The sequence below is a fragment of the Lissotriton helveticus genome, chromosome 4_2, assembly GCF_964261635.1.
Source record: "Lissotriton helveticus chromosome 4_2, aLisHel1.1, whole genome shotgun sequence".
Lineage (NCBI taxonomy): Eukaryota > Metazoa > Chordata > Amphibia > Caudata > Salamandridae > Lissotriton > Lissotriton helveticus.
In genome coordinates, this window is record NC_136064.1 from 126,610,442 (window position 1) to 126,682,530 (window position 72,089).

General features: G+C 43.4%; 1 protein-coding gene across 1 annotated transcript; it reads left to right on the forward strand.

Annotated features, from left to right (window-relative positions):
• Positions 1 to 12,066: 12,066 nt before the first annotated feature.
• Positions 12,067 to 44,862, forward strand: LOC144751972 (nicotinamide N-methyltransferase-like). The gene is made up of 3 exons (XM_078639932.1): positions 12,067 to 12,214; positions 24,669 to 24,876; positions 44,409 to 44,862. The coding sequence occupies exons 1-3, from the start codon at positions 12,067 to 12,069 to the stop codon at positions 44,860 to 44,862; spliced, it is 810 nt and encodes a 269-aa protein (XP_078496058.1).
• The last annotated feature ends 27,227 nt before the right edge of the window (positions 44,863 to 72,089 follow it).

Consider the following 72,089-nt stretch of genomic DNA (forward strand, 5'->3'; position numbering starts at 1 on the left):
TCAAAGGAATCAAGTGCTCTAGTTTATCAGGTCTATTCGCTTCTGTTAGTTGCTTTCAGTGGAGGGCGACCTGATCAGTTTTCCCTCTAGAGCTCCTTTGTGTGTGGATGTAAGTGCAGAAAGAGATAACAGGGATGCATAAAGAAACATCAGGGGTGTGTGAACAGGCAATAGAAGTGCAGAAAGAAGTAACAGATGTCCAGAAAGAGGGAAGAGGGGTGCAGAAAGAAGAGGCAGTAGTGCAGAAAGAAGCAAACGAGGTGCACAAAGAGGCAACAGAGGTGCACAAAGAGGCAAGAGCAATACAGAAAGAGCCAAGAGATATGCACAATGAGGCAAGAGCAGTGCAGCACGAGGCAAGAGATGTAAAGAAAAAGGGAAGAAGGGTGCATAGAGAAGCAAGAGAAGTATAGAAAGAGGCAAGTGTGGTGCAAAAAGAGGCAATAGGGGTACAGAAACAAGCAAGAGAGGTGCAGAAAGAGGGAAGACGAGGGCATAAAGAGACAACAGGGGTGCAGAAAGAAAAATGAGAGGTGCATAAAGAGGAAATAGAAGTGCAGAAAGAAGCAACAGATGTCCAGAAAGAGGAGAGAGAAGTGTAGAAAGAAGCAAAAGAGGAGTAGAAAGAGGCAAGAGAGGTGCAGAAAGAGGCAAGAGAAGTACAGAAAGTACCAAGAGATTTGCATAATGAGGCAAGAGTGGTACAGAAAGAGGCAAGAGTTGTTCATAAAAAGGCAAGAAGGGTGCAGAAAGAAGCAAGAGAAGTACAGAAAGAAGCAACAGAGTTACATAAATAGGCAAGAGGGGTGTGGAAAGAAGCAACAAAAGTGCAGAAAGATGCAACAGAAATGTAGAAAGAGGCAAGAGAAGCACAGAAAGAAGTACCGAAATACATAGAGGCTAGAGAAGTGCAGGAAGAGGGAAGAAAAGTGCAGGAAAAAGCAACAGAAGTACAGAAATATGTTAGAGAATTGCAGAAAGAGGCAAGAGAGGTACAGAAACAGGGCTGAGAGGTGCAAAATGAGGGAAAGGGGGTGCATAAAAAGGCAAGAGATGTGCAGAAGGATGCAGGAGAACTGCAGAAAGAGGCACGAGAGTTGCAGAAACAGGCAAAAGGAGTGCAGAAATAAAGAACAGGTCTGCATACAGAGGAAGGAGAGGCACTGATAAAGGGAAGAGGGGGACGGAAAGAGGCAAGAGGGATACAGAAAGAGGCAAAAAAAGTGCAGAAAGAGGTGCGGAAAGGGGCAAGAGAAGTGCAAAACGATGCAACAGAATTGTAGAAATAGTAAAAGAAGCACAGAAAGAAGGACAGAAATGCAGAAAGAGGCTAGAGAAGTACTTAAAGAGGGAAGAGAGGTGCAGAAAAAAGCAACAGAGGTGCAGAAAGAGGCAAGATAAGTATACAAAGAGGGAAGAGAGCTGCAGAGACAGCAAAGAAAGGTTCAGAATGAGGGAATAGGGGTGCAGAAAAAGCAAGGGAGGTGCAGAAAGAGGAAAGCAGGACTGCAGAAAGAGAAAGGAAGGGTGCAGAAAGAGGCAATATAAGTGCACGAAGAGAAACAAGAATGTGAAGTCTAGAATGAAGCAACAGAGGTCCAGAAAGAGGCTGGAGAATTACTGAAAGAGGCAAGAGAGGTGCAGAAAGAGGAAAGGGAGCTGCAGAAGGGTCAAGAGGGGTGCAGAAAGAAGCAAGAGAGGGGCAAGGAGAAGCAAGAGAAGTGTAGTAAGAAGCAACAGAGGTGCAGCAACAAGCAACAGAGGTACACGAAGAGGGGCACAGAAAGAGGGAAGAGGGTGCAGAAAGAAGCAAGAGAAGTAAAGTACGAATAGAGGTCCAGAAAGAAGAAAGAGAGGTGCAGAAGAAAGCAAGGGATGTGCAGAAAGAAGCAAGCGAGGTGCACAAAGAGGCAAGAGAAGTACAGAAAGAGTCAAGAGAGGTACAGAAAGTGGTAAGAAGGTGAAGAAAGAGGCAAGAGAAGTGCATAAAGAAGAAACAGGGGTGCAAGAGAGGTGCATAAGAAAGAACCAAGAGAGGTGCAGATAGAAGAGAGAGTTGCAGAAAGAAGGGAGGTACAGAAAGTGGCAAGAGAAGTGCATAAAGAGCCAAGAGATGTGCAGAAAGAGGCAAGAGGAGTACAGAAACAGGCAATTGAGGTATAGAAAGAAGGAATGGGGTGCAGAAAAAGGCAAGAGAGGTACAGAAAGAGGAAAGAGGGTTGTAGAAAGAGGCTGGTGGTGTGCAGATAGAACCAACAGAGGTGCAGTGAGGCGAGATTAGTGAAGAAAGAGTAAATAGAAGTGTATAATAAAGCAACAGTGGTGCAGAAAGAAGCTAGAGTACTGCATAAAGAGGCAAGAGAGGTGCAGATAGAGGAAAGAGGGCTGCAGAAACAATCAAGAGGGGTGAGGAAAAAAGCAATAGAGATGCAGAAATAGGTAAGAGAATTATTGAAAGAAGAAACAGAGGAGTGCAGAAAGAGGCAAGAGAAGTACAAAAAGATGAAATGAAATGAATGAAATAAAAAATTACACTTGAATAGCGCATAACTACCCTGAGGCCTCGCAGCGCTTGGTGACTAATTGCTTAACGCAGGCTCAGGGTAGATCAGTAGGGTTTGGCGAACAAGTGTGTTTTCAGAGCTTTCCTGAAGGACATAAGATTACTGTTTCCTCGGATGGAGAAAGGAAGGGAGTTCCAGAGTCTGGCCGCCGAGTGGGAGAAGGAGCGGCCGCCCCAGCGGGCTCTATTGATTTTGAAAGAGGTAGCCAGCTGCAGGGTGCCAGAGCGAAGGGGGCGAGATGGAACATAAGGCGAAACCATAGAATGCAGAATCGCTGGGCCCACTCGATGAAAGGATTTGTGCAAAATGCACATAGCTTTAAATTGCACTCTGGCAGCCACTGGGAGCCAATGGAGCTCTTTCAGGGCCTTCTTCGCTGACTGCCGACGAGGCAAGTTGAACAGTAAGCGGGCCGCACTATTCTGGGTGACCTGAAGCCTCTGTATAACCGAGGCCGGGGCTCCCAGATAGAGAGCGTTCCCATAATCCAGGCGAGAGAGTATCAGGGCCTGGACCATGATCCTCCTCGCCTGGAAGGGGAGCAGAGGAAGCACCTTACGGAGCATCCTCATTAGCCCAAAGCAGGTGGCAGAAGTCTTAGTGGCCTGGACCGAGAAGTCAAGTGCAGTGACGAGCCAGATCCCGAGGCTCTTTATCTGGGACCTTGGGACGGGAGGTACGCCTAAACATGGTGGCCAGATGGATGCAAGAGCAGACGGGGGAGGATTGCCAAGAAGAATAATGTCTGTCTTCTCCCCGTTGAGTTTCAAACAGGAAGCTTGCATCCACCTGGCAACAGCCTCTAGACAGGGGCCTAAGGTGTTGGATGATCCTTCTGAGTGGTCTAAAGAGACCACCAGCTGTGTATCATCTGCGTAGGTGACAATACGCACACCAAAGGGACGGATTATCCTGTCCAGAGGTTCCATGTAGGCATTGAAAAGGGTCGGGCTCAGGGAGGAGCCCTGAGGGACCCCGCACCTGAGAGGATGTTTGGGAGAGGCTGCCTCCCCCTCAAAAACCTGAAAGAAACGCTCGCTCAAGAAGGATGCCAGCCATTCCAGGGCTGCGCCCGACACGCCCATGCCAGCCAGTCGATGTAATAGCGTGGCATGGTTTACCGTGTCTAACGCGGCACTAAGGTCCAACAAGTTGATGGCCACCTTTCCTCCTTGATCCAGTACGGCTCTTGCTTCTTCCGTTACCGCTAAAAGAGCGGTTTCGGTTCCTTGTTGCGGACGGAATCCTGTCTGGGAGGCACGCAGCAGACCATTGGGTTCCAAATAGTCTGTTAGGATGTTGTTAACGTGCCTCTCCAGCAGTTTACTCAGCCACGGGAGTAACGAGATGGGGCGATAATTGGCCAAGTTACTCTGGTCCAGGGTGGGCTTTTTCAGCAATGCCCTCACCATAGCACACTTCCAGGAAGGTGGAACAGATTTGGAAACAATGGAAGTGTTTAGAGCTTCTAAAATAACCGGGCGAATAACGTCCAGGACCTTAACAAGGATCTGAGGGGGTGCTGGGTCGTTGGGGGACCCGGAGGTGACCTTAGAAATTAGTCTGTCTAGACCACCGGCATCGAGGAGTGGAATTGTGTCCAGCCTACAGGGGGCCGGAGAGTCAGATATATTGTAAATAGCAGATCCTGCATCGTCCGTGGGATTGCTAAAGGAGGAGTATATGGTCTGAATTTTATTTGAAAAGAAGACGGCCAGCTCATTGCAGCGGTCTTGTGAATCTTCAGCGGAGCAAGAGGTGAAATGAGGGACTTTGCTATCTTAAAAATTTCCCTTGGCTCGTTGGCTGCTGCATTAATTTTCCCTTCGTAAAAGAGAGCTTGTGCCCTCTTGATCTCTGATTTATAAAGCTTTATTGCAGCCCTATAATCATCTTTCCGAGACTGAGAGTGGTCCTTCCTCCAAGCTCTCTCAAGTTTGCGGCACTCAAGTTTTATAGACCTAAGAGCAGGAGTATACAAGGGTGCAACTTTAGTTCTTCTTATAGAATTACAAGAACATTTAGGAAAAACCTGGTCAAGGGTGCTAGAGATCCACTTGTCAAATTTATTAGTGGCAGAGGCAGGATTCGTAGCCTTCCTCGGTGGATCTTGGGCAAGAGCAGCTGTCCAATTAGTAAGGGGGAGTGAGGACCATTTCCTTCCCAGGCGCTTGGCAGAGTCATGAGAGGGGGAGGGAGGTTTGGAAAGCCAGGTGAAAGGTATTAAAAAATGGTCCGTCCAGGGTAATGGAACAGGGGTCTCAACAATAAGATCAATGTTGCTATAAATGTGATCAAGAAGATGTCCCCTATTATGAGTTGCCTGATGGCCTCTTTGGCAAAGGTCAATCGCTTGCAAGTTAGCACGCAAGTTATTGGCTGACGTATCATGGGGGTCGTCAAGATGGAGGTTGAAATCCCCAAGCAGAGTAAAATTAGACGAGGTCAGCACAACATTTGCAGTGAGGTCAGTGATCTGAGTGATGAAGTTATTAAGGGTGCCTGGTGGACCGTAAAGCAGAATACCGGAGAAGGTAATAGTGGGGGAGAACTCCAACGCGAAGTGTAGACTCTCGCAGGTCAGCGAGGAGGTTGGAGTAACACGACACCTAAAACTATCTCTATATATAATGGCCAAACCACCACCTCTCCCAGACTGACGGTCAAGGCGTTTAAGGGTATAGCCTTGAGGTATGGCCCACGTTGAAGTCGGGTCATTGTCCATCTGGAGCCAAGTCTCTGTGAGAAAAAGAGCATCAGGATTGAGCTCTTCAATCAGCAGGTACAGCTCAGTAAAATGTTTCGATAACGACCGACAATTGAGGAGATACAGTCTCCATTTATGTCCAGGGGGGGATGGGAGCTATATGGACGAGAAGTACTCCACTTGCAGTATTTGCAATAATATTCTAAGTTAGTTGGGGAGAAAGAATGACAACAGGACAGACTGGTGGAGGGTCGTAGGGCATGTAACAGCGAGGAGTTCCCTACCATTGTAGTAATCGGGTCCAGAGCCGGGGCCGGCGAGAAGCGTCTGAACGCGGACTGGCGCAGACTGGCTTCTCTTTGGCGCCTCTTCGGCGCGTCTACGGCGCTACCGCTGCGCGTCACCGCTGCGCGAAAGGAAGAGGGACCATATAGATTAGTTTTAAAAAGCAGTAAAAACGCTTGCAGCAGTCCTATTCACTGCCAAGCGCTAGCGCAGCGATCTTCGTTAGTTAGTCAATAATCGCGCGCGAGTGACTCCCGCCCTAATGTAGTGAGGGCGAGGGGGGAGACTAGCACGTCAACCTCCCCAAGATGGCCGCCCTAGATGGAGCAACCAGGAAGTGGTGTCGCTTGACCTCCCTCCACAACAATCAGCACAAGAAGCTGCGGTGGACCGGGGAGTGGGGGAGCAAAATGCAGGTAGGATCCCAACAAGTGTAAATAAAACACAATTTATCACATTCAATATAAAAGTTTTAGAAAGTTTTAAAAAGCAGTAAAAACGCTTGCAGCAGTCCTATTCACTCCCGCCCTAATGTAGTGAGGGCGAGGGGGGAGACTAGCACGTCAACCTCCCCAAGATGGCCGCCCTAGATGGAGCAACCAGGAAGTTGCAAAGGAAATGTTAAAAGAGGCAAGAGAAGCACATAAACAAAGACAGAATTTCAGATAGAGGGTAGATAAGTACAGTAAGAGGGAAGAGAAGTGCAGAAAAAAACAGCAGTCTTGGATGCAAAACCAGCACAAGCAGCACCACACAGCGTGCCAGAGGGCGCTGCTTCTTTATTGCCACCCAAGTAGATTTTCTACTCGAGTGGCAGTTTTCTCGCCTTGAATGGTTGCAACCGCCCATGAAAATCATGCTAGAGTATGCCAGTTATTACTCACAAATAGTAAGTTGGGGAGCCATGCACAAGGAAAACTCCAACATACGGTGGTTGGTAAAATTTGGGTAGAACTCTGCGTTACATTTATCACCCACCCCAGTACTGAGCTTACTACAAAAGTACAGCTTGTGAGTACTGAACTGTAGTAAAATGACTCACAAGTGTATAATGTAGTTTGATCATCTTGGTACATTTTTTATCACAAATCTTTTTTCTATTTTGCTTAATTGTTTGGAAATGTTAGTATGTTTTGTGCTTTACTTTAAAATTGTTGATACTGCTTGAACTTAACACACTCTTTGCTGAGGATTGCTTGCCGTTTGTGGCATAGCTACCAGGAATTGAAAAGTAATTCACTCTGTATTGTATTTTGATCGACCAGAGGTAGTTTATGAGTTGGTTGGGGTGTTGTCACCTCAAATGAATAAACCCATGTCAGGCATTATTGTTCAAAGGCTGGGACAAGAGAGTGTCCAGCAGTTGCCATGCAGTTTTCAATATTAGTCATTTAGGGCTAGATGTAGGTAAATCTATTTTACCACTTCTTAAATACCGAATTTTACCGATTCGGTATTTAAGAAGTGGTAAAATAGAGGGGGGAGATGTAGGTAATTCCAGATGTGGAATTACCGAATCGGTAATATTCGGTATTTTCCGAATCTGTAATTACAGAATCGGTATTTCCTATTGATTTCTATGGGCTGTGAAGCTCACAGGAATCAATGGGAAATACTGATTCTGTAATTACAGAATCGGTAAATACCGATTTTAGCAAGGGTGCAGGGGGTGTCACTTTGACACCCTCTGGCACCCCAAAAATTGACATGTGTGCCATGTGGCACACAGACATGCCCTAAGGACATGTCTGTCTGTCACATGGGATAGGTGTGCATGCACACATGTGCATGCACACCTGAATTCGGTATTTTAACACCCAATTGGATTGGGTGTTAAAATACCGAATTTGTAGGGCCTTTGGGACTCTGAAGAGTCCCACCTACATCTGATTTACCGATTCTGTAAAATTGTGCTCCTACAAATCTGTAATACCGGTCGGTAACGGCCGAAAATACCGATTTTTGGCCGTTACCGACCGACCTACATCTGGCCCATAAACATTTGATTTTTGGATATTTAATAGGCAAGGAACTTTTGATTAATTGTTGATCAAGTTATTTTTTTCATTCTTTAATCACATTTTAGTACCTTGTTTTTTGAGTGGGATCATGGGGGTGAATCTGCCCACTCTGGATAGCCTTACTATGATGGAGATGAAAGTGATTTGCTAAGTAAGAAAGCTTAGAGTAGCCCTAATGCAGGCTGCAGGACTGACCAGGAAAAACATCCCAGTTATTTGAAAAAGTTGTAGACTAGGGACTAATTTGAAGTTTGTTCAATGCGATACTCTATCACAAATATGAAAAAATATCCTGTTCACCTTAGATAAGGTAATTGTATCCTGAGGTGCTTTTAATAAGGTGACTGGGACATCTGTCACATTTGCGTAACACTTCAGTGCCCTTAGTCATTGTTTTCATCTCTGAAGTTTCAGAGGAGTTGCTGAATTATGCCCATGGAAATTGCACAGAAAGTGAGTAAGGTTGGCAACAAATCCGGGTTTATCCTGCTCAGAGCTTTTTGCTCCTATCAAAACGGATTCAGTGTAACATCATGCCAAAGGTGTGCAGCATTGTGGAGCCCTGCTGGGCCTTGCCTTGCCAGATGATTGCTGCTTCCAGTGAGAGGCTGGCTCAGTATATGAAGTACACTTTTGTAAGTGTTATAAACAAAAAGGGAGGAGATGGAGGTAGACATTAGGTTCATCAGCCAGACTGTGTATAGTTATTAACAAATCTGTAAATGACAGATCAGAGAACCTAACCAAAGGGAAGTGCTGCCGCTGAATGTGCAAAACAGCACCCCAAATATAAGAAGAAAAAATTATCTTCTTCAGTCCCCTCAATCACCAAGTGTTGTCCCTAGGTAACATGCTTCATTATTGGGGCCATCCCAGACAGCCTCTGTCAGGGGTGTGCTGCAACTTGCGGAACTACGTAGGAGCACTTTTTGTGAAGAAATGTGTAGTGCAGTGTATGGGAGAGTGGTCATGTGATGCTTAAAATACTTAGCCAGTGAGCAATTAATTTATTCCTGATCCTAGTATAGTAGTAAACATCAGCCAGGCCTACTAGTGCAAGGGATTCACCCTTCTCAGCATAAAGTCCTTTAGACCAATAGTAAGAATTTGGCACAGAAACTGGAATAGAAAAGACAGAGTTTATTAAACCTTTAGAGGTGGAACTACATTCACATAGCACCCTTCGGTAAAGTATGAGGTAGCACACTGACTGGAAGGAACTTGGTCCTTTTATACCCACACAGGGGCTCATAGAAAGGCGGTACAAGGCACAGAGTGTTGGTTACAGTACCTTTTAGGTCATTCAGAGAGTGTGCTAGCAACAAGTGGGAAGGGCTATCTGTTAGCCTATTCTGGTAGACACATCTTGACAGTTACGAGGTAGCAACAGTTGCAGACTAAACAGAGCATACGCAAAGTAGTGGGAGATAAAGATATCTTGTCTCCAGACAGATTTCAAGAGCAGTTGACAGGAAAGTAGGACCCAACAAAAGGCAGCCAAGATGGCCGACAGAAATACAAAATGGATTCTGTAAACGGACAAGATAATCTCTAAACACGAGATGTCTTCTGCTAATACTTAATCTAATTATTGCTAAATTACCACACTAGTTGGTATGGCTAAAGGAAGTGTAACTGTTATGTGTATATTGTCCCTAGTATTTGGTCAACATGTTTCAAGGTGTACCCTAAACCTCTTCTTTAGGACCACATGGGGACATCCCCATGTGTACCACTCTTTGAGAAAAACAATCCTATACTAAAGAAATAATATAATAAAGGACGGATGCACACGTAATGTGTGAGCTCCAAAATAAATACATATGGTTGAAATCAGACTCGTAGTATCTGTTCAAGGAGATAAAGTGACAAAGAGATTAGTACATATTGCCTGCAGGTCCAAACCATGATCAGCCCTTAAATCAATGCATTCCTTTTGTCTGTGCCGTTGGTAGAAAAATGTACAATTTGTATCTAGTGTGACACCTTGGAACACATCGGACTACTCTAGTGTGGGAAAGCATGGTTAATCATTAAAAACATTGGTAAAAAGAAAGAAACACTTGTGAGTAAACATTACAAAACAAAACAAACATATAAACATACTGTTCACAATTTGTAAGAACATACTTCTGTTCACGAACCCTGGACCCCTGATAAATGCTTGGTTTTTGCTCCAGGGCACTCTATGGGGAATAACTAACCAGTATTTTGTTTTTTACCCATGACCCTTCCCTTGGCTTAAATACTTTTTTTCTTCCATTCTTCGAGGGTTACTGCAAGCCCCAAACACCCAGGCAGTCTATGAGGCACAGTGTTGCCAAAACAAAAGTATGTTCTTCCAAAGTGTGAAAAGTATGTATATATGTTTGTTTTGTTTTTGTAATGTTTGCTCACAAGTGTCTTTACAGTGCTTGGAATCATACCCCCACACTGTTTTTGGTGTAGGGTGTATGATTCTAACATGTCTGACACCAAACATGACAGGGTTCATTACAGCCAGTTTGGAGATGGTCATCGCGTAATGACGCAGTGCTCCTTAATAAGTTATATGGTTGTCTCACTAACAACCCAGGAGAATTGATTCTGAAAGCTGATCGGGTATCCTGCTCATGCAGCGGCACCCTCACACTTAGAACTAATCACCCTGCCTTCAGGAATGATAAGACCTGCTGTAGGGGTGACTTATAGGTTTTAAGTGCAATGACCTTAGATATAGGGAACCCTACCTTTTGCAAGTTGTGCTCACACTAACTTACACAGGCTGTACTGCCAGGCCTATAGAGCTAGATTGAATGGATTCTAATGGGTGGCATAATACATGCTTTAGCCTTTGGTGGACCTCTGGGCTACCTATGCCCTGGGTACCTTATTATCATATATTAGGGACCTATGAGGGCACCCAAGTATCTAATCTGGGATGTACCTAAGTACTTACCATACCAATTTAGGGGAGAAATCAGAGAGATTGGGGTCCTAATTAGCAGGATCCCAGACAGACTAGTCAGAAACTGCTTACTCGCACCAGTCAAAAACTGGGGGGAACCATAGAAGCGGATCCTACTTTCTTACACTTCAAAAAAAATTAGCTGAGTCAAAGGTAAAACCATGAACATGTTAAAGGCAATAAATATTTCTGCCAGGTGAAGCACTCTCCAGTGACGGCAAAATCCAGGTTGCTTCTACTGGGAGCAGTTGCTTACAAAATCAACTGATCCAGCGCATCTTGATGAAGTTACATAAGACTTTGAAAGGCCTAATGGACCTTTTAAAAAGGTAAATAGTTGGACTGGGATGTTTTCTTCATTTTGTTTTTTACTTTAAAAAAGTTTGTGCTGCTTCAACATAGCACGCATTTCATATAAGCCTGCTGGCTGCTTGTACTGTAGCTACCAGGGGTTTATTGGAGATTCTCTCCGAACTTTGTTTTGATATAACCAAAGAGGGTTTTTTGTATTGGTATGAGTACCCCCTCCCAATTAGTAACCCCATATTTTTGTATTCACAATGTGGTTATTTGAGTGAATCTGATAACTCGTGCATGGTTACACTTTAAGGGGTGGGTGGAAAGCCATCCAACAGCTTGTCGGAGGCTTTCCACCCGACATCATAGGTATCATACTGGTGGTTTGAGGGAAACCTGCGAGAATTCCTCTCTGCTTCTGGAGGGCTCACAGAGCACGTCTGGGTGGAGGGCAGAATGGTAATCCCAGAATGACAATGGAGCCAGACATTCAAAGGCAGGTGGAAAGTGACTGTTGGGGCTCCTGGCAGGGTCCCCTTAACCCCTGGCTCTGTGTTATAGGATCTGGGGGGCACCATACATCCTTGCACCATGTGGCAGGCATCACATGGTGTCTGCCACATGGTGCATGGATGTTTTAAATGTGTATTGTTTCTATTAAGGCCTGTGCTGTAGCCTGTGCTACAGGCCTCCATAGAAGAATACACTTTGAACTTATGAAAATAACCACCGTGAAGGTGGCCAGATCATAATAGTGGAGGCAGGAACGCAGTATCCATGTCTAACAGTCCTGTTTCTGCTACAATGTCCGTTGGATGCTCGTCCCACTGACTTTATATATGTATTTTTGTGATACTAATAATTTAATTGAGCAGTAAAAAAGAATAAAAACAAAAAGCCCAAAACCAAGCCGGTTAAAAGAATGAATAGCAAGTGCCTGTTTTAAAGCACTTTTACAAAAATCCTATTCACTGTAATGGCAGAAATTGCATTGCTTTTTGTTTTGCAATTACAGTGATAGGACATGTGGAACACTTTATGACATTATGCTTTGCAAACAGGATGCTAAATATTTACAAGCTTCACTCAGCTAATATCAAACAAGAATAGAATTCAGAATGAGGTTTGGAACACACACAAATAAAACTGTCTTCTGTTCATCAGTAATTTGCAATTTAGATTATTTTATAAAAGAATAGGTGCACACACAGAAGAAGTCAAGTTTGAAACTTTTCGTCATTGAACATGGCATCATTTTCTGAGCTGAAAGAGCTCCATGATCGACACTTCGATGCAACTGAGCCAATTACTGAACACTTGGCAAAGGATTCTGCCTTCCTTGATGATGCGATTACACGGATGTTACCTTCTTTCAACACAATCTTCGCCTCAGGTCTGTTTTTCATATCTCCTGTTATCCAACCTGAAGGTGTGGATAAAATTATGTGCTCTATGTTTATGCATTGAATTCTGAAAAATGTTTTGAGAGCTCCTTTGCTTCTTTGCTTTCTGTGCATTATGTGTTTCATTGGTTCTGGTTATTTAAAGACAAGATTGTGTAATACATGTATTTTGAGTTCATGTTGCTCGTGAAATCAAAAGCAGGAATAGGCAATTAACGGAAGGATCAAGTTTAAAATCTTGGGCAAAGGCACATTGATGATGAAAAGTACATTGTAAAGTAAATTAATATTTACAATCTGTCCATAACGTCTTGTACATTGCGTATTGAAAGCAATAAACCCAGGGGGCTGTTTCTGCAGCTCTATGTATAGAATGCAGTAGAGACTGAGAAGGGACCAATTGTATTACAGATGTGGTCCTCCTAAATATAAGTTATCCAGCGGGACACCAACCTGTGGACAAGTACCACCAAATTACACACATTCGGGCCCATAAAACCACTCTCACTTACTATATCCGGTTGATGAAACTTCGCTGGAGATCAATTTAGGGTTTTCTATAAGTCCAATCTGTCTAACAAATTGAACCTATTTAATTACTAAGCCCTTCCTTACATATGGATCTAGTTTAGTTGATTAGTTATAGGTAATTAAGCACAGTAATATTTACCTGATCTATATATTAAATGACCAAAGGCTCAGTTTCAATTTTAAAGTTTTACCTGAAATATTTTAGTGAATCAAATACAAATTTCAGTGTTAACTCCATCATTCTGAAGAGGTAAGATTCAGGTACCTTAAATAGACCATACATTCTAATGACGGGTACCTCAGGAAAACAAGGATAGAAAGACATGGCACATTGACAAAATACAACGATTTTAGTTACCTAGGATGATGTAAGATCAGATCCCTCTGGCCAAGAGTTTGGGCCACTCGAAAAATAAGAGGTATCAGTTTCAGGACAGCTCACCTCTTCTGGATTTAACAGCAGTGTCAAACTCCTCTCTGATGCTATTTTCCCTCCTCGATTTTCTTCCGCAAAACTCCTTCCTATTTCCCTCGCCTCCTCGATTCTTCCGCACAACTCGTTCCTCATTTTATATGATGGAAAATTCTAAGTCTGCTTTCAAGTAGTTTAATCAGCATTCGGACTGCATCTCTATCTTTCAGCGTTCTGACAGCGATCAGGATACTTCATTTAACTAACTATCCCAATTATACCTTTTGGTGGCATGTTCCACCCCCAAATGTTTCAAACTTGTGTAAATTGTGAATTCTAATTGGACAAGCCAAGGGGAAGATTATCACACCATACTAAGAATATTACTATTTCTTAAGAGCATTGTCTCATGTTCACGCCTATTAATTTGTTTCATCCAACCTTTATTCCGTGTGATTGTTAGCCTCATCTCTCGTTTTAGGCCCAGTTGCCAACTAACAGAGAAGTCAAAAATACAAGACGTTATATTAAAAAAAAATTGTTTTCACTGTATACCACTTATCTCTACTCTAATCCCATTTAATAAAAATATTTCTAAAATGCATTAGCACTTAATATAAAATACAGTTTAGTTTCAAGCAGAGCAGATGCTTAGCATGTGAGTTCTGAAGCTGCCATTGTTGGTGTTAGTACACAGAAGCAGAGCTTTCCCTCCAAGAGTTATGACATTATGCAGTTAGCGCATGCGCAATTACATTCCTGCACTTTTTAGCGACCCTTTTAGTCTCATTCAGGGTACTTGTTAGTAGACACGTAGGCAAGCTTCCCCTTCTTCTACATTGTGTACGAATTTCATGTAAATTAGTATTACAAACATTCATTAATACTTTATTAGGATTTTATGACAGGATTCATCCAGCAAGTTGCTTACATGCAAATCCTTGCGCAATCATAAGTGAGATTAAAAATCTCATGATAGAAATGAATACATATATTTCCCTGGATCTTTTAATGACTCTTTTATATCTCACTATTTTGTGATAAAAAAAGATACCTGAGTATATATACACAGGTGCAGATATTTTACTATTGATGATGAAAACTAGACTCAACATAAAATCAGACATAAAATGTAGACTCCCACACCCTTTAGCTTGCCCAGAGCATAAATAGTGCACGGTCAAGGGCTACATGCAAAGATATGTCAGCCTGTCACATTTCTGGAGGTGGAAGCAGTTTTCTTAAATCACATATTTACATTTTGTGTTATATTGGGGAACTGTTCACTAAGATAAGTCTACCATAAGCATAATATACTCCAACAAGTTTACGTATTTTACTTCTTCAGGTCTTAACAAAATAGGACTGTAAAATTTTTAAAAAATGTAGACTTACATTTCTATAACCCTTGAAACCAGGGGAAGAGCTACGTTTATAAGTGAAAAGTTATTTGTGCCAAAAGGGGCAGTAGTAAGTCCAGTGCCATACGTTGCCCACCACTGATACTGAACACCCTCCCATAGAAAATAATGTAGTTTGTGACTTAAAATAAAATCCCTTTGTGAATTATTAACTACACTTTATATAATCTTATTTAATGATTAAAAAGTATCTATTTTTTTTAATGATTTTTAATTAAATTATTTTAACAGCATTTTATAATTTGATAAGTAAGGTGACATTAAGTTTTACTAAAAGATAATTGAATTACTTTAAAATATATTTATACATCACTTATAATAAGTAATAATACATTGTCAAAAAATACATATTTTTACTGTGTGAGGATTTTTTTGTCTTGTAAACTTCAGAAAAATAAATAATCTAAATGTATTATAATATATTTGACTAACTGATGGCCTGCCTACCCAATTCAGAGTTGAGAGGACCACCAGCTTTCTGTGGAGGGAGCACTCCATTGATGGAAAGCTAAGTCTGAAGGCCCAACGGAATAGGGGCTGTTTCAGGAAGCACCTTACACAGAGCATACTGTCTGAGTCCTTTTCTGTTTCCCACTGCCAGATAAAATATGGTGGTGGGTACAAATGTGGACCTCACACCTAGTGGAAACAGGGTTAAAGATATTTTGTTTTTGTTATGCTCTGGGGATAACACTGTGTGTGATGCTTTGCAGATCCTGGCATGTGTGGGACCTGTGGGCACTGAGCAATCAACCAAGTTCTCCAAAAAGGTTGCTTGCACCTTAATGCAAACACAAGAAGATGATGGACAGAGCGCAGAAACTTTTAAGAGACTCACCCCAGTCACAGATCTGGGTTGAATCCATCATCAATCTTTAGCTCACTTCGCCACCCAAGTTCAGACCTAGCCATATGAAAATCAGTCTTGACCCTGTTCCTCATGGGAACAGTCCAATCCAAGTGGACAAGTGGATACTCTGGTAAAAAGATGCACTGCTGTGCTTCTACAGGACTGCCATTCTAATGAACTGCTGTTCTGGAAGTATTGTTTTTTTCTGCTGTGCTGATCTTGCTACCTATTGCCCTTCTTGCCTGGATGAGATGGACCAGACATACCTCACTTGAAACCAGAACCTTATTGACTCCATGGTTTTGCTGGCTTGCTTTCTGTTCTGTAGTCTTAGGGACATCAACGACTTCCAATCACCCTGCAGCATCACCTGGACTCTGCCATCTGTCAGTCTGCCCTGTGAAGATGGGATCCTTAGAAGTGGGTTTGAAGTGCTCCTCCAGCAGAATCCATGTATTGATGTTGATGCAACAGCTCGGAACCAGCGTATCTCTCCAACTGCAGAGGCATTGCTGACATTGCAAAGATCGACCATGACGCTTTGCCAACTGCAGGGAACAGTTACTCTATTTCTGATGCATCTTCAACTTTGCATGGCTTGGAGTGACATATCACCTTTATCCTGTGTGTGGGAAAGTCTCATCACCCCTTTGTTTCTTGCATCTCGGCTGGATTTGATGATGCAACTAAGGTACTTTGTAGCAGGCCAAGCTTCGCCCCTGTGTCCGACCCACACTCCATTGGAGTTGCCATGAACGTTAGGATGTGTGGTAGTCAAGTGCAACCAGATCGCCTCGGTTGGTAGTTTATTTCCTTAAGCACTCATTTCTGTTTATTCTTTAAAAAATAATAACTTAAGGTCTACTTATTGTACTTTTGTCATGGTCTTAATTTCTTCATCAAGTTACGCTCTATTTGCTCTTGAGTTGTTCATCAAATTGAGATCTATTTTATAATTTGAAGTACTACACACATACTTTACACATTGCCTCTTAATTTAAGGCTGACTGCTCTGTGCAAGGCTACTGGGGGGACAAGAAGAGGTTAATTTAGGGTGTGTTTGTGACTTACCCTAACATGGATTGGGGTCCCTGCTTGGAAAGGGTACATACCTCGGACAACCAGAAACCCAACTTCTAACACTGTTGATCAGCAGTAAGAATAGGACTTGTATTTGTGCAATACCATACAGTGACTTGTTGTACCCTGCCATTCCTTGTCTAAAGACCATTACACTTTGTTTTATTCTTCCTTAGTTTTTAATTTACTATTTTAACGTTCCTACATTAAAGTGCCTTAAAACAGTACCATGGATATAAATGCCTGAATCTGTGATGCCCTCAGCTGGACTGAGCTGTTGAAAGTCTGCAAGCATAAGGGACTGAAAGCAGACAAAAAGGCTACCAAGCTGGATCTCCAGGTGGCGTTGAGGGCATTTGAGAATGTGCACAGATGGTAGACGACCTCAGAGGACTCAGAATGTGTCCTTATGTAATGCAATTGGTGCTCATGTAAAGCATAAAGATAGCCAATACCTTTCGGTAAAGTTTGTGCTATATAAAACTAAAAACAAAATGAGCAGGAGGGTGCACTATCAGGGTATGAGTAGGGGGAGGACCCAGACTATGGTCCTGGGCACCAAGGAGAGACCCAGTCTTTCCCAGAAGATGACATGGATGCTCCTACTACTCAGGATGGAGCAGAGAGCAGTGTGTCTGCCGGAGGCCTGTCTCCACAGGTGGTGGAGGACAGGAACGAGAAGTGGACATTTAAATTGGAGTTAGTCAAGCTAAGGATGGAGGAGAAATAGTTGGCAAATGAGCTTAAACTTAAGAAGCTGGATATCAAAGCCAATCAGGAAGAGTCCAGCAGTAGTGATGAAAGCATATGGTCTCAACAATACTTCCGGAAGACGCCAAATCACCGTGCCGCAAGATGGCGTGTAAAGGTCCTATTATAGCTCCCATTGTTGCAACTTCAATCACAGACTTGAAAGCCAAAGAAGTACTCCACCGTTGCGCTCGCTGAATTAATTTAGTTAGAAATATTAGTCTGCTTATGTCACCGCCCTTTCAGGGTAAATGATCGCTTGACTTGATGTGTATTGGACATGAGTAAACCAATAACACTCTAGTGAAAAAACTCCGCAAAAGAGTTACACTTTTATGATATTTGGGAGCACAGCAAATTTACCTATAATGAGGAAAATTATATTTTGCCCTGTCATGTGTCCCTACGTGTTCCCCATCGTATGTTATATGTGCATGATCGATATGCATATGTTCCCCCTTGACCGAATAAAGACGCAATTATAGTTGTGTCCAACGTTAGTATGCCAGTTATCCAGTCCTCGTGAAAGCAACGAGTATTAGGCCTATGTTGCCAACGTTTTACATTGTGCACGTTAAATTCATTGAGTTGTCCCCGTTTCTAGGCCTCATAAGGGCCCGGACACCAGATTCAAGCCTCAAGCCTCCTGAAGCACTGCTCCAAGAGAAGCAGCCCCCACCTGCATCCCTGACCCTTCACTTACTTTCTGCCAAGCAGCGCGGTGCCCGGCCTGGCCTGCCTGCCTGTCTGCCAAGAATATGTTATGCCTCTAGTTATCAGTTCAGCTCCCTGGCTTCACATTCCTAAGCTAACGAACCGCATAAACACCTTCAGCTATAGTCTAGTCATTCTGTCTCCATGCAAGAGAATTACTGAATTAATATTCATAAAAGATTCATAGCACACGCAATACATGTAGAATATCTGCATGCACCAGCCTTAGTGTCAAGTAGCCTTTGCCCTGATGACTTTTAGATTCAAGCAACATGTACTCCAAACACGAGATACCAGATATGCTATAGGTACATGTCATCCTGACATCCCAGACTTTAGTCTCCTCTTCTAGTGCAGAAGTCAGAGCCCCCAGCTCTCCCCAGTTACACGTCATGGCCCGTTTGCGCGCACCAGTAGGTTAAAGGTTCCAGCTGCCCAGGTAGCCCCCTCCATGTATCCACCCATTCATGACACTTCTGTGACGTTTACATCACATGTCCCTGTGCACGCCTTCTTTTCACGCCCATATGTTCTTATCTTCCGTTTGTCACTTGTTACGCCTACTGTATGCAATGCAATTATACTGTTTTACTATATATACTGTATAATGTTAATGAGACGTTGCAGCTGCCATTCCATGCCAGTCCCCTTTTCCTTGTGTCTGTCCCTTCCTGAACCTTTGCAGGTGATGGAACCCGATGGTCCATTGGCTCGAGCCATCTAATTAAAGCCTGTTTGACTCAGATTCCACGGATCATGCCTCTTATGTATTGAGCTATCCTTTTCAGTCAATGCATAGAAAAATAGTACCGGTAATTATTTATTTATTTACCACAATAAGACGGCGAATCAATTCAGTCACCAAATTTAAGGTACAACATCCTATTTACTAAATGCGAATTCCAGGACTGGTCTTGATACTTTCCAGTTACAGATCTTAGAAGGGTTGATGAAGTTACTTTTCAGTAATGAAACACTTGTCGGCTGCCCGCATCCTCCTTTTTCTTCTGGGATTACAGTACAGAAGGACCTTTTGACTACAATATTTTGTGTGTCAATACCATGAAAGACTGTATAAACATATCTCTTAAATAAGTTATTAAAAATTCAAAGCCATTGCACCTTTTCTTATGTTCTCTCAAGGACTGATTAAATATTAGTGCTGTGTATATGAGCCATAGGCGGTCTTGACTCTCTAAACAGGCCAAGACGGAGAATAAACTCCTTTAGAAGCATTGGCTTCTAAGACATTACATTTTTAGAGTGCCAAGGTACGACAAATTTTGATGAAAGCATATCTTCAGTGTCTCATAGAGAGGGAAGGGTCCACATACTAGAGGATTTGGTGCCCAACTATGTAGTGGGAGATGACATTGACAAATGGTTCTTAGCTGATGAGGTTGCTTTACACTAGCCATAGAGGACAAGATACAATAAAACCAATGTGGGAGGAGTGCGGAGTTACCCATACGTTTTCCATACCCCACCATCCAAAAACCAATAGGCTTGTTGAAAAATTCAACAAAACCCTCAAAGGCATGTTCAAGGTACTGCCTAAGACCAAGAAGCATAAAACCTCTCAGTCTAGCAAGCTACCTAGAATCCTCCCCATGATGTGTTTAGCTACATTCTAGCCCTGTGGCACGGCCACGTTTTGCAAGCATGATTCTGAATACCTGCAGGCTAGCCAGGAGGAGATGAAGCAGTGTTATGACCAGACAGCTACCATTGTGGATTTTCAGCCTGGGCAGAAAATGCAGGTGATTGTGCTTGTGGAGCCCAGGGCACTCCAACACCTATGGACTGGGCTGTATTAGATTGTTAAGAGGAACAGGGAGACCACCAACTTGGTTGACCTCAAGACCCCTCAAACTTACTCTAAGGGTTCTCCACATTAATCATCTCATGCCACACTTTGAGAGGTGTCAGGTCACCATGATGTTGTGACAGAAGATGGGGAGGAAGAGGAAGTAAAACTCCTAGCCTCCAAAGAGAAGGATACGTCATTGGAAGTTGTATACCTTTCACCTACCCTGTCTTAATTTGCTAGGACAATTCTCCTCTCTGTTTTTACTCATTCATGGGATTATCCATCTGTGTACCCATGATGTGGCCACAGGAAGTGGGGGCCAGCATCAAGGATGAAGTAATCCAGGGGTTAGAGTTAAGGGTGATTCAATCCCTAGTAGCCCCTGGTCCAGCCCTATAACGCTGCCAAAAGCTGCCCCAACAAGCACTACCCCAGAACTGAGATTTTAGTTAGAGGACAGGGTGCTCAATTCAGTCACCAAGACTGAAGCTCATCCCACTCCCACGGCTGATGAGCTCACTAACAGGTTTAGAGCGGCCCAGTTTCTGAGTACTTTTGACCTTTCCTCATGGAAGTGGCAAATTGCCCAAAACTGAAGGAGCAAAGGAGAGGTCAGACTTCCCCACCCCAAAAGGCCACTACCAACTTCAAATGATGCCCCCTTTAGGCTTGAAAATGCCCATGCCACCTTTCAGAGGCTGGTGAACCAGGTTTTGAATTGAACAGAGGTATGGCACAGCTGTCTTCAGTAACAGCTGGAAGGACCACCTCTGTAACCTGCAAGAAATGCTGCAGGCCCTCTGAAATGCACATGCAATTATCAAGGTCAGGAAGTGCCAGATAGTGCAAGGGTGTGTGATGCACTAGGGACACCTGGTAGGCGGGGGTAAGGGGCAGCCCCTCCAGTCCAAAATAGAAACAGTCAATACACGGGAGCCAACAAAATACGCAAACAGAGACAAGAACCTTCATAGTTCTCACAGGATATTGCAGGAGTTTCCTAAATGGATCTGTCAAAATGCTTGAATCCTTGACTGAGCTGAATTCGAAGGAGCAGCTGAAGATGGTGATCTGGAAAGAAACATGCCAGCAAGCACTTGACTCACTAAAGCAGGCCATGTGCACAACCACAATGCTCAAGGTCTGTGACTTTTCCAAGGAATTCATTTTTGAATCTGATGCCTCAGAGCATGTCAAGGGACAGAACTTTCACAACTTAATGATGAGGGTCTGAATCAACTCGTTGCTTTCATCTCTAGGATGTTACTTCCCAGGGAATAGAGATGGAGTGCTACTGAAAGAGAAGTTGTTGGCATGGTCTACACACTCAAGATTTTATTAATCACTTACTGATTCACATAGACAATAGGTCCTCAAATGAGGGGTGAGCATTTACAATTGTTGAGGTGGTCCTTCTCCTAAACCTTTCTGGTGGAATTTATTCCTGAGACAGACTACATCAGTGCTGAATGGTCTCTATAGGTTCTTCTGCTTAGTGATGAGAACTCCCAACGCTTTCAGCTAAGGGGACACATGCTAGACCCGTTAGTCTTGGGGTGATAATTCTCAAACCCTTCTGTCTGCTTGTCTCCAATTTTGCTGATCTTGTTTTATAGGTTATAGTAACACAGGCACTTTACCACTGCTAACCAGTGCTAAAATGCATATGCCTTCTCTCTATACACTATTTGGTTGACTTATCCACATTTGGTACATTTATTTTACTTATATGTCCGTAGGAAAGTGCACTGCATGTGCCCAGTGCCTGCAAATTCAATGCTATGCATGAGCCCGCAACACTGTTTGTATCACCCACTTAATTGACCCTTTAAAACATATCTCAGGCCTGCAACTTCAGAGCCTGTGTGGGCTGTTTACCTGTCATGTGGATTTTGCGTTTAATACCCCTTTCCAAATCTTAAACTCCCCTTGTATTACTTATAACTTACCCCTACGGTAGACATTAGATAGCTCATAAGTTATAAATGTCCTATTAGTGAAAAACACCCACATTTGTTTTTCACTGCGGTGAAGCCTACCCCTCACATGTGTTAACATTTGGGATTCCTTGTTACATCTTACATGTGAAGTTTCCAATTGAAAGGAGATAGAGTGGAGTGGAGAAGCGTGGCTCAGTGGTTAGAGGCGGCAGACCCGGAAGATGAGATCGACCGTGGACCAGGGTTCGATTCCCCACCTCGGCGGGTCTCGGGCTCAAAAATTCCACGGACTCGACAATTCTCACTCTGGTGCCTGCTCAAATCACGGGGTCACACTCTGCGACTCTGGGCAATAGCTTGCTTAATCTCCACTACGGCCCCTCGCGGCGGGATGCCTGGCTTTCACCTTGTGGACACCCTGCCGGGGTTTCTCACAGGGGAATACCAGGACGGGTTCCCTAAGCAAGCGCCGGGACGCTCACGGGCAGCTGTGCGCTTTACAAGTCCAGCACATTTACATTTACATTTATAGAACTGTCATATTTAGTACTTATGGAATTGCAATGATACATCCACTCTAAATGTAAAGTCAAACTCATCATTTCAATTTTAAAAATTCCTTCGGGACAGTTACCCACAACGGGAGGTTAGATGTGACTTGATGGGCCATCCACTTCTTGAAGGGCCATCCTGGGCAGTATTGGACGGAAGAGCTGTCCACAGCCTCCCACTTATGGTTGAGTAGGCTGTGTCCTGTCTCCAAACAAAGGACTCCTTAACCCACTGTAGTGAGTCTGGTGCCAAGGCAAGAATGGGGGACCACTGTGCACTTCATACCCCTCTTTGAAGTCTCCCCCAATTCAAAGGTACCACTGTATATAAGAACTGGACTTCTGACCCCAACAGCTCAGTATACTCCTTGACCTTGGAATTGTCTGCCAGGAAGAAGGACCAATGTGCTGCTCAAGGACTGTCACTTCTCACTAACCGCAGACAAATGGCTATGTTGGGTACTTTCCTTTCAGCAGAGCGCAATATAACAATAGGTGTCCCTGAAGGCTCTTCATTGAGCACGTTTTTATTTAACATCTATATGCGCCCCCCCATTGCTCTGATTGGATCATTTGGGATAGAAGTTACATCATATGCAGACAATACACAAAGTATCCTCTCAGTAGACAATACTACCTCAGACGCTGAATCTAATTTTAAAAGTTTCCTATCTGCAGTCCTCCAGTGGAGGAGTAATAATCACCTCAAATGCAACACTACAAAACGGAAATCCTCCCAATAGGTAAAGATGTCTCATTCCAGCCTTGTAAATGGTGGCCAGAGTGAACCACCCCTCCTGGGAGTAAAATTTGATGCAACACTCTTTTCTACCACACGCCACAGCGGTGGCACGGACTTGCTTTACTCTGATGAAATCGTAAAAAAAAATCTATTTTCTCCCAATAGCTGCAAGAAAATCAGAGGCAGTTGCCCTGATTCTCTCGTGTTTAGAACATTGTAATTGCCTTCTCGCAGTAGCTAATGAAGCTATTCTCGAAAAGGTACATGCAGTGGCACAGCTTGTGCTTAAACTCTAACGTAGATCTTCAACAGCGGCAGCATTAAAAAGTTTGCACTGGCTCGGGTACACAAGAGAATTATTTTTAAAATTCTCCTGATATCCTAAAGAGCTAGGCTTAACGTGGGGCCTAAATATCTTGCAGCACGGTTTGTCCCTTACACCACCTCCAGGCCACTTAGGTCATCATCAGCAAACTTGCTTAAACCCCCCACCTTCAGATACAAATTGAAAGGAGGAAAAACAGTAGCCTTCCTTGGGAGTAGAGCTTGGAATACATTACCACCTCACTTAAGGCTTCCTAACTCGGAAATTCTTTTTAGGAAAGCCCTGAAGACTTGGATATTCATTGCCCCAGATGAACTATGTCTCTCATTTAGTTTCTTCATGGCCTACTCTCACCTCCAATCTAGACAGCCCCAGGATATTCCTTGCGGAGTGACAGTTGCGCTTTACCAGTACAGAATTACTTTACATTGCATTGTCTGCTGCCTTCCTTGCCTGGGTGAGAAGGAGTGGACCCACATCACTTGAAAACAGATCCAAAGAGACTCCAAGGGATTGCTGGGTCACATCCTGTTTGAAGTCTCGGGGACATCAAAGACTTCCAACCACCCTGTAGCTGCACCTGTACTCTGCCATCTGTGGGTCTGCCCTGCCAAGTGGTGCCAGCCCAGTCTTGGACCCCTGGAAATGGGCCTGAGGTGCTGCATTGCCATTGACCCAGTGGCTGGGAACCAATATACCACATCAACCTTGGATGCATCACTGCCTATGTGAGGATTGACTGCGATGCATCGCCGACTCTTTGGTGCAGTGACTACAATTCTGATGTATCTTCGACGGTGCGTGTCTTGGAGCTGGTGTATCACCATCATCTTGTGGATTAACAACAACAAATCACCCTTTTGCTTCTCGCACCTCAGCCCCATCGACAATGCAATTAAGGGACTTTGCAGCCGGTCAAGCATGGACGCTGTATCCTACCCGGGTTCCATTGTGGCTGGCTTTATGTTTTGCATTTGTTCTGGTGAAGAATGACCTGATATCCCCTGTTGGAGGTTTATGCTTTTAAGCACAACTTTTCAGTTTATTCTTTAAAAATTGAAACTCAAGTTTCACTATTTGGATTGTTGTAGTTGTGGTCTAGTTTTGTTCCTGAAATTAAGCTCAATTTGTCTAACCAGGTGTGGTATATTTTTCTGAGGCGTTTTCACTGTTTTACTGTTTTAGGTGGTGCACAAATACTTTACATGCTGCTTCTAAAGTTAAACCTGACTGATCTGTGCCAAGTTACCAGGGGATATGATTTAATGTCTTCAAATATCTTAATCAATAATCCATTTATGTGCATTTATTTTATCAGGTTGCTTGAAAGGGGAGCTCCTGATCAACCTGTCATATGCTCCTTACTTCCATTGGACCTTTCCAGCCTGTGACAATTTTTCCGACATCGTTCTTGGTGGCTCCACTGATCAGTGTGTTGCTGAGATTGAGAAGTGGTGGAGAAATGAGCCTGGAGCTGTGGACTGGAGTCATGTAGCAAAGGCGCTTTGTGAGCTTCAGGGCAATAGGTATGTATTCTACACCTGATGATGTATTACAAATGCTTTCCTTTGCTTATCTTGCCATTAATCCTAACGCCAAGGGAAGCAGTTTTACTTTACTAAAATTAATTTCAAAGTTTCCAGAGGTGAGCAGCAGGTTCATGCCACTTTTCCATTTTTGAAACTAGAGATTTGTAGGGCTTTCATCAAACTGCTTTCCAATGTTGAACCTGTTAATGAGCAAGCATGACAAATCTATCACTCATCATTTCTTGAACAGAAATTTTGGTTTGCCATGTACTCAACGTACTTTGTGATTTGGTCATTCGTTTTGTATCACAAGTAGGAGAAGTCATGCATTGGGCATCTCCATTGTTTTTATGACTAGCATTGAGGTGGGTCATGGTTTGTCACTGCAATTGTGCTAATCATTTTTAAAAAGTGACTTAATTCTCAAAAGAGTTGATACAACATTCAAATGAGGATTGCTGTTCCATTGGACAGTTTCCTCTCCAGGAATTGTGTTGGGTTGGCTGCTTCTGTAAATAAAGTTCTCCAATGAGATTTTGTTTAACAGTAGTGCAGGTTCCTTTGAAAAAAAAAATCATTTTGGAATTCAAATACAGGGATTGTGGTATGCTGTTCCATGTATTCATGCATCCTTGTGTTTAAAGGCAGTAACTGGGAGTGACAAAAAGTGTCCTACCTATTTAATAAGCCATAATGCAGCTTTTCTGACACTCAATGTCACTAGAAATCCCACCATGCCACTATATAAATAGATAGATTGTTTTGCAGATGGTGCAAAACTCCCAATCATTAGTTGTTTATACACCATGCCCTAAGCTATGTAGGGTGTATACCAAATGAAATGTCACCATTTTAATATTCAAAAATAGTAAGAAAACATGAAAAAATGAAAAAGCTTAGAAAAAATATCTCACCTATTTTATTGTACAATAGCAGCTAGAGCAACCAAGAGCAATGTTTATGATACCTAATCTAAATAAATATTCAGAGGCCTATTCATAAAATGCTTTGGTAGTATGTTTAGTTCTACTTCAATAGTACTGCAACTCCTAGAAAACATTAGAGAAACACAAATCCATTTTTGTTTTTAACAATTACAGTTATGCTATTTAATGTTTATCTACTTTTATTCACCTAAATCATTTGGAGATTTGAATCAGTTGATTAAAGTGTGAGAAGTTAGCCTGGTATATGATGTCCACGAGTTCTAGTGGGCACCTCACACCAGTCTAATTAGTGATGGTGGTTGTAAAGTTTACCTTATAGAAAGCTATCCTAGTAGTAGCATGGACCAGCAGTCAACAGGCTAAGACTTCAGAAAGCAGGTAAAGCCAGTTGCTTTACCAATTATAATCCCTTGAGTACCGAATGAAAGGACACAACACAAGGTATAGATCAAATATATATGTATTTATTCTTCACACAACCCCTCTGCACTCTTTATGAGGTCAGAGATAAAAGTACATCACAAGTTACTCAATTAGCATACAATAAGTTGCACAATATACAGTAATGCCCTAGGGGCCCCATGAACCATATACTAAGAAAGTGGTATAAGAACCACGTCTGAACTAGAGAGTAGGCCAAGGGCCTGGGGAATCCCTGGGGCTACACTAAACAACCAAAGGTTAGGAAGTAGGAGGCCCACGGGAGACACGTGCAGTGTTTAAACACAGTCGCGAGTTACAGTTGACTTATAATGGGAAACAAAGAAGTTACAAAGTTACTGTTTAACCGCACTTCCGGATGGACTACGATAAAACCCCTTTAGACTGGGACACTTCAAGTGTCAAGACCCACCGAGCACTGGAGTACTCGTGTTACCTCACCCAGGGAAGCCGGGTGCATAGGTGCCTTTTGTTTTCGGGTTCCGTCATCTTTTTCTATGGAGATCTGCAAAGAAGTGCTGCAGGTGACCAGAGGAAGAGTGTCCGGGTGGATCCAAGGGTGGATCGAAGATCTGAAGAACCTGAAAGCAGAGGGTACAGAGTCTGGTTCACTAGCCAGTGACCAGGAAAGTACAAGGAAGGAACCAGGCGATGGCGCGATTATCTCAGGTGAAGAAGGTGAGTTTGTCTCTTTAGCCACGAGGTCCAAGAGGCATCGATGATGACCAGGCGCTGGATTCGAGCTGTCCCCCAATGGATCTAGTTGACTGCGGTGTTGGTATCCGGATTGGACCCAACAAGCCTTGGCAAACGCACCCCATGCAGGATGTCGAAGTTGGCCCTATTGCAGACCAGCAATGTTTGTGGCGCTTCTCCTTTAAGGGAAGCTGAAGCAAGCCTGGAGCAACTAGGAACGCATATTTGTTTCAAAGAAAGGTCTTCAGGGAGCTCAATAACCAAAGGGCAAAGAACCAGGAAGACGTATCAAGCTTAAATGCAGGAGCAGGCCCCACGCAGCACTCGTGGAGTGCGGAGGGCTGAGCTTTGGTGCAAATGGTGCTCGGGCTGCTTCTCGTACCCCAATGCACAACTGCGAGGGTACCTCAGGAGTCGAGCAGTTAGCAAAATGCAGGATGTCCAGGGTGTCCGGTCCCACATCTCTCGTGTCTGCCACAGGTCTCAGATTTGCTGTGGATGTGGGTCAAAGTTAGCAAAGTCTGGAAGTCCAGTTCCTGTGTCACTGAGTCTTCGGGTTCCGGCGGGAGCATCGACAAAGCAGACTCGCAAATCACTGGTGGTGCCTGTTTGCACAGGGTGGTCACTCCTTGACCACAAGGGAGATGTCTTCCGTCTTCTAGTCAGAATAGAATGTTGAAGGTCCAAGAGTTCTGTTTCAAACTTTGGTTCCAGGATAATCTGAAGTCCTGGGGACATAGCTCCTATACTTATACTAAGCTAAGAGGCTGGATTACCTGCTAGGTCCCTCCTATGGGTGGACCTTAGAAGGGGGTGATTACACCCCTTTCCCTTTGTCCAGTTTTGCGCCGGAGCAGGGCCGGAATGCACCAGCAAATGGTTTGAACAGGGCTATGCATGGAGCAACTTGTGTGCCCCAGGTAGTGTCTAGATGCGTTCACTGAATGCAGCCCTCCCTGCCCCAATAGCCAAAACCCCTGTCTGGGGAGGTGCTGGCACCTCCCTGAACAGGAAACCTATTGTCCAGGCCGCCCTTGCTGGAGCTTCCCCCAGCAACAGGAGGTCAGACTTGTGTCTGTGGCAGCAGCATCCATTTGGTGAGTCTCCGTTTAACTTTAACCGGGTAAAGCAGTAACTACATGTCTACTCTCTCTAAAAGGGTGGAATACTACCCCCACAACCAGGACTGGTGGGGGGTAGTATTCCAATGATACCTTACACGACATGTTTTGATGAAGCCAAACCAAAGTTAGCATTAACCGTGAGGATTATAATGCACTTAAGAGTATATAGATTGGCTATATCGTAGAACAGCTATAGGGAGATGTTTCCGAAAGCTGCAGAGGGGCTCAGCTCATGCTAGGGCATCCTCTCACATAAAACCAAGCACTCTGCCTCCGGGATTGTCGAGGCCTACCATAGGAGTGTCTTATAGGTGCATATGCGTCTATATATACGGTAGATATAGGCATACTATATCTAAGTAAGGGGTAATTGCACCACCTTACCCAGGCTGTGTGAAACGACCTGTGGTGTCAGTTTGAATGGCCAGCCAGAGGTGGCATAATACATGCTGCAGCCCCAGGTAGGACTTGGATGCACCTATGCCCTGGGTACCTAGGGTACACTATACAGGGGCTCACAGAGGTGACCCAAGTCCCAACCAGGTATGTACCTAAAGTACATGGTATCAATTTAGAGAGAGAACAGCTATGCTGTGGGTCTGATTAGCAGGCCCACAGCCAGACTAAAGTCGAAAAACCAGAGAATCACAGCAAAACAGTGGGGGTGACCATAGGAAGCAGACCCTACACTTCTACATAAAGTACTGCTATATTAGGATGTATTTAATAAGTTAGAAATTCACTGAAAAATCTTAGGTTACAGGGATGATATAGTTAGGAGATACCATTAAAAGACGGTAGAAATTCACTAGGAAAAGCAAAGGTTACAGGGACGTAAAACCATAGATATTCATAATTTACAGAACTTATGCCACCTGCAATGCACTACTGATGACCTCACATATTAGATCATTCATGACATGGTCAGCGACAGCACTGATAACATCAGTAATAACATCATCCAACAAAGTAAACTTCAATATACTTCCTAAAATACCATTCATTATTTTATGAGAAAAGGACACAAGTGAGAGACGTGCTGCAGAGCTCACCTTATCCTTATCAACTGCTAAACTGCCTTATTATCTATGAGAAAGTTCTCATAGATAGTTTTGTCTCTTCTAACCCACTACTCCAAAGACTAATAACCATAGTCAGATGTCTAAATATTCAGGGTAGTCTATCATAAACCACAACAATACCAATTGTCAGCCAAAAATATATTTATTACAGTTAGAAATATGTAAAAGTTTAAAATAATTTAGATTTTCGCGTCCTCTCATATACTGTTTAAAGTTATTTAGATATACTTTTGAATCATGAGTAATGACATCAGTGATGTCATTTGAGATGTCATGAGTGATGTCAATCAATCAATCAATCAATCTATTTGTAAAGCGCGCTTTTTACCCATGAGGGTCTCAAGTCGATGGGGGAAGGGGGCTTCGCTACTGTTCGAAGAGCCAGGTCTTGAGGAGTCTTCTGAAGGTGAGTAGGTCTTTGGTCTGCCTTAGGTGGGTGGGAAGGGTGTTTCAGGCCTTGGCGGCGAGGTAGGAGAAGGATCTGCTGCCTGAGGTTTTTCGTTGGATGCGGGGGCGGCGGCGAAGGCGAGGCTGGAGGAGCAAAGCTGGCGTGTCGGGGTGTGGAAGCTGAGTCTGCTGTTCAGGTAGGCTGGTCTGGCGTTGTGGAGTGCTTTGTGTGCGTGGGTGAGGAGTTTGAAGGTGATCCTCTTGTTGACGGGGATCCAGTGTAGGTTTCTCAGGTGGGGGTGATGTGGCTGTGGCCGGGGATGTTGATGATCAGTCGGGCGGAGGCATTTTGGATGCGCTGTAGTTGTCGTAGGTGTTTGGCTGGGATTCCGGCGTAGAGTGCGTTGCCGTAGTCCAGCCTGCTGCTGACGAGGACCTGTGTCACCGTCCTTCTTGTTTCGGTCGGAATCCACTTGTAGATCTTGCAGAGCATGCGGAGGGTGTTGTAGCAGGAGGAGGAGATGGCGTTGACCTGTTTGGACATGGAGAGGGAGGGGTTGAGGATGAATCCGAGATTGCGTGCGTGGTCGGTGGGTGTCAGTGCTGTCCCCAGAGTGGTGGCCAGCGGGAGTCATCCCAGGCTGAGAGGTTGGGTCCGAGGATGAGGACCTCAGTCTTGTCCGAGTTCAGTTTCAGATGGCTGCTTCTCATCCAGTCGGCGATGGCCTTAATTCCATCGTGGATGTCGGTTTTGGCAGTGCGTGGGTCCTTGGTGAGGGAGAGGATGAGCTGAGTGTCATCAGTGTAGGAGATGATGTTGAGGTTGCAGTGGTGGGCCACTTGTGCGAGGGGGGCCATGTAGATGTTGAACAGCTTCGGGCTGAGGGAGGAGACCTGGGGGACGCCGCAGAAGATGTCGGTGGCTTCGGATCCGAAAGGTGGGTGGCGGACGCTCTGGGATCTGTTGGAGAGGAAGGATGTGGTCCAGTCGAGTGCCTTCTCTTGGATACCGGCTTCTTGGAGGCGTGTTTTTAGAGTGCGATTGCCGACCGTGTCGAAGGGGGCCGAGAGGTCCAGGAGGATGAGGATGTTTTGCCGTTGTCTAATTGACACCTGATGTCGTGTGTGGCGGCGATGAGGGCTGTCTCGGTGCTGTGGTTTCATCTGAAACCGGATTGGGACGGGTCCAGGATGTTGTTGTCTTCGAGGTGGCGGGTCAGTTGCATGTTGATGATTTTCTCGATGACCTTCCTTCGCCGGGAACGGGAGCAGGGTCATGAGTGATGTCACTGACCATGTCATGAGTGATGTAATATGTGACATCATCAGCAGTGCATTGCGTGCGCGCAAGTTATAGTTAGCTCAACCAACTATAACAGGGGAATTTCTCTGGTTTAATATGAGTCAAATGTTCAACTAACTATAACGTCCCTGAAACCTTTGTGTTTTTAGTGAATTTATAAGTTTTGATTGAATTAGAAACCAGTTATTGCTTTTGTATTTGGAAAATGAGTTATGGTTGTACACTAAAATTCAGTATTCACATTTCAGTAATTAATAGTGTTTCTTGTCTAGAATCATATTTGTGTTTCAAATCTTTTTTTCCCAGTCAGTATACACACACTGCTGCATAGACTCTGGGGCAGATTTACAAGCCCCTTGAGCCTCTTTGTGGTTGTATTGTGTCACTTTTTTGATGTAATGTTGTTGTGAATAGTGCATCAAATTGCTTATGTATTTGCAAAATGAGTAAGGGTTATACACTAAAATGCAGTAATTAGATATATAGTAGGCCTTAGGACATGGACTGCTTCAAACACCTATGCACCATACATGCAGTCTTCTATCTATCTTCACACTTGTCTTTCACACCTTCAATTCCCCAGTCTGTATCCTGACACTTCCACCAAACACTCTGTCACTGCTGTTGCACAGTTGTAGTGACCCATTCATCAGTAAGTACTAATCCATTCACTGTGCTAAAACTCAAGAATTTATAAATTTAGTCAGGCAATTTCCTTATAGCACTCTAATGAGTCAGTAAGTACCCAAGTACTCATGCGGCGAGGTAGGCCTTAGGACATGGACTGATTCAAACCTCTATGCACTATACATGCATTCTTCTATCCACCTGCACTCTTGTGTTTCACATCTTCAATTTCCCAGTCTGTATCCTTACACTTACAGCAAACACTCTGTAACTGCTGTTGCACTGTTGTACTTACCCATTCAGCAGTGTGTACTAATCTATTCACTGTGTTAAAATTAAAGCACTTATAAATTCAGTTGAGCACCCTCCTTGCAGAACTGTAATCATTCAGACAGTACCCAAGTAGTCATGCAGCGAAGTAGGCCTTAGGACATGGACTGCTTCAAACCCCGATACACTATGCATGTAGTCTTCTATCCACCTGCACACTTGTCTTTCATATCTTCAATTCCACAGTCTGTATCCTTACACTTCCACCAAACACTCTTTCATTGCCCTTGAACTGTTGTAGTGACCCATTCAGTAGTATGTGCCAATCCATTCACTGTGCTAAAACTCAAGCACTTATATATTCACTCAGACACTCTCCTTACAGTACTCTAATCATTCAGTCAGTACCCAAGTACTAGTGCAGTGAAGTAGGCCTTAGGGAATGGACTGCTTCAAACCCTATGCACTATGCATGCAGTCATGTATCTACCCGCACACTTGTCTTTCACACCTTCAATTCTCCAGTCTGTATCCTTACACTTTCAGCAAGCACCGCTGTTGCACTGTTGGAGTGACCCATTCATCAGTATGTACTAATCCATTCACTGCATTAAAACACAAACACTTATTAATTCACCCAGGCAGGTTAAGATCTTTTTTTGACCAGTGAAGTATGTTTTTAAAATAACTGTTGTTGTCTTTTTTGTTCTTTTGTATTTTTTGGGGATTTATTTATCAATTTTTTTTTTTTTTTTTTTTTAAAGGACAAAAGGGAACTGAACAAACAAAACAGTCTGGAACAGGAACAAATAAACTAAAATAAATTAACGGTGGGAGCAACGGTGCTCCTTTTTCCGTCTGCAAATTAAATCAATGGATTGTTCTCCATAACATAACGTTTCCTTACAAAATTTACATAGGATGATGATGTCTGCAAAATCCGGACGGATGTCCGGATGCGGACTCGATGGTGCTGTAGAAGTGCTGGCTACAGCTGGTGGAGGGTCTTCTCGCAGCCTGTCGCATGCAGCTCTCGCATAATTGTGGGGATGTAGAGTCTTTACATGCTTTACCATGCTGGCAGTTCCAAATGAATATTTTGTATTCGGATAGCCACTTGAAAGCACTGTTCCACACCCCTAACAGGTGACCTTTGCAGCATTAACTTTCTTTTCTCCGTCAGGAAATGTAAAAATTTCCAAATCAGAGCTTACTTCCTTTTCAGGACTGGGTCCTCAGCAACAAATTCTTCTTCTGAAGAGTGTTCAGATAACTCTTCCTTCTGCTGTGCAGGAATATTAAAAATGTTTTGAAAAACACGGGAGCTTCTCAAAACAGATCGTTCTTCAGTGAAGGTCAAAGAAGAATGATTAAAATGGGTGGGGTCCTTCAACAGTTAGAATAGGAAGTATTATGAACCAATCAAATCTCTTGTTTTGAAGTAACATGGGGTGCGTGTAGGGAGCTCCTATGATGCACGCACGTACGACGTACCCCGCGATTTGTGTAATTGCTTTTGAAAGGAATATACGCCTATTAAAACTCAATAAATACTATGCCTTAAAATTTACATAAAATACATAAATATATATTTTTAAGCAATACAAAAAATGTGCGGGGTACGCGCAGCGTACGCATTTCAAATGTACATGATGTCACGCGGAAGTGCCGATGCGATGCGTAACGTCAAAACGTATCTGTGACGTATGCATGGGTACGTATACAGTACAATTACAGTTGCGCAGCAGTGTGTGAGGACGGTACGCGTACCCTACATTTACCACAAAAAAATGAAAACTTTTTTTTATAGAAATTAATTTTCATATATTGAAAAAAAATATTTACATTTTTTTTTAGATTTTTTTATTTAACATTGAAAATATGTAATGTAATTAAAAAAATAAAATATCTAAAAATAATTATTATAAAAAAATTAGTAAATTAGTATAAAAAAATATATAACAATTAATACATTTAAAAATTGGCATTTACAAAACCTATGAAATTAACTGAAAAAAACATAGGTTTTAGGCACGTTATAGTTTGGAATTAGCATTTAAAAAACCTTCGAAATCCACTGAAAAGAACATGTTATAGTTAGCTGGCCATTTCACTCATACACAACCATTGAAATTCCCCCGTTATAGTTAGTTCAGCTAACTATAACACACGTGCCCGCAATCCACTACTGATGATATTGCCTATTACATCACTCATGACATGGTCAGTGACATCACTCATGACATCACTGATGACATCGCACATTACATCACTGATGACATCATCCTTGTGAAAGAGTGGCAGACCTCCTCTCATCCTAATATAACCTTTGATACACACATTGAAAAATAGAAACTAAAATTTTCAAAACAATGGAGATACCAATTTCAGTTACAACAGCCTATTTAGTAATACCAAGATCTAAATACACATCCACCCATTCACCAACAGTTCTATATAGTCACTCATACATGTACTCACTCATCATATGTACTCATACTCCTATACATCCTGTTACACACCAACACTCATCCATAAAGTTACTCACACACATACTCACACATGCAAATAAACTATGAAACATCCATTTACTTGCATATACAGCTACACTTACTTACACTTACTTCTACAGAAATGTACACATATTTACTATCTTAAACAATCACTTATAGAAACACATACTTATTTGTACAGGAACTCTTCCAATCTCAAACTCTCATATATACTCACTTATATACATCAATACTCACATATACTAGTTTAAAACACATGTAGTTACTCATAAAGAAACTATTGAGACAGTCATTCACTCACTAACACACCCATACACACACTCATCCAGCTATACAGTCCTGCACACATGCTGTCTTCAAAACACATACAAATAGTGAGTCAGTCATTCATGCATCTATGTGCAAAGTGACACCCCACCCCAAACCATACAGACACTCATACTGATACTCAAAACACCAACTAATAACCCATATAGACACTCATGTAGCTACTCACCAACCGATGCAGCCACTTATACTCAAAGTGAGATGCTGATATATGTATTTACATATTTAAACATTACTCGCTAATACATATATTCACTAAGATACACTTAATAAGTCAGTTATACAATCAATTTTACAAAAATAAAATCCATTTAGACACTTATTTACCCATTTATTCTTCCATCGACCTTGAGGTATACATATATAAAAATATTTAAATTATAGAAAGACACACATCCACTAGATGATGTAATCAGTGATGTCATCAGTGATGTCATGTGTGATGTCACTGACCATTATATGCAAAGCAATGAATATAGACTGAATCAGTTCTATATTTGGGGCGACATGTCCAGCCGGACAGAGGTCTTCAATGTTATACTCAATTGAAATATTTCATACACAGGAATACCTTCAACAAATCACCAGTGTGGGGCACAGCCTGTACCCAAACACAGTCAAATCAGTACAAGGTAAACAGAGGAAAAGAGCAGGGCTTTTCAAGGCAAAAGCAGCGATTTCTGTAAAGTATTGAGTGTACAGAAATATCAGTTAAACACCATTACATATAACATATAAATCAAGCATTTGTATATGGTGTACAATGAGTCGACGGCGTTTCGGTCCCACTACTTAGTCATGGGGACCATTATCAGGACATTTATATTTGCCTTTACCATTATAAGCCTCTAATGCCGGGGGGGGGAAGGAAAAAGGTTACCCCGATCGGCACGGGCAAGGGCTAAGAAAATGATAGCCTGGGGAAGCAGCCCAGAATCGGGCGCTATTGAGGTGGGCCGCTCTTCATTGATTAAAATCCGCACTACCAGGAGAAGAACGGTTCAGTGGAATCTGTTTCCTGACCATTGAACCTTATCTGGTTATTGTTACAAACCCCAATCATCCATTCTTACTGACCAGATTCAGGTTGAACCAAGTTCATTTCCTTCTCGCAGAGTCACCGAGATGGAAGAGGGTGGAGGAATGGGGGGTTTGTTTGTGTGATGATTCCTCCACTCAGGATACAATGCACTTTATTCTGTTTTGTAAGCACTTTACCGTAATTAGGAAGCGTTTCATCCTCCCAATCCTAGCTAATAAAGGCTTTCTTCAGGTGAAGCCAGCACTTCTCTATCTCCAGCAACTATCAAATGTGTGGGACATTTTTAATGTTGCTAGCTCCCTCACCGCGGCCTGTAGGAATTATGAGAAAATATAGGCTAAGTATAACTGGCCCAAATGCACTTAACTGAATAAATTGAATGTTTGTAATGTCTTAGTTTAGCAATATTGGTTTTATGAAATTTGCCCAATATGAATTTGAATATATGCATTGTGTTTTTAAAATTGTATGTAAATTGTTACTATTTTTAATTCGTACTTAATGGTTTTATCATTTGGTACAAATTTGTAAAATGCTTTTATGGTTTTAAAACAAACCGAAAGTATTTTGACTGACTGACTGGGTGCTTGAGTGTCTGTGTGGGTGGGAGGTATTTGACTCTGTGCATAGATGTGTGAGTGGGTAATTCACTGGCTGAATGGATTCAAGAGTGCATCTGTGAAGGGCCTAATGGGTGGTGAGTATATGTATGGTTGTGTTGGTGAGTGAATGGATGTCTTAGTGGTACATGTGTGAGTAACTACATATGTGAAAGGTAGTATATGTGAGTGATGGAGTATATAAATGACTATATGTGAGAGTGATTGATGGATGAGAAATCAAGACCACTGACTCATTGTCAGTGAAATTGTTCTCCCTCCATCGCAGCTCCACCATTAAGTGAGTCCTTTCCCCAAAGGCCCCTGCACTCTTGAGTGTTGGTCTTCAATGCCCTCCTCCACCCACATGTTTTACCTGCGCCTCATCCCTAGTGGTCCAGTGGACCTCTGTTTCCTTTCTCTCACTCTGCTTTTTCTCTCTTTTTTCACACATTTTTTCCTTGTTTCTATCTCCTCCTTTCACTCTCTTTCTGTGTCTTTCCTCCTTTATCACTTGTTTTCCCTCATTTCAATCTCCCTCCTTTCACTCTCCTTTTGTGTTTTTCGTCCATTTTTGACTCTTTTTCCACCTTCATCTCAATCCCCCTTTCACTCTCCTTTGTGTCCGCTGTCTCTTTCCTCCATGCTGCGTGCAATATTGCTGCCTTATGGTCACTTCCCATCTCTTTTTTCCCTTTTTCTTTGCCTATGTCCACCTGTTTTTTCCCTGCTGCTGCTGCTCCCATGGCCCCTCTGCCCGACCAGCATGACTTGCCCAATTCAGCTCCCCTCCCTGCTCTCTCCTCTCAGCGGTCCAGCCCTCCCCAACCCCTACATAATAGTGGCCGGTACAGGGACAGGCAAGCAAGACCACTGACTCATTAACAGTGAAATTGCTTTCTCTCCCTCGCAGCTCCACCATTAAGTGAGGCCTTCCCCTGAGCCAGATCGTGCCCAAACCTATGTCTTCAGCAGGACACACCCTCAAACCCATCTTCGCAACAGGAAACTCCATTACCTTCAGCCGCACCACCTCACATGGACCGTCCACTTCACCTTCAGAACACCCATTATCCACAGATACCAGCACCTGCCCCCACAAACAAATTGGACCAGAATCACTGACAACCAGCTAACCTCATCACTCAGCAACTCCACTTCTACCATCGCAGGAAACAACGACCGGAACGCCAGAGCCCAAACCATGCACAGATGGATCACTGACAGCGCCAACACCTTAGCCCCCCTCCAGAAAAACAATACCCATGCGAAGAAAGCTAGATGGTTCACCACCTAACTTCAAGAGTCCACACACACCTGCCACTGCGTCGAAAAGGAATCGAGTTTTTTTATACAACTACAACGTGCCTCTGACACCATGGATACAACATTACTTGAATAAACAAACGATTTTTTAATTAACGTTGGAATATTTTCTTTTGTCTTGCTTACTTATTTTCAATTTTTACAAATGTACAAACACAACCCAGACGTGGGCATATGAAACATTTCTCAATGTGTACAATCAAAACAAGGCAGTGTGTTCTGTAAATATATACAGTGGAAAATAACTTAACCGTGTAATGTTATATATATGTTATATACATTGGAAACAAGTGTATTACAAACAGAAAAACACATGACCATATATTAGAAATATTTCAAAGGTACAAAAGGATGTACATTTTTCCATCCAATATTAGTCCTATTGCTTTGCGAAAACGCAACAAAGGCAAGCTATGGCTTTTTTACTGTCCTCAGGCTGATAGTACTCTTTTCTGCCGGGGGAGAGGTCAAGGAAGTTACTTCAAACACGAGGGACAGAGAAGCCTAAAGTGTAAGGCTGAGATGGATTCACTTTGAGGTCTGTACTTTACTCGGCTTTCCTAAAAACCTCTCTTAACTGACAACCAGCTAACCTCATCACTCAGCAACTCCACTCCTACCATCGCAGGAAACAACGACCGGAACGCCAGAGCCCAAACCATACACAGATGGATCACTGACAGCGCCAACACCTTAGCCCCCCTCAAGATAAGCAATACCCATGCAAAGAAAGCTAGATGGTTCACCACCGAACTTCGAGAGTCCACACACACCTGCCGCTGCATCAAACGGAATAGAGGAACACCATATCCAAGGAAGCACATAACAACTTCAGAGCTGTCACCAAAGTCCACCACCAACTCATCAGAACAATGGGGATAAAAGCGATAAAAGACATAATCTCCACCTACGCACACAACAGCAAAGAACTCTTCAACATCATCAACAAGTTTGCCCAGCCTTCTAGCAAGACTACCAACATCCCACCCTCACAAGACCTCTGCGACTAACTGAGCACCTTTTCCACCAGAAAAAATAAAGAACATCTATGACAACTTTGATGAAGACATCCAACACACTGAACTCTCAGCAACCACCCCCGACACTATGAAGCCAACGATTGACAACTGGACAGTCCTCACCACCAAAGACACACTGAAGGTGATGAACTCAATCCAATCTGGGGCCCCCACAGACCCCTGCCCCAACCACATTTTCAACAGAGCCGCTGACACATCACACCCATGCTCTGCCACACCATCAACGGCTCCCTGGCAACTGTACAGTTCCTTGATGACTGGAAACATGCCAAGATCAACCCCGTCCTCAAGAAACCCTCAGCAGACCCCACTGACCTCAAAAACTAAAGACCCATCTCCCTGCTCCCCTTCCCAGTGAAATTCATTGAGAAAGCCATCAACAGCCAACTCTCCACATTCGTCGAAGAGCACAACATCGTCAACGATTCCCATTCCGGCTTCAGAAAAAACCACAGCATGGAAATTGCCCTCCTTGCCAAAACAGATGTCATCCGCACCCTACTGGACAAAGGATAAAGAGCAGCCCTCATCCTCTTTGACCTCTCAGTGCCGTTGGACACAGTCTCTCACTGCACCCTAATAAACAGACTCCACAACGCAGGGATTCAAGACAAGGCCCTCATCTGGATCAGCTCCTTCCTCTCTGGAAGAAAGCAGCGGGTCTGACTCTACCCTTTCCTCTCCGACCCTACACCAACCACCTGCCGAGTCCCCATGTGTCATCCCTCAGCCCTACGCTCTTCAACGTTCACATGGCTCTGCTCACCCCCATCGTCAGAACCTACAGACTCAACATTGTGTCATACGCAGATGACACCCAACTCATCCTCTCCCTATCCAACAAACCCAACACTGCCAGAGACAATTTTTGAGAGGGCATGGAAGCTGTCACCAAATGGATGAAAAACAGCTGCCTTCAACTAAACACCAACAAAACAGAAGTGGGCCCACACCCTGACGCCTAGAATGACACCTGGTGGCCCCCCGTCCTCCGAATTCACCCACCCCCATAGACCATGCATGCAACCTGGGAATCATTCTGGACTCCAAACTCAAAACGGACCACCAGATCAACGCTGTTTCGTCCTGCTTCCACACCCTCCGCCTCCTATGCAAGACCTTCAAAAGGACCCCCCTCAAACACAGAAAGACTGCCACTCATGTACTGCTCACCAGCAGACTCGACAATGGCAATGCACTCTTCCCCGGAATAAATACATACCGAACACGCAAGCTACAGAACATTCAGAACGCCACCGCAAGACTGGTCCTCAACCTGCCAAGTCACTGCCACATCTTCCAGCATCTTTGCAGACTCCACTGGCTCCCTATCAAAGCTAGAGTCACCTTCAAGATGCCCACCCACACTCAGAAGGCCCTCCACAACACCGGTCCAGCATACCTGAACAGCTGACTCCAATTCCAGGTACCCCAAAGGACTCTACGATCAGCCCAGCTCTCCTACGCTGTGGTCCCTCAACCAGAAAGACAAGATCAGGTGCCCGCTTCTTCTCCTTCCTCATGGCCAGAGCCTGGAATGCCCTCCCTCTCTACCTCAGACAGACAACATCTCTCCCCATCTTCACAAGAAACCTCAAAACCTGGTTCTTCGACAGACCCCCTCCTTGATGGAATGGAACCCACAAAAACCCCCTCCCCCAGGACCTTCAGACCCTCACGGGTGAGTAGTAGCGCTTAACAAACACATGATTGATTGATTGATTGAGTGTGGGCGTGAATCAGTGATTGTGATTCCTCATGTCTCAGGCTCAACGGGGAGAAGACAGAGATTATGCTACTGGGCAATCTCGCACCGACCACTCTGGTTTCCATCTGGCCCGCCTGTCTTGGCTCTCCTCCCTCACCAAAACCCCACATCAAGAGCCTTGGAGTCTGGCTTGATAAAGCATTAGATTTTTCTGTGCAGGCCACCAAAACTGCTTCCATCTGTATTGGACTGTTGAGAATGCTCCGGAAGATCCTCCCTCTGCTTCCTTTCCAGGCGAGGAGAATCATGGTTCAGGCCTTAATACTCTCCCGCCTGGATTACGGAAATGCGTTATATCTGGGAGCCCCGGTAGCAGTGATCAACAGACTCCAAGTCACACAAAATTGTGCTGCTCGACTTTTGTTTGGCATCCCTCGCTGGCAATCAGCAAAGAAGGCCTTAAAAGAACTCCACTGGCTCCCAATAGCTGCCAGAATGCACTTCAAAGCTATGTGCATTGTGCACAAAGCATTTCATCGAACAGGCCCAGCTATCCTGCGCTCTTTGGTTTTACCCTACATTCCATCGAGAACCCTTCGCTCCAGCGTCCTGCATCTTGCCACTACAACTAAAGTCAATAAGGCTCGGTGGGGAGGTCGGGCTTTTTCACACATGGCGGCAAAGATGTGGAACTCGCTCCCGCCGAATATGCGGGAGATCAGTGACCGGATGGTCTTCAGGAAAACATTAAAAACTCACCTGTTTGCTAAAATGTGCTAAATCCTGTTATCTGCTCACCACACTATTCAGTTCAAGCGCTGCGAGGCCTTCGGGTATGTATGCGCTATATAAATATAATTTTTCATTTCATTTCATTTCATTTCATTTCATTGTATAAGAGAGTAAGTATGTGTTAGTATCTGTATGAGTATGTGAGGTGGTGTGGGTATAACTATAAAGGTGGGTAAATGGGAGTGTGATTGATTCTTTGCATGACTGACTACCTGGTACCTAGGGGGCTAGTTGGCCTCCAGAGACCCTCAGGATTGAAGGGGAGTTAATCCCTCAATTTATAATGCACCAGGGGGCACATTTACACACTTGTTATATCAGGCCCTGCCTCATCCCTCCACTACTGTGCAAACACGCCTCCTGGCATGTTGTAAGTTGGGGAATTAAGTCCCCTTGAGACCTAAGGATCCCTGGGGGAGGGGCCAAAAAGTCCACCAGGTACCTCCAGTTTGCACCACAGGGCTGCGTTGCAGAGAGGTGAACAGAATTAAACCACATTTGTCAAAAAGGTAGCTCTTGGTCCAGAAAGTGACATTTTCCTAAATTATATAAATCCATTCAGTAGTTGCCTAGAAATTATACGGGGCGCGTACCGGTGAGCGTCCCGTTAGTGCTATTGCCGCGAACAAAAACAACATCATAACGTATCGCGTAGCCGCGTCCGCGTGATACGCACGGCGTAATCGCACCCGGAAGCACCCACGCGCATACAAACGCGCTACGTAAGCGCCCCGGGGCGCGCAGCGTAAGCGTGTCGGGTCATGTGACCTGAAAATAACACTTTTCATTGGTTGCTAACAGTTTTTTTATAAAGAATGAAATCCCCACCCATTTCCTTCACTTCTTCTTTCACATTTGTGACTGAAAGACCTGCCTTTTTGCTCTCGGTTCTTTGTTGGATATCTTGGATTATCATGGCTGCCAGACCATCCAGCAGTGAAGATGACTCCAATGAATTCATCGATGAAGAGCCTCCTCAGCCAAAATACAAAGAACATTTCATCTGGAATTTTTTTTCCATACCTGATGACCAGAAGAAGGTGAATGCTCCAAAAGTGGAGTGCAGGATCTGTCACACAGTCCTGTCACGGGGTGACCCCACTAAAAAATATTCTTTTAGGAACTCCACAATGATTCGCCATGTGGAGAGAAGGCACCCCCAGAATTTTGCCCGGGAAAGTGTCAGGGCTCTGGCACAAGAGGTTCCCAGTGATGGGGCCTCTACATCAACCGGAGGACGAACAACATCGGTGAGGGGGAGATCACAAGAGCTGGTTCCAAACATTCAGCCTGCATTTAACAAAGGCGTCCTTAAATGCAGATACTGTGATCAGCTACTTTCCTGTGGGGAGCAAAGTGTTTTGCTCATGGTTCGAGCATTGGAGAACCATAGCTGCCGTTCCCAGCCCTAATTTTTCATTTTTTTTGCTCCTGTTGAGCAGTTTCCATTCCCTGTTTTTGTTTTTGTTCTAAAAAAAGAAAAAAGAAGAAAAAAAAAGTTCTTTTCAGAACTACCTCCAATTCTCATCAAAGAGCTATATTCTTAAAAAAATGAAAAAGAGTAAGTGAAGTGGAGTGCATTGATAAAGGAAAGGAAAATGAGTTAGAAAGAACAGAACGGTATGAGAGGAGAAAGGAAGTGAAGTAGGAGGACTGAAAGAAGGTGAGTGTTGGGAACGAAAGTAAGGAGAAAGAGAGTGAACATGGGGAATGTGTTTATTCAAAGAAAATGTAGAAAAGGAACGGGGGTGTGGAAGGGTAAGAAAAGATGCATTGCTGGAGTTGCATCATTTTTGTGACACACTCCAGCAATGCATCACTTTTGCGCTTACAGATACGTCTGAAATACTGACGTATCTGTAAGTACTTGCGACATAATACGTCATATATTTAATATGACGCATGCCTAGAAGACTGAAGGCCTCATTTATGAGGCCATGCGTCACTTTTACGCCACCGGTGCGTCACTTTTTGTGACGCACCAGTGCTATTAAAAAGGCACCTTATTGAGTCATATTTACAAAGTGACGCATCTAAGTAGATGCGTCACTTTGTAAACCCCTGCACCACATTATACCTACGTCAGGTGTAATGTATGCAAAAGGGACGTATTGACGCAAGAAAGGGTCGTAGAGGTGACGCAGTAAAATCTATGAGATATCACTACGTCACTTTTATGACGCTGTTGCGTCCAAATCTTACGCCTGTTTCACAGCAGGCGTAAGACTGATGCAGGCCCTTTCACATGGGGCATGGCCCCATGTGAAAGGATGCATTGCTGGAGTTGCATCATTTTTGTGACACACTCCAGCAATGCATCACTTTTGCGCTTACAGATACGTCTGAAATACTGACGTATCTAAAAGTACTTGCGACATAATACGTCATATATTTAATATGACGCATGAGTAGAAGACTGAAGGCCTCATTTATGAGGCCATGCGTCACTTTTACGCCACCGGTGCGTCACTTTTTGTGACACACCAGTGCTGTTAAAAATGCACCTTATTGAGTCATATTTACAAAGTGATGCATCTAGGCAGATGCGTCAATTTGTAAACCCCTGCGCCACATTATACCTACGTCAGGTGTAATGTATGCAAAAGGGGTGTATTGACGCAAGAAAGGGTCGTAGAGGTGACTCAGTGAATGAACTGGGTTTTCCCCATGCTACGCTCCCCGGTACGCTCTCCGGTGCGCGTACCCCGCGGGCCCTTTATGGTCCCCACACCAAACCTAGGGGGTCAGGGGGGTCTACCCTGCCCCCTATTGGTCATTTCCCCCTTTGTTTTTGCCACCTCTTGTGTCTCGATCCTACCGAGAAACAGTGATTCCTATTGACATCGCAGAGTATAAAATCGCAAGTCAATACATCGCATAATGTTCGTCTAAAGCAGTTCTTGTGCGTCCTGATACAGTTTCAGTTTTTTTAGCCCAAAGCGTGATACCGCCTCTTAATACCGGCCCCCACTGTTGAAATGCGATGTGGGTCCATCCAATTACATCACCTATTAATAAATGTTCTGTGAGTAAACCCGCGATCTTCAAATGCTAACATTGTTCATAAATCATGTGCGTTTTTAATCATGGCCAGCCTGGCCCCGCCAGGCTGGCGGCAGCCACAACCAGCCTGGCGGGGGCAATCTGCCCGACATCCTAATGGGCCCCAAAGTTTGTAACACAATATATATAAATATATTGTTCATATTAATACAGACCAATTTTGAAAAATCCTCCATAACTGGCAAGAGAAGAACGTGTTTTATTCAATAATAAAATTTAATTTCAAATATTTTTTTTTCTAGGGATGCATGGCCTGAGAAGCAAACTATGTTACGAAGAAAAATCAAGCATGCTATTAAATATGATGTCAGCAAATGTAACCCCTTGTCTCCCACCATCCAGCCCCAGGCTGACTGTCTGATTTTGCCTCATTGTTTGGAGGTCCACATGACAGATGAAGAAGGGTTCTGCAGTGCTTTAAGAAATGTCTCAACACTGTTAAAAAATGGAGGGTGCTTAATACTGATTGCGTGCCTCGATACCACTTTTTACATGAATGGGAGCTTTAAGTTTCCCCATCTATGTATGGATGAGAGATTTGTAAGGAAAGCGCTGGATGATGCTGACTATGTCATCAAGGAGCTGCAGGTGTTTCCTAGGAAAGTTCATAAATTGTTTAATGTGTCAGATTACAGTAGTTTAATACTTGTTCATGCTTGTAAAGAAATACCTGTTAAATGTACATATGAATCCTAATTGATAGACATAACATTTACAGAGAGGAAAGGAATAGTTTTACCCTGTCCTGAAACAAGTTTCTTCTATTTCCTCTTTTTTTTACCCTATTGCTGCTGACACCAGTGGTTCTCTGCTCTCTGTCTCTCCTTATTTCTTGACCACAGGACTTTTTATTTTGCTTGGACCACTTTGCCTTGGCTCTGTGAGGTTCTGATTTTGTTAATATCCCCTTGTCCTTTACTCCAACGTCAAATGGATTGTGTCTCAGTCAATAACTGCTCGGAGGAGTGATGATTTGATCTTTTATTTGAAGCAATTTGCAGCTGGAAAGCATATTCAAATCTTAAAATAAAATGATGGTCTTTTTCTCAAAGAATTTCAAGCTTCTGTGTTTTGTTCTGCAATGTTCTAACTCTGTGTGTGTCCATGAATACCCATACATAGATATATAGTGGCTATTTTTCAATTGAGAATAGGATAGCCCTCTTTCCACTATCTATTCTGAATGTGTATTTTATAATATGTAAATACATCTTTGAAATACAGTAGTGAAATGTGTAATAATAGTAAACCTAATTGATATATTTTGATATGTTGTAGTATAGTATCTGATGCAGTGGAACAATCCAGTTCTGCGGACTCATTCTGGTTTAAATTAAATATTTTAAAGAATGTGTAGCAATGAAATTACCACAACAGTGAGGACAGTGCCCCACTTTATTCTTCCTGCTCGTTCTTCTCTTTCTTTTAACACCCACCCTTTTTACCCACTGCCCCACCCTTGACACCCTACACCATTTTATTGGCTGTAGTCATCGTAGACATCTGTTCAGCAATGTTTAACTATCTCACAAGGACCAATTTTTTGGGATCTAAGAGGCCTGACTTCTATATTTTTCCATCTCTCCTCCATGATGGACACAAGCCATTGCATGATTTTGAAAAATAAATAAATAATTAAATGATATTACAATTCCAAAATATCACAAAAAATAATAATTTACAGAAAAAGTAAGGTTTTATAAATATTACACTTACAAATTTTCATTTAAATTCATTGAATAAAATGTAGGTTTCAGGGACGTCATAGTAATTCACTGAAAAAAAACATAGGTTTTAGGGATGTTATAGTTGGTTGGACATTTCTCTCGTACAAAACCGTAGAATTTTCCCAGTTATAGTTAGTAAAGCTAACTATAACTCGCGTCCCCGCAATGCACTGCTGATGAAGTCACACATTACATCATTCATGACATGGTCAGTGACATCCCTGATGACATCTCAAAGTAAATCACTGATGTCATCATCCACGTAAAAATCTGATCAACCTCCTCACACTCTAATATAACCTTTCATACACCAACTGTAAAATACAGACTACCATTTACAAAACCATTGACACACCAATACCAGTTACTACATTTTCACTCTTTTACCCATACAACACTCATACATGTAGTCACTCATCAATACAACACTCTCATAGGCAATCATACACCTATACAGACACTCACATACCACCACTCTTTCCAGAGTTACTCAGACACCTATTCAGTCATGCAAAAAATCACTCACACTTCTATTTACTGAGCTATAGAGTTATAAACACACTTATTCAAACAGAAACAAATGCATTGGACATAGGAGCTAAACAGAAGATTGAGGTTCGTGCTGAACAAGATACAATTTAGAAGGCTGATCTTCCACCATTAGCTCCGCCTCTCCAGCAAAGAGAAGAAATTGTACTCCTAATCCTAATCAAGTCCCCCTTCTGATGATCTGAACATGAATGGGACTTGGCTGGGTCCGAAAGACCAGGGAAAGGGATACTTCCTCAAGCCTTGCAAGTGATGAATTTTATGGTAAAGATGACGAGCCAGTGATCATCAGTGCTGAGAGTAGCACAGAAGATGGACAGATCACCTGAATTCAACCTGCTCAGATTCATATGGCTCTAGAACACCACTGGCTTCCATATTTGCCAGAGTTCAGAAACCTACAACTGCCACCATCTCCACCCCTGACAAAAATGTAGCACACTAAACAATAACAACACAACCAGCAAGCCTTACTATTATATTCCCTAAATGAGGCCTGAGTGACCTTTTATCTACATGTGTCCTACCTCGCTCTGTATAATGGTTGCAGCATTGACCTCTTACCCAGTTATGTGCTGATTAAATGTTGATTGGCTTATGCATGAGGATTCTCAGTAAAATCCCCAGCACATGACGTACATAACAAAATTAACCTACTCTGTACAAAAAGGAATTGCTATCTTTCATCCTAGTGCAACCAGGCTACTTTCCATGATCACAATTATTGATCCAGGCTCTTCAACATAATCCTACTCACAATATATCTATTTGTGCAGAGCCCCGAGGCTACCTTTTTGGTATACAAGAATCATACCATCACTACTGAAGGAGAGGGTGTGCTTCCATGCTGACATAGAAAGTGAGGTCCCAGACTGCTAAAGCTTCAAATTGCAGCTGTCTAACATCCCTTTTGGGGTGTCCAACTTGTGACCAAGAAGGGGCCCTTCATTCTCTCCTATCCAATAATGGGATTGGCTAATTCCGAGAGAATTCTTGGCTTCACACCCCATACATGCTAGGTACACTTCAGAACACTTAGGGCCCCATTAGGATGGTCGGCGGATTGCCCACGCTGTGCCGGCGGTAGTCTTCACCGGCCCGGTGAGGATGATCTGCCCACTATCCATGCAGCAAAGACCCCTACCATATTACGATGGCTGGGTGGTCAGTGGCAGACAGAAAGACCATCCACCACATTTCCGCCCGGTCAACAAGTCGACCGGGCGGAAACGGGTTCAATATGGTGGCGGTGTCTGTTAGACACCGCCAGCCATATTACAATGGGGGTGGAAACATGCCTTTCCGTGGCGGCAGTGCTGCCATGGAAAGGCATGTAGAGTTTGTTTGCAGGAGCCCATTGCCGGTCCCCAGGGACTCTGGTGGGGGTGCACATGGGGCGTACCTGTTGTACCCCCCTGCATTTCAATGTACAACGTAGCAGGCACAGCGTGGGGACTTTCACTCTAAAAACAGTTTTTTGTACATTAGAGATAGCTGTTTTGTGGTTGCTTTGTGAATTGCAGAGTTTTTAACTGTGAAATAGTTTAGTACATCAGGAACAAGTATATCAAATGTAAGGCTCAGTTTCATGGGACTAAAAAGTTTAACAAATTAAAGCCTAACTGGGGATGGGAGAGGCTTCCAGTGTAGAGATTTTAAGTTGAGAACCTCATCTAATAGGGTGAATTAAAGAGGCCCATCAAGGAGTAGGCACCACTGTATGTACAATGCCACCACCATTATCTGGCCCATCCCACTGAGCTCCTTCAGAGCGGATGCCAGGTCCTGGTTGGCCAGGTAAGATGCACTGATTTTCGGTTCATTCTGATGTTTGCCATCTGAATAGTCAACATCCAAAGGAGCATCACGTGAAGCTCAGCACACATATACAGAATATCGCCTGGAGAAAAAGCGTACTTAGCAAACAGGTGTTACAATTCAAAACAGTGTTGTATTATTCATGTCCCCTACAAAGTATTCACCACTATAATTTCATATATTCCCATTGGACAACTAAGCATGGGCGGTAAATTCCATTCCACTAGTGGAATTTGCAGAATTGGGGTCATTTTGCATTTCGCGGAGAACCCGGAATTGCCAAAAAATACACGTTCTGCTGCTTTACAGAATTTTTTGCTTGTTCGTGCTCTCAAAATTAGTGTTCAAGAGATATTTCCTCCCGAGCATGCAAACAGTGTTCGAGAACAGGAAAAAAGCTTTGTGAATAGGCAGTACAAGCAATTCTGCGTGTTCACTGAACTTTTCCGTGCTTGCAGAGATTTTTTACAGTTTCGCAGAGCTTTCCCCGACTATGCAAATTCCACCCACCCCTATTGGACACGGAGGGTTGTGATGGAGTAAGGAAGAAGGGAGCTGTACTTACATTGCCCATTGCACAATCCGTGCTTCTCAGAGCCCTCTTGTTATCTTCAATAAGTCCTTTACAGTGAGATTGCTAAGAGGTCTCGGAGGCCATGCTCCCTTTTCTCCACCACGCTGCAAACACGGCTTGTGGTGTACTACTGGTTAAGTAATGAAGTTCACTTTACTTCTGAGGGACCTTGGGTGCCAAGAACCCTCCTGGTACATCCTGCGATTCCTACACATTGGGATTCCTGAGAGCTGATCGGAGGACCAAACCCCTATCTCCACCACTCTGCAAATGCAACTAGTAGTTAAATAATCATTTGCAATGTGATAGGTCTCGATTTTGCAAGAGTTAGAACTATTGCCATTGTAGATGTAGTTGTATTTATCTTTATGGGTTTTGGAGAGATGTATTTATGTGGTGTGAGGATGTATGGGGTATGTAACAGAATTATGTGGTATATTGTGCAGTTCAATTTTGTGGATAGACCGATTGTGGTATTTAGTGTGTAGGAATTATGTGCAATTATGTGGAGTGCAATTGCATGTTATGGAGAGTAATTATGCGCTGTTCCATTTGTGTCGTGCAATGTTGAATTATGTGGTATGGATTATATGTCTGTGGTGTTTTATGTAACTGTGTTGTCTTATGTGGTTTCTTGTTGAATTATATGGTGTGTAATGGAAATGTGTTGAGTGTATGTGTGTGATGTGGAACTGTGCAATTGTATGTGTGAAATTGAAAATGTTTGCAAAGTTTAAAAATACACTAATCGCACACCCGCACACCAATTGTAGGTCTACCGTATAACTGTTGTTTTGGTATGCTCTGTTTGTTTAAACCTTTTACATTTTTTTCCAAATAGCAAAAGATATTTCATTTAGAAAAAATAACAAATAAGGCCTACAAAGTGACCCCTAAACAGGATTTAACACATGAATTGTAAATAGGACTCCCTGTTTTCTGGTATTTATTTTTACATTTATTTATGTACTCATGCTTGAATGTCTGCCATGTTTCAATGATGTGAAAACCCGCTGAAGAAAAATCGATGCAAATCTGTAAAAATATGCACATTTCAGAATCAACCTTGTGTATATTTATCTACTGCTGTTAAAGTCTCTTTACTTAAATCTATTTCTTTTTTATCCCCCTTACTTATCAATCCACACAGCTATTGGCTTGGTAGTCATGGCAGATATTATTTAGAATTAATCTAGGCTTGGTGGTAAATTCTGTTCGGCTCGCGGAATTTGGGTAATTTTTCGATCCGCGGAGCACGAGGGATTGCAAAAAATTCCTTGATCAGTGTAATTTTTTGCTTGTTCGAGCTTTCAAAATGCATGTTCACCAGATAGTTCCTCTAGAGCACGCAAACAGCATTTGCGAACAGGAAAAAAGCATTGCGAATGGGCGGAACAAGCAATTCCGTGTGTTCGCGGAACTCTGTGTGCTCAAGTAGATTTTTTATCATTTCGCTGAGCTTTGCATAGCACAACTACGCAAATTTCATCCACCTCTAAATTGATCAAAAAGCAACCTAATTTCTGTTTTTAGCCACATTTAAAAATAACTACAGACATAAAAATAAATGTTTTCTCACTGTATTTATCTGTGAAAATCAAAAAAAATTTGGAAACAGGGAGCGTTAACTCTAATTGATACAGACTCCCGAATGCAAAGTCGTGCTTTAGAAAATAAAGTAAAACGAGAGTTAGTGCTATTGGTGTTGTATATGTGTTTTACCAATATGTTATGGAGTGGAGTAGATGTAAGTGGTGTGTAGTAAAATAATGTGTGTTGGTATGGAATGGTTAGTTGTGATTTTGTGTGGCATGGCTTTGTGTGGTGTGAAGTGGGTTTGTGGAGTAGAATTATGTTGTATAGTGTTTTGTGGGATTCTGTGTCTAGCAATTATGCAGTATTGATTGTATTGTAATTATGTGGACTGAGATTGTGTATCATGTAGTGAAGATTCGTAGAATGGAATTTTGTGTTTCCAGTGTTATGTCGTGGAGCTTTATTCTGTGGTGTGCTGTTGAATTTTGTGGTATAATGTTGAATGATGTGGTATGGATATAATGCATGTGGTGTATTATGTAATTGTGTTGTTGAGTTCAAATATTTGGTTTGTTGTTGAATTATATCAGCACAAAAAAACACAAGGTTATTTTGGGGATATTATCAATGCTGTCTTGAAAACTGGCTTTGAGTTAGTAATAGAACCTGTCCATAGGAAATCTGGTAGGAGTTATCACATCTGTAAAGAGTGCAAAAGAGACTTGTTGTGTGCAATATACCACACTGGTGATGAATTGTGAAAGATCGGCTAATTTTCCCCACACTGAAGCCTGTTACTTTTTTGTGTGTAGTGTGCTGTGCCTAAAATGAATGCTTGACCGAATTTTAGAATGTATCCACACACGCGCAGTCGCTTAATCATGTCTTAATTGTGTGTTTTGTGTGCATTATGGAGGGGACCGTCCTATGAAGTGCTTATGTGGTCAATCATTTTTCTTGGGATTTAAACTGTATGTCATCGCTCTCTGGATGTAGTTTGATGATGATATTGTACAGCCCATCCAGTTGGGCTTTTAGATGTTGTTCACTTGCTAACTCAGCACCGAATCTGCCCTCCTCTCCGTGGCACAGGATAGAGGAGGCTCCATGATTTTGGTGCTGTTAGACCTGTCTGCAGCCTTTGACACTGTGTCACATGAGATTCTTCTCGGCCGTTTGCAGCAGGTGGGGCTTGGAGGTGTAGCTCTGTCTTGGCTGGAGAGTTTTCTCACTGGCCGCTCACAAAGCGTCAGCTTGGGCTCCCATTGTTCCATCTCCAGAGAGCTCACCAAGGGGGTTCCACAGTGCTCATGCCTAAGCCCCACATTATTTAATGTGTATGTGGCCCCCCTTGCTGACATTGTGAGACCATTTGGGTTTACCCCAGTGTCGTACGACGACGACACACAGCTCTTGTTCCCTTTCCAGACTCTTACCCCAGAAATTAGGAACTCTTTTGCTGAGGGCATGAGAGCGGTATCCCACTGGATGGCCTCCAACTGCCTCCAGTGTAATGTGGGCAAGACAGAAGTCATGTTATTTGGGAAAGCCAATCTCCTATGGTCACCAGACTGGTGGCCTCTGGAGTTAGGACCTATTCCTTGCCCAAAACAATCAGTTAAGAATTTGGGAGTCCGACTGGACCAGAATCTGGTTTTAAAAGAACATGTGAATCTGGTGACTGGATCCTGTTTTCGAACAATTGGTCTCCTAAGAAGGGGTTTTCCCTTCCTATCATACGTTTACGGAAAGACCTTAGTCCAGGCACTCGTAATAAGTCGGTTGGACTACTGTAATGGCCTTCTTATCTCGGCCAATGAACATGTACTCAACCGACTCCAAGTAGCCCAAAACACCGCGGCCAGACTGGTTCTAAATGTCCCTTCGAGAACACCATCTAGGCCCCTCTTGGAAGAGCTTCACTGGCTGCCTGTACGCCAGCGAATGAAATTTAAAATGAGTTGTATTATACATAAGAGTCTTTTTGGATTAGGGCCTTACTATCTGACTCAGAAATTTCAAATTCATACTTCGGAACGCCTTCTGCGCTCCAATAGTCAACTTCTATTAAACATTCCATTCATTAAGAAGGCTAGGCAGGGTGGCCGAGCACTCTCTTACGTAGGGCCTTCTCTCTGGAACAAACTCCCTGTTGACATGCGACATAACACCAATCTTCCCTCCTTCAGGAAGGCACTAAAAACATACCTTTTTCGGGAGGCTTAGACTCCTATTTGCATGTACCTATAGCACTGTATCTATTCTGAGATCTATAGCGAGCTAAGCGCGGAGATACCTCTTCCGAGGTCGAGTCCTGCGCTATAGAAGCAAATAAATAAATAAATAAACTCTTCCTTCCACATTTATTCTTATGCCTCAGGTTCTTCTCATGCTGCTTTATTGTACTGTACGTACACTGTTTCTTCACCTCAATATCAGTTTTCTCTTTGTACTGCACACTGATACCCATCTGGGCTTTATTTGCACTTGATAAAACTTTTCAAATAAAATAAAATAATAAAATACTGTGTGTAGTGTGCTGTGAACCAGACAAGGGTGTAAATTGCAACCAGCAACAGAAGCAGTGGTACAAACGCGTCAATGATTTATACTTAGAGTGGTGATGAAGCACACATTGGGAAAGCCAATAACACTTGAATTGGTGCTTAGCCTTTTGGCTTTGCCAATAATCTTTATGTTTCATGATGGTTTTTGTAATATTTATTGATGGGACAATTACTTGATCACCAAAATATTTGTTTGGCCTGAAAATGCACACATTGCCAGGGCATTCTCATGAACTGGAGGGAAAAACTTTGTGATTCAACGTGCTCTTTGTAAAAGAGCAGAACGAGTCCTATGCTGGATGCTGTAGTAGGTAGAAAAAAATGTAAATGATACAACAGTCCAGTGACTGATGAGCACCGACTGGAAACCCCTACAAGTGAGTATTATTTTAGTTAAAAAAAACGTCTTGGCTAATACTAGACCTAAAAAGTTCATTGCATTTGTGAAGCCGATGAAACGTTTTTTTTTTAATATTGATGCCTTATGGTACATATGATGAGTGGTACAAACATGATATAACTTTCAAACGTATAGTGTTCAAAAGTGGATGAGAAGCCAATTATCATGCTGTGCTAACCGAAAGAACAGTTGGTTTGTGTGTTCCAGCTTTGATGAGGTATCATTTACGTACTATCCATTGACATATGCCACAAAACACATTTGCTCTTGCTTTCTGCATTTCTTAAATAAACATTCCATACTCTTCATAAATATTGAAATGGAATTTAAAAGGGTTATTTCAGCATTCAGTCCTGTTATGTATTATTTTAGGACTCTATTGTAAGTTTCCAGATCCATGCCCTTATATAGATATAAATCACAATATCCGTATATAGGCATAGAAATCATAACCATATTTAGGCATAGCTCATGCAGTCCAAATACGGCAGGGCTACTTCCGCTAGTTCTGAAAATTCACAACGATTTCTTGAAAAAACCCGACTTCAGCAGTCAGGGACTTCCCGTTGCGTGAGTACTGATTTATCCAAGAACTCATGGAGTTTTCAAAGAACTGAGACTCTTTGATGACGTTATTATGTCCAACCATACGTCAAACCCGGCACCTTCAAGGTATGAATATGCCCACATTTTCCTAAGCAAACACATGGTGGTTTGAAGCAGTTCAACTATCTACTTGCCCAACGCGCCCTGCTAAAGCAAGTGCTGAAGACGCACTGAGAGAGACGATGTCTTTTATCCTGCCGTGCAATCCAGCTGGGAAATCGAGTCCCGAGACCAACCTTCTTCATTCTAAACGAAGGTACGGAGCTGATTAGACCCATAGAGAAATCTTGCGCAGATTCTTGGCAAAAGAATACTACTTTTATGCTACACCTCACTTACTTCCTCCCTCGTACTAAGCTTAGGTTAGGTGCACCGGGGTAGGCGTATTTTAGAAGCAACAGTTGAATTCTCTTAGCTTCTGTTATTTATGTATGTATTTATCTATGGTTTAGGAACAACACAGTTTTTTTCAGTATTATTGTATTCTTCTATTTATACTGTATGCATTATATTTTACTACCAGTGTTACAATTGTAGAAGTTCACTTCTTATGCTTGAGAAATAAGACTGTTCAATAAACCCTTTTATTGAAAACGCTTTCTCTGCTCCTCTGGTGAAACGAAGCATGCATGATTGACTGATTGAAATAATTATCTATTGTTTCCACAACTCTGGGAATACGTTTTATCTTGAGGAAACAAAGTTGTCATGTTTACGCGGTTGTCAGAGACTAATCCCTTCTTGTGAATTCAAGAAAGTTTCTAGTCACCTCTGAGCTAGCTGGCACTCACAATTAAGTTTAATATGTTCGATAGAGACCTAGTCGACCTCAGTCCTCCATCTAATCTACAGGATATAGTATTCCAATGCGCAGAGCCTATTGAGAATATAGGAACTACACTACAGTCCCAGAAACACAGATCTCCCAGCTAGGCAGACCTCGTGTAAACACTTTAACACACAGCTTCATATCTGGATGCCCTGTATAATGAGCAGAAAGCAACACATGCTGTTTCTTCAGTCTAGAGACTATAGCCTTCTTTACATGTGTCATCTTCTCCCTACAAAGGCACTGACACACTCATTGATGTCTCTAGAAAGATGATGACGCTCAGAAGAGTTATGGAAAAACAACAATGTCGCAACCGGTAATATTGAGAGAACTAATTATCAAATGTGTACAACACATTACAAGAAAAGAAAATAGGAAAACTCATAATTTGGTTTAAATGTGCTCAAGGCATCATATATTTGGGTATATAAAAGAAAAAAACAATGGTTGTGGAAAACCAATTAGAACAGTTGTATCGGTACTATAAGCAATTATTGCATTGGAAACTAGAAGACGCAAATGCTTGTGACACTCAAAAGTGAATGGCGCAGTTGACAAGTGGAAAAACAGCGAGGGTGCAATGAGAAAAAGTGACTGCTATATACAACAATGACTTATGGTTGAATAAAGGATTATTTACATAGATTCATCATATATTTCAGACATTTTTAAGTGAACCATAGTAGAAGAGGCACCGGAAGTCATGCTGGTATGCCAACGATCCTAGTTAATTGGGATCATCATCTGGGCAAAGTTGCCAGTTAAATGTGCTATACAGGGGAGGAAAAATGTGAAAATCAGACAAAGGGAGGGAGAGGCGCACGGAAGCAAAAGGTGTGTGGGGGACATGAGCAGTGAAGCATACCTGAGGAAGGAGCAATGGCACAGAGATGAATAGGGCAGCAAGGCTAGTCCTATCGGGAGGGCTGTGAATCAAGGAGAGGCCCTGCAGAGAACAGAGGGAAAGAACCAGTGAGGAATTGGCCTGGGTGGGCCAGGGAGTGAGTGCAACTGCAAGAGCTCTAGCTAAAGGTGTACTTACCGATAGGGAAGTACAAATTAGTAACGCATAGGCAGAAGGTGCCAGGTTGGGCTGGTCCAGCCAGTAGAAGAACTTAAATCTGGTACCGAAAAGAATCCAGGAGTGGGGACAGCCTGGAATAGAAAGTGCTGCATAAGTACATTTGAAGGAAGCAATGCAGGCCGGATGTGGTGTGGTGTAAATAGGTCAAATTTTCCTGGAAATAATGGCAGGAGATAGGGCCTGAGGGTCGGATTGGGCATGAACATGGTCAGAGTCCCGATACACTGTGGGCAGGCTGGAGGTACAAGTTGCAGATGAGCCGCTGAGTAGGTTCACCCTGTATGATAGAATAGAAAGCCAGGGGTCAGAGGAGTGGAGTCCAGAAGGAGCCCGGGTATTAGAGGTGCTACAGGGAGAAAGAGTCACAATCAGACTTACCGCAGTTTATTTAAACCCAATGGGGCCGGGCGAAGGGCGGCTGGGGAGTAGTGATGTTGGTCCTGGGTTTGATACCCAATCCACAGGAGGCCGTCACAGTGGTGATCAGGTGGAACTGGTTCTTGAAGGCTTGGTATATGCCGGAAGTTAACCCCTTCCACGCTGATGACGAGCTGGGCTTGTCATGAGGTAGCCTCCTGCTACGCTGATGACGAGCCCAGCTCGTCATGGAACATGGGTTTTCTTAGATGTTCGCGTACGGGCGGAATTCCGCCCGCACGCATGCGGTTAAGTAGGAATGGTGAGTATGCTTTGCTGTGCGTCGATGTCATGCCGCTTGAGGGGGCGTGGCTTAGGGATGATGGCCCGTTTGTCAAGGAGACAAGGAAGAAGCTCCAGATCAAGGAGACCAGGCAGGAAGGAGGGCAGAAAAGGTGGGGCAGAAAAAGGGGGACGCGAGGGTGCATGAGGATGAAAGCACTTGAACACACAACTTTATACACAGCTGTCCCGTATAATGAACATCAAGAGATGCATGCAATTTCAACTTTACACATTAAGAAAGCATGCCATTCCACAGAGGTAGTCTAATGTCTAGAGGCTTCTTTACATGTGTCATAGTGCCCCTAAAAATGCTCTGACACACTCATTGAGATCTCTAGAATGATGCTGATACTCCCAAGATGGACAGAATGCAGATTAATGTCATACATTCACCCCAGTACAGAGATCCGGGCCTGAATCCATTGTTTTTTTGCTCACATGCCATTCCAGTTTGGACCCAGCCATATGCAAATCAGTCTTGGCCCTGCGCCCAATAGGAACAGTCCAGCCTGAACTGCCAGGCCGGGTCCTCCCTGGACTAGAAACAAGCATCCTAGGACCGGTTTTGCGTGTTGAGCCCCCCTCAGCCAGGATAGCTTGACTCCACTGACACAGTGGGCCCCTGATCCACATCTGGGAGTGTCAGCATCTTTCTTGAGACCTCATAAATGTATCAGTGTCATTTAGGCTACAAGATGACACAAAAAAGTAGCCTATAGATAGTACACTACATCTGTTTCACACTACATGTTCTCAAAATGGGGGTAGTAGTAACTTCAAGCTTAACTTCTTGTTCATTATACAGGGCAACCATGTGTAAAGCTGTGTGTTCAAGTGCTATCTGAGCTTATTTATATTAGAGGAGGGGGAGTATGTCATTTGTGTTAATGTCCAGCACAATTCTGGAAATAATTTATGTTTGGATTGGGAACTACTAGGCCATCATTCTAATGTTAGGCGAATGTGTGTCCGCCCAATAACATTTTGGTGAGATAACCGCCTGACCATAGCTCGGCGGTTCTCCACACCAAATTTGGATAACTTTCATGTTACAATGTGAGCTTGAGCAGTGGGCCGTACCAGCTCATACCTCAAGCTCTCATTACAAAAGTTTTTATACATCCCTGCACTATGTGTTATCCACCTCACGGTGCCCGCTCCATGGTACATGGTGCAAAGGGTTCACTAACAGAATATAGAATGCCAAAATATCGACCTACCAAAATATAGTGGACAAAATATAGAGTACAAAAGTATTGAATCAAAAATATAGTTGTAAAAAATATATTTAGTCAAAATATCTAATTTTATTAAATGTCTTAAAAGTAATTGAAAATTAATGAAATAGTAAATCTAATGAACTAAAACATACTTAAAAGTACTTAAATAACCTTACAATTAATAAATAATTAATGTAAGTTAAAAAATAAACATACAATTTAATTTTTTAATACACATATATACGGACAAGAACATGAACATTGCATGCTGGGACTGGTAGGCGCAGATCCAGGAGCGACCTGCCAGGAATGCATGCGATATGTATTCACCTTTTAGGGGCGGAACATTGCACGACCTATCAGGAGAGGGATAAATACTTCATCTGGGATGCACGCCCATCTCCTGATTCATTCACACCCCTGGCGCTGATGAAGGCAACAAACGCGACAAAATGCATTCGCCAATAGTGGGTGATGCGGGACTACTTCTTACCTGTGTGAAGGAATAAAGATGTTTCCACCTGTATATAATTAATAATATTAATACAAAAATATACAATATTTTTACCGTAGGATAGCGGGAGGATAAAATTTACTGTTACCACTCCAGTGAGTGCAACAGTAGGGAAAGCGTTGGATAGCGTAGGGGTAAAAATTACTATTCCCATTCCAGTGAGTGCAACAGTAGGGATAGCGTTGGATAGCGGGAGGGTAAAAATTACTATTCCCACTCCAGAGAGTGCTATAATAGGGAAAGCGTTGGATAGCGTAGGGGTTTAAATTACTATTCCCACTCCAGATAGTGCAACAGTAGGGAAAGCGCTGGATACCATATGGGTAAAAATTACTATTCTCATTCCAGAGAGTACAACAGTAGGGAAAGCATTGGATAGCGTAGGAGTAAAAAATATTATTCCCACTCCAGAGAGTGCAACAGTAGGGAAAGCGTTAGATAGCGTAGGGGTAAAAATTACTATTCCCACTCCAGTGAGTTTAACAGTAGGGAAAGTAGTGATTGAACATAATAATAAAAATACATTACATTACAATACCACTAAAAAAATAATTAAAATGAATTAATAATTTAATATTATGTAATAAATAATCAATTAGAAATACAAATAAATATTAGTTATTACACATTAATTACATATTCATAATTAAATACCAATTAATTAATTTTTAATAACAAAAACAAATTAATAATAAAAACCAATACCAATTAATAATTAATTACCAGTCAATTAATTCTCAATACACAAAAAGTATTTTTAATATGTAATTAATTACAATTAAATTACTTCCCACCCTATTCCCTATAAAGCCACAATCTGCTATGGAAAATAAATTAATGCAATTATCAGCTACGGAAAATAAATTAATGCAATTATCATAATTATCAGTTAATCAATTAATACAAATTAATTACCAATTAATAAAAATTAATTACCAATTAAAAAATAATTAACAATACATTATAAATCAATACCAATAAATAAATACAAATATTTACTTAATTACAACTGACTTACTGCCCAACCTGTTCCCCTAAATACACATAACCCGCTACGGAAAATAAATAAATATAATTGACATAATTATCAATTAATCAATGAATAAAAATGAATTACCGATTAAAAATTAATTAACAATAAATTCAAAATGAATACCAATAAAAAAATACAAATATTTAATTAATTACAATTAAATTACTTCCCACCCTATAAACCCACTACCCGCTACAGAACTAAAAAGCAAAATTAAATAACATACAATTCATGACTTAAAATAAATTAAGAAAAACCAAAGGTGGTGATGGACGCAGCGTTGACAATACAAACACTCGCCCCCAGTCAACTGATCTGGGTTTAGTCCATCACCGTTCTTTAGCTCACTCCGCCACCCCAGTTCAGACATGGCCATATGCAAATCAGTCTGACCCTGTGCTTCATGGGACCAGTCCAGCCCGAACTGCCAAGCCATGTCTTCCCTGGACCGGAATCAAGCTTCCTAGGACCGGTTTCTGGCATTACAGCCATCTTCAGCCGGGCTTGCTTGACTCCAGTGGCAAAGTGAGCAAGGGACTCACGTCTGAGCATACGCTGCCAACTTAGGGCGAGCAAAGAAAAACCAAAGGTGGTGATGGACGCAGCGTTGACAATACAAACACTCGCCCCCAGTCAACTGATCTGGGTTTAATCCATCACCGTTCGTTAGCTCACTCCGCCACCCCAGTTCAGACATGGCCATATGCAAATCAGTCTGACCCTGTGCCTCATGGGAACAGTCCAGACCGAACTGCCAAGCCATGTCTTCCCTGGACCGGAATCAAGCTTCCCAGGACCGGTTTCGGGCATTACAGCCGTCTTCAGCCGGGCTTGCTTGACTCTATATTGTTTTCAATATGATGGCTAGTTACCGGTGCAGAGATGTGAATGTGTCACAACTGAAGGGCCAGGAGATAAGGGGGCTCTGCTATAGGCCCCTATTGTCATTATTCAAATGCATTTCCAATTTGGAAAGACCGACATTGACCTGATGACTGAAAGGGCCATCCTAATCCGGATAGCGGAAACGCAGTCCTTTAGGTATTATGAGGTCCTTCAGACTGGCTCAACAGAAACCTAATCGGATTAACAAGACAGTTTAAACTCCGACTGCCGTATTTGTAAATCAGCAGATAGAGACTAATCCATATAGGACAGTTGGAAAGCTTCCCTGATTTAGATTATATTGGAGTGGAAATAGTGGATTTTGTTTGTTTAGTGTCCTGCACTTTCCTTGAAGTAATTTATGTTTGGAGCATAAATAGTATTTTTCTTTAAGTGTCTACCACTTTTCTGAATTGTTTATGTTTGGAGTGGGAAAAGTATAAAACCATGCTCGTTGTGGTATGCACACTGGTGTGCATGCCACAGGGTGCAGGGTTTTCCATAACCACATCTTTTTGCAATGGGAGCCTGTGTTGCAGGTTGGAACAGAGGCTCCCATTGCATAAAGGGGCGGTTGAGAACAATGTTCGGGAACACGGTAATCGGTTGGCCAGGCTCACCGAACCCGAGTCAGTCGGAAACCATTCCAATAAGTAAATGTAAATGTACAGGAATTTATATAGCGCAAATCACCAAGTGGTTTCTAAGCGCTTGCTTAGGGAACCCGTCCTGGTATTCCCCTGTGAGATAACCCCGGCAGGGTATCCGCATGGTGAAAGCCAGGCATCCCGCCGCGAGGGGCCGTTGTGGAGATTAAGCAAGCTATTGCCCAGAGTCGCAGAGTGTGAACCCATGAATCGAGTAGGCACCGGAGGGAGAATTGTCGAGTCCATGGACATTTTAGGACTCAAGACCCCGCCGAGCCGGGAATTGAACCCTGGTCCCGGGCTGACCTCTGCTTCCAGGTCTGCCTCCTCTAACCAGTGAACCATACTTCTCCATAAGTCATTTGGAATGCTTTCTGACCAACATCGTAATAAAGCCCTAAGTATGTTTATTGTCCAGAACTTTCGCTGAATTAATCTATATTTGGAACGGAATTAGTTATGTATTCATGTTAAGTGTCCAGCACTTACCCTTATTTAAGTTATATCAGAGTGGGAATAATAATTTTGTAAATTTAGTGCCTGCAACACAGGGCAGGGTTTTACAGGGGGATTCCATATGAACCCCCCTCGGCCACCAACTATAGGCAGTGGGTGCAAGGGGGCCCTGTCAGGGACCCCTAAAGTCACTTTCCATGTTGGCCGGCATGGAAAGGATGCTGGAAACCAACATCGTAATTCCGACTGCAAAAATTCCTGGCCTAAAGCCATATTGAGTATCAGTGATTATATGTTGGTCATCAGCCCAGTCCATGAACCGGCTGAGGATAGCCCTTCCTAATACTTTTGCTGACACAGCAATTAAGGAAATAGGCCGATAGCAGAGTGGGCTGTCCTTGTTGCCCTTTTTAAAAATAGGAACAATAGTGGCTGTGGACCAGGATGATGGCATGCCTACATCCCTGACTCTGGTCAGGATTGGTGCGCAAAGATCTCACCTAGGGTAAATAATGTCTGGACGATAGACCCTCCTTCCACTTCCGACTGGGCATCAGTCAGGCAGTGATTATAAAGGCCATGGAAGTGCTTGTACCATGACTCCAGCAAAATATGGTTTGCTAACTTTGGTTTGTTTGCCTATTGGAAGCACGGATCGTTTATACCATTCCAAAAGGCAGTTGAGTTATTTGACTCAATTGCTTCCCTCAGGGCTCCCCACGCCTTCTGTTGAAAACTGGTTTTGCATCGTTTTACTGTCAATTTATAATTTGCCCTACATAAGGTCACCCTTGTCTTGACTCTTGGGGAAGATTTTAAAGCTAATTTCAGCTCACTCAGGGCATGGGAGCATTGATGGTCTAACCACCTTGGGTCATCCATTCCTGCTTTATGTGTTTTAGTCCTAAGCAGACCATCAGTTCTATATGGCAACGCCCTCAAAGGCTGTGACCAGTTTGGCCCCCTCCACTTTTGTATTCAAGCAATCCGAGATGAGTTTTTTTTCGATCTGTCAATAATGCTCTATAGAAGACTTCACCATTAATCTGTGACCATCTGAGCCTCCTCCCTTGATCTGTGGCACCTTCCACAACACCCCCACTGTAGGTGAGTTTTTACTAAGATTTATTTCCACGAGGTACATGACTAAAGGGTTATGTTCACTAAAATTGCTTAGACATATTTTAAATCAGTTTCTTGAGTGTATTAAAGACAAACACATAGTCAATAATGGAATCACTTCCTCTGCCTTTAAGTGTGGGATTTTGTCCTTCCCAACTTCAGCTAAATCCATGGTGTGTGTGAGGGCATGTGTGCTTAATAACTTGCCTAACACCCTTCCCTTCTTTGTGTGCTCCATGTGCACGCCCTCTTCCAGGGTGCACGATGACCAATCCCCCCATTTACTCTCAAATGTGGGCACATATGGCAATTGAATTCGCCAACTAACACCAACTGGGGCATCAACGCCCCTTGCTCCTGTATGCATGCCAAACTGGTCTCCATCTCATCCGTTCTTATGGTACTCTGACCCAGTAAAATAGCATTATAAAAATTAATGCAATTTAGCTTGTGGCTCTTATTATGAAAACTAATCCCCTGCATAAAATCTGAGTTCCAACCCAGCTCAGTCTATCTGCCCTGTAACTTAAGATCCACATATGTAATCAGTCCTCCCCTTGCTCTCCCTGATGCGGCCTTTCGTGCCTGTACAAAGTACATTTTATAGCCTTCCAAATGAAACGTGCTACTTTCCACCTCCCTCGGTTCCTGTAGACAAATAACTTGACATTTCTTAATGTAGGCTAGCCAATCATCATTTTTAAATTTAGCAGATAAGCTGGCTATATTCCAGGACGTTATCTTAAAATCACCCTGGGTATGTCCGTCTAGGCTATCTGATATAGGGCAAGATTGAGGACGGTGGAGTACTGTGAGGACATGACAATGCTCCTGTGCGCCGGGTCCCCAAGGATCTAGGTGTAATGGAATTGTGGTCCCTTCATTTAGGTTTGTCCTGACTGTCCCTCCCATATCTGCATTAAGGGGGTAACTCTCCAAACTGTGAGCAACCCTAATTGTCATCATCCAGTCCAGTCAGTCAATGTTATTTAGAACCATTGCATTGTTAAGAGGGACAAACCGATTAATTACGGGGACTGTCAGACCCCCACAGGTGTTCCCACCAGATGTCCACTATAATCATCATGGCTGCTTGGGGACTTCATATGCCTGTAAAAGAAGCCCAGGGAGAGCATTATAATTCTGGAATCACCCTCATCATAGTGAAACCCCTTGCTCTGCATGAGTAGGTTATGTACAAGCTCAGGGTACCTTTAGGTTTATGATCACACTATACGCTGGGAAATATTTCCTGCTGTTACCAATCCAGGACACCCTTCTGGCCATTAAAATATGCCTGTGATTAGAAATGATAAATGCTACATTTCTGTTAATCCAATGGGCCGCTTTGTTAATCAAAACTAGTTGGGTTTCTTATCCATCTCTAGTACTGGCCGGAACCCCTGTCAAAACCACTGCGTAGGGCATGATGCCTGGGGTAAATCTAGAACCTATAAATCTGGGGTAACCCGGACAGAATAGGCTAACATGTGCTCAGAATCTTGGGTTAGGATTGATCTTTCCGCTGTGTTAGTGAAGGCTAACTTTTGGTGGATGTTATGACCTAAAATACCTTCCCTTGTTGGCCTGTTATATCCGGGGTTGATGTATGTACTGGGTGCCTTTCCTTCTTTAGTCCCTGGAATAAACCCTATACTTGCCCCCTCCTTTATTCCGCCTGATCGTTCAATCGCATTATTCACACCCTCCTTCCTATCTAATATGTTCGATACATTTGGTGTACCACAGGACTATTAATTGTGCACCCATTGGCCACAGTGGTTTAGGCCCTATTCTGTGTCAGAAGCAAAGACAATTTTTCTACTATTAAGCTAATTTTCTCAAATGCAGGCCCTAGGAGAGTAGTTAGCATCATTTCCATCCTTTTCCATAATTCATTGTCCACTCCCTGCCCCACGTTAGCCTCTCCACAATTAGGGCACAGGAGGTTATCTAAAGTGCCTTCTATGTCTATAGACCTAGTGGCTTTAGGCACTTATCTAAGCTTTTGTTTTGGTTTTGATTTAGGATTGGATAACCCCCCGCCCCTTGTCCGCTTTGCTGGGGCCACAATGCTATCTAGTGGTTTAGTAGCGCTATTTTCCTTAGAGGCCCTTTTTGAACGAGTGACCACCTTCCTGACTGCACATGGGGTAGTTTCAATGCTAGAGGTTGGTGCAACCAATGCAATCACCCTGGCACCCTGCCCCCTGCCTTGACAGGGAATCTAAATCGGTGCCCCCCTCAATATCTTTTACGGCATTCTCTGGGGGGCCACTCTCAGCAGATTCCAACTCAATAGGTTGGGGTAGCGAGCCAGTCACCTGTGGAGGAAGAACAGCAGAAGTTGAGCCTTTTGAATTGTTACCACCTCCCAACTTTGCTTGACACGGAGGGGCCTCATCATGAGCAGATTTAGTCATGACTATACTGCCCATTGAAGATTGTTTTTGAGCCACTTTGGAGTCCAGCGAAAGTCTCTTCTCTGTCAACTGACTTTCATGCACCAATAATGGTTCTGCTCTTGTGAGGAAGGCATCAAGAGTCCCCTTAACACCACCCCCGCCAAGGAGCCAGTTGCCTTACGCTTGCTCATTCTACAGACTTAGTGTACTTTTAACAGAGGATGCAAAGACAGTACCTTTATGTCCTTAATAGGCCACCTTGACGTCCAGAGCAGTGTCTGCAGTGTCTCATGGTCCCTAGATGTAATGGAGATGGCCCAGCCCTGCTTCGGTCTGCCGTGGACGGGCCCTTGGCCCAGGTTTTGCCCAGTCCACGCAAGTCCTGTGCATGTCCCGTGCTGCGGAGTGCTCGTGCTGTTTAAAACGCGCCTCCATGCATGCTCCACCGCATCATGAAATGAGGGGAAGTAAAGGACTCTTGGTATTGAAGTCCCAGTCCCGAGAAACCAATTAAGCTGTTCCCCTCACGGCAAGAAGGTGAGGGCGTCTGCAGTGAAGGTAGCGATGTCCTCACAGCGGTGGTGAAGCAGCGATTCCCTGAAAACTCAGCAATGCCAAGGCAGAGCCTCCTATCCTGGACCCGCCAAGCCAGTTAATGAGGAACCCATGGTTCACTGTATCAAAAGGTTTAGGAGAATCAAGGCTGCCAGGTATAATGTATGCAGAGTGGGCGTACCCCGCAAGAAAGGGTCATGAGTGGCGCCGCAAAATCAATGAGATTTAGCTGCACCACTTCTAGGACGTATCTGTCCTTCCTTGCGACATGATGCGTCATAATGTAAATATGATGCATCATTGGTGTTGCAAGTCTTTTGCCTGCCTTCATAGAGCCCCATGGACCCCGTATATGGTGGGTCACTTACTAGCATTCATGTCATGTATTTTCCCTGCATCTCCTGTATCCTATTGGGCTCCACTTCCCATCATGGCTCTAGAGAGATGCAAACTAATCTTTTCTGTGTAATGTTGCAAGATTCGTATTATTGGCTGTGTTTCACTGATGTGTTTTGTTTCTTTGCTTGCAGGTGCTGAAGGTCTGAATAAATAAGCTGACAGTGACACCAGAGATCTCCACAGATAAGTGATTCTGCTCCTGGTGGTAAATGCTAACTGCTATTGCTAAGAAGATGGCTTCAAAGAGAAGTTCCTGTCAAGAAAGGGGCCAGTGGAGAGGACAAGAAGGAAGTTGCCAGTGTCACCACTCGCATCAAGCCCTCATCCTTTTCCAGGAAGTGCTTCACCCTCTTCCAGTCAGAAAGTGGCTGAGATTCCTGTGTCAATGGCACTCAAGGCTTATCTCTCAGCAGTGCAGGGACACCAATCATGAATGGCAGTGAATCTGAACTGGAATTGTCTCAGCCGCAAACCACATTATCACAGGAAATTGGACACCAGGAGTTCCAGTCAGCAACATATCTTCTTGACATAGGAGCTAAAAAGAAGGTTGAAGTTCTTGCTGAACAAGATACTGTTTAGAAGGCTGATCGTCCACCATTAGCATCACTTCTCCAGCAAGAAGAAGAAAGAATACTCCTCATCTTAATCAAGTCCCCCTTGTGATAGCATCTTTAGATCCTCAGGGGTGAGTAACGCGCTTTATAAACCCCCCGATTGATTGATGAATGATCTAAACATAAACGGGACCTGGCTGGGTCTGAAAGACAAGGGAAAGGGATGCTTCCTCAAGTCTTGCAAGTGATTAAGTTGGTGATGATGCTGATGACGAGCCAGTGATCATCAGTCCTGAGAGAAGCACAGGGGATGGACTGATCACCTGACTTCAACCTGCTCAGATTCATATGGTTCCAGCAACACCACCAGCTCCCATATTAGCCAACTCTCTGAAACCTACAACTGCCACCATCACCACCCCTACCAAAAATGTAGCACACTGAACAATAACAACACAACCAGCAAGCCTTACTGTTATATTCTCTAAGCTCAGGCTTAAGTGACCTTTTATCTACATTTGTCCTACCTCGCTCTGAATAATGGTTCTAGTTTTGACCTCTTACCCAGGTATGTGCTGAATAAATGTCGATTGGTTTCCTGGAAACTTGCCTCATTTATTATGCAGGAGGATTCTCAGTAAAATCCCCAGCACATGACGTACATAACAGGATTAACATGCTCTGAACAAAAAGGCATTGCTATCTTTCATCCTAGTGCAACCAGGTTACTTTACATAATCACAATTATTGATTAAGGCTCTTCTACATAATTGTACTCACAATATATCTATTGTGTGTGGAGCCCCTGAGGCCACCTTCACTACTGAAGAAGAGGGTGTGCTTCCACGTTGACATAGACACAGAGGTCCCAGACAGCTGTCTGACGTCCCTTGTGGGGTGTCCAACTTGTGACCAAGAAGGGGTCCTTCATTCTCTGACATCAGGTAATAGGGTTTATTTATTTATTTATTTATTTTCTAAATTTCTAAAGCGCGAACAAATACCATGAATGGTGTCTCGGCGCTAGGCAGACAAAGAGGCACATCCTGTACGTGCATTATTGAGTGAATAGCCATGTCTTCACTTGCCTTCTAAAGGGCAACAGTGAGGGGCTGGTTTTTATGTGATGGGGCAAGGAGTTCCAGAGCCTCGAGGCGGCCACCATGAAGCGTCTGTCTCCCCAGGTGACTTCTCACTCGTTGAATGCATAGTGATGCGGATGAGGCTGATCTTAGCGCTCTTGTGGGAACGTACAGCTGCAGTGATTCCCTAAAGAAGTCGGGTCCTTGGCTGTTCAGTGCTCTGTATATAATACACAGAGCCTTGAATTTTGTTCTCTTTTTTATTGGGAGCCAGTGCAGTTGATAAATGACTGATGAAATCGGTGCAAACTTGGGTGTTCTGGTCAGGATTCGCGCCGCGGCGTTCTGCACCATTTGTAGCTTTTTGAAGACCTGCTCCTGGGCATTCAGCAGAAGCCCATTGCAGTAGTCCACCTTGGATAACACCAAGGAGGACATCAGGGTTTTTCCTGCAGACAGTGGTAGGTAGGGTAGTAGCTTTTTCACTTTCCGTAGCGTGAAGAAGGAAGAAGAGACCACTGCGTTGGCGTGATTGGTGAAACTCAGTTTGTTGTCAAACAACACTCCTAGGTTTCTGACCTTGGAAACTGGGGTAGGTGGATTGCCCATTTCCGATGGCCACCAGATCGGAGACCAAGATGGTTTTAGGTCTCCAAACACCATTACCTCGGTCTTATCGGTGTTAAGTTTTAGACAGTTATTGTCCATCCAGTGACTTATGGCTCTCATACCAGTCTGAAAGTTGGCTGCCACTTCAATCCCGTTTTTATGTACTGCCAACACCAACTGGGTATCGTCGGCGTACGAAGTTACTCCCATTCCATGGGTTTTAATGATCCTCGCCAGGTCCGACACATAGATGTTAAAAAGTGTCGGACTCAGCTAGGATCCCTGGGGGACTCCGCATGGCAGCACGAACGTTGGTGAATAGAAGTTCCCCATCTTCACTGACTGTTCTCTATTGGCCAGGAAAGAGGTCAGAAGTTCCGCAGCCCTGCCCTTTATGCCCATGGCTTTGACACGGTCGATCAGGATGTTATGATCGACCGTGTCGAAGGCCGCTGATAGATCTAGTAGGATCAGAACAGCCGAACCGCCCTGGTCCAGGATCTGTCTGATCTCTTCAGAGGCCTTGATGAGCGCTGTCTCCGTTCCATGTCCTCTTCTGAACCCGAACTGGGTGTTATCTAACAGGTTATTTTGATCAATGTAGTTGGCCAGCTGTTTGTTTATGGCTTTTTCAAGGATTTTTGATGGGTAAGGGAGGGCTGCTATAGGGCGGTAATTTTTTAATTCCAAGGTGTTGAGAGTTGGTTTCTTTAAAAGAGGCTTTATTATTGCAGTTTTCCAGTTTTGGGGATATTTTCCTGTCTCGCAGATGGTGCTGCAGATGTTCTCCAGGATTGGTGCTACTACATCAGATGTTAGTTTGATAATGGTTGGTGGGCATGGATCAAGAGGGGATCCTGACATAGTAGTATTAATGAGATCTTTTATTTCTGTTAGTGATGGGGGGATAAATTCATTCAGAGATGAGGACATAAGTTCTGTGTTCTTGGTGTTGTCTGACAGTTCCTCATTCGTGATGTTGTTAAATTTATCGAAAATTTCAGTTACCTTGGTCCTGAAAAAGTCGGCCATTTTGTTGCAGAGGTCTTGGGAGGTTTCAGTGATATTGGCTGTTGGTATCGTTGTTAATGTAGCCACTGTCTGGTATAATTGCTTACTGGAATTCTGTGCTCTTTCTATCTGTTCACAGAAATATTTGCTTTTTTCCAGTCTTAGCGTCTTCCTGTAGTCTGATAGCGATTGTTTGTATCTTTCTTTGTCGTTGTTATCGTAGTTGACTCGCCAACGCCTTTCTAGATTGCGGCATTTCTGTCTTTCTATTCTTAGCCGTTCAGAGAACCATGGGGCTGATGGTGTTACACGATTTGACCGCACTCTTTTTAGAGGCGCTACTTGATTTAAGGTATCTGTAAGCCATTGGTTGTAATTATTTGCCGCTAGTTGAGGGTCGGATACTGGGGGTGGTTTAGTATTTCCAAGAGTCTCGGCTAAGGTGATCATTTCTATATTTTTCCAATCCCTACTGAGCCTCTGTTGTTTTTTTGCCGAGGGTTGATTTTTGTGTTTTTTAACACTAACGCAGAAAACCACCACTGCGTGATCTGACCATACAATTGGAGTTACAGTAGGAGGGGCAATGGCCGGGTTATTCGTGAACAATCCGTCAAGAGTGTGGCCTGCTTTGTGTGTGGGTAAGGTGACCAGCTGGTTTAGGCCGGCTGCCTTAAGGTCCTCAATCAGACTCAGAGTGTCTTTGTCTGAAGTATTTTCTAAATGAAAGTTGAAATCTCCGAGTATTGTGAAGTCAGAGACTTCTGGCACTGTTTCTAATAAAGTGCTAATGGATTGGAGAAATGGTGTTCGGGCCGCAGGGGGGCGATAGAGCAGGACTCCATTGAACACTTGGGTGGGGGAAAGCGTGATGGAGAAAGATAATGTTTCAGCCGGGATAGTGGCTGAGGTTCCGGTTTTTACTGCTAGGTTTTGCAGTAGGATTATAGCGAGGCCGCCTCCTTTTTTTCCGGCCGGTCTGTCTTGTCTAACAATGTAATAGCCCTCGGGGACGGCTGTCACGAGATCGGGGTCAGAAGTCAAGTCGGCCCATGTTTCTGTTATAAACAGAATATCCAATTTGTGTGCCGATATTAGTTCGGCCACCTCTTCTTTATGTTTGCACATAGATCTCGCATTCACTAGTGCGCATTTAATGCTCATGGTCTCTTTATGTGGTGCTCCAGGAGTTGGGGGTGTCTGAGTGAGGGGGTGGGTGCGTTTGAGATTGCAATTAGGGCAGGCTTTGTAAATTACGTCGGAATGCGCGTCTAAGTTAAGAAGTGGGCAATCCTGGCGGAGCATGGTGTTTCGAATCTCTGTCAGGTGGGAGGAGGAGTATTTCAGAGACTTACTAGGAAGGTGTGGAGGCAGGATAGGAATTAGGGCTCTGGGCGCGGGTCCGGCGCGGACTGGCGCAGACTGGCACCCCTTTGGCGCGGCTTCGGCGCGCCATCGTCGCGCCCGCTGCGCACGTCCGCTACGCTTCCGGCATGTATTCATGATTTTATTGTAGGAGCTTAGGCGTAGGAGGGGCGTGGCCACCAGAGATGGGCGTGTCTCTAGGCTCCTCGCTCCTAGCAATGGCGGCAGGGAAGCGAGCGTTTGCCGAATTCAGCAAGTAATCAGCTGTTCGGCGTAGTTGAGGTGGGTGTCAGGTTTTAGCTAAATAAGTGATTCCGTTTTTAAAAGCACAGCATACAATATTAAAAAACACATGAAGTATCAGTTCAGATTCTATTGCTCCCGGCTTCCGCCTCAGGAGTGACTCTGTCTACAGGGCAGCGCTAGTAGTTAGCGCGCTCTGTTTATATTAGAAAGGGGGCGTGGCCACCAGAGATGGGCGTGTCTCTAGGCTCCTCGCTCCTAGCAATGGCGGCAGGGAAGCGAGCGTTTGCCGAATTCAGCAAGTAATCAGCTGTTCGGCGTAGTTGAGGTGGGTGTCAGGTTTTAGCTAAATAAGTGATTCCGTTTTTAAAAGCACAGCATACAATATTAAAAAACACACGAAGTATCAGTTCAGATTCTATTGCTCCCGGCTTCCGCCTCAGGAGTGACTCTGTCTACAGGGCAGCTATTTTTATTGGCTATTTTTTAGGGAATAATTGGATTCACACCCACATACATGGTGGGTACATTTCAGTACACTTAGATAGGATCCGCATCGTAGAAGTATGCTTGATAACTGTCATGTTTATATGCCTGCATATATTTTCAGTTTTAGCACCATGGTAGAAATCTACCTTCTATTTAGTCTTTTGGTTTTTGTAGTTTCTTACATTAGCTTCTGTCTATTGATTGTCGCAGCAAACATGTTTTATACTACAATAAAGCGGATTCAATGAACGCTTATTGAAAATGTCCCCACCGTTAATTCTATGTTTACCATGAAGGTGCTGCATGACCAGAACCATGGAAAAGCATGTTTATACAATGGGAAGTTGGATAAAAGTATCAAAGCTTGATCTCCTCCCTTTTCTTTTGTGGAATGAATGAAGTTCGTAGAATTTGTGGAAGCTATCTGCCCAAAATTGAAGGTTCATTTCCAAAGCTGTGCTGGCGTTTGTGTGTGAAATGCTGCAATTGGTCTGCAACACTATGAAGCAGAGTGCTTCTCAGCCCATCTACCTCATGACAGACAGGTGGACCAGTCGTCAAGTAAAACCTTACATGTGCATCATTGCACAGGAGCGCGCTTATTTTTGAATGCCAGCCATCACTTTTTACCAGTAAAGTGGCAGATAGGTGATGCAGGGCTTTGAATATAATGTATAACTCCACATAAAGTCACCCCGCATGGCCGTGGGTGGCCGCATACATCTTGAGTAAGGCAACACAGCGTAAATTGCTCTGTTGCCTTAATCTGCGCCTGGGAGCCATTCCATGGGTGTTGCGGTGGCGTTTCCCAAGCAACACCTGTGAATTTTGATGTTGCCCCAGATTTAAAAAATCATATAAACCTGGGGAAGCACTGAGGGGCATATTATCAACAAATAGCGATATTTATCGCTAAGTAGGGTTAGAGACAATTTG

Bases quoted from the DNA above. Each gene is read 5' to 3' on its own strand.
- LOC144751972 (XM_078639932.1), top strand. From the start codon at position 12,067: ATGGCATCATTTTCTGAGCTGAAAGAGCTCCATGATCGACACTTCGAT. The intron at 12,215-24,668 runs GTCTGTTTTTCA...TTATTTTATCAG, and splicing joins CAACACAATCTTCGCCTCAG to GTTGCTTGAAAGGGGAGCTC. The intron at 24,877-44,408 runs GTATGTATTCTA...TTTTTTTTCTAG, and splicing joins TGTGAGCTTCAGGGCAATAG to GGATGCATGGCCTGAGAAGC.